At 39.1% G+C, this 72,089-nt stretch overlaps 1 protein-coding gene across 7 annotated transcripts; it reads left to right on the top strand.

Annotated features, from left to right (window-relative positions):
* Positions 1-27,246: 27,246 nt before the first annotated feature.
* Positions 27,247-40,184, top strand: LOC104611214 (uncharacterized). 7 transcript variants are annotated; one of them, XM_088902677.1, is made up of 7 exons: positions 27,247-27,613; positions 30,029-30,124; positions 30,216-30,264; positions 30,886-31,003; positions 33,157-33,209; positions 38,107-38,201; positions 39,999-40,184. In XM_088902677.1, exons 1-4 carry the CDS (start codon positions 27,281-27,283, stop codon positions 30,978-30,980), a joined length of 573 nt encoding a protein of 190 aa, XP_088758803.1. In that variant the 5' UTR covers positions 27,247-27,280; the 3' UTR covers positions 30,981-31,003; positions 33,157-33,209; positions 38,107-38,201; positions 39,999-40,184. The 7 variants fall into 7 exon arrangements, 6 of the variants coding, with proteins under 6 accessions (XP_088758803.1, XP_088758804.1, XP_088758802.1 ...); XM_088902678.1 differs by lacking the exon at positions 39,999-40,184 and adding an exon at positions 38,420-38,615; XM_088902676.1 differs by lacking the exon at positions 39,999-40,184 and adding an exon at positions 33,007-33,056 and having other exon boundaries at positions 38,107-38,615.
* The last annotated feature ends 31,905 nt before the right edge of the window (positions 40,185-72,089 follow it).

Here is a 72,089-nt window from a genome sequence, read left to right as displayed (position 1 = left end):
ACAGAGGACGATGCACGCGGGGTCCAGTATCCTCATGACGATGCTCTAGTGATAAAACTGAGGATCAACGAATTCGAAGTCAAGCGCATCCTGGTGGACTTAGGTAGCTCGGCAGATATACTGTTCAAGGAAACTTTTGACAAGCTACAGCTACGGCAAAGTGATCTAAAACCGGCAGACACTCCCCTAGTAGGCTTCAGCAGTGAGGAGGTCAGACCTCTCGAATGAGTCACGATACCCATAGAGGCCGACACGTGGCCAAATATCGCGAGGTTTGAGCACACATTTCTGGTGGTTGCGACTCCCTCTCCCTATAATGCCATAGTAGGTCGACCTATTATGCACGCCCTACATGCAATAGTATCCAACTACTATCTGGCGATGAAGTTCCCAATGGACTATGGAGTAGGAGTTGTGCGAGGTGACCAACTCGAATCTCGCAAGTGCTACGTAGCTGCTCTCAAGGGGAAAGCAAAGCTAGCGGCTGATATCGAGCTCGAGCGACTAGTAGAATATGCCAACAAGAGAGCTGACCCAATAGAGGAGACGGTCCACATCCCGGTCTCATCTGATGACCCGGCCAAGACTCTCCAGATCGATGCTTCGATCAACGGGCCACTCCGCTCCTAGCTAGTAAGTTTCTTACTAAAAAACTTAGATATTTTTGCTTGGTCCGCGGCAGAAATGCTCGGAATAGACTCCAAAAGTCTAACTCATAAATTGAATATCGACCCCTTAGTCAGGCCAGTTAGACAGAAGAAGTGCAACCTCGCCCCAGAACGCTAGAAGGTAGTCGATGTAGAGGTCGGGAAGCTCCTAGCGGTAGACTTCATTAGGGAAGTCCATTTCCCGAGCTGGGTAGCTAACCCAGTTCTGGTAAAAAAGGCCAATGGCAAGTGGTGCATGTGTGTCGATTACACCGGCCTGAATAGTGCCTGCTCGAAAGACTGCTTCCCGCTGCCCAAGATCGACCGCCTAGTGGACGCGACCTCAGGGCATGAGTTGATGAGCTTCTTGGATGCCTATTCTGGTTACAACCAGATTAGGATGGACCCTGCCGACGAAGAAAAAATTGCCTTTATAACTGAGCTCAGGTTGTATTGCTACAAGGTCATGCCCTTCGGAATAAAAAATGTTGGGGAAACCTTTCAACGCCTTGTAAATAAAAATTTTGAGCCGTTAATCAGCAATAAAATCAAATGTTATGTTGATGACATGGTCGTGAAGACTCAGTTTTCAAATTTTTTGTTGAATGATTTACAAAGTGTTTTTCAAATCTTGCGAAAATACAACATGAGATTAAATCCAAACAAGTGTCTTTGGAGTCACATCGGGTAAATTCCTAGGCTATACAATCAACTGACGTGGCATCGAAGCCAATCCAGAAAAAATAAAGGCCATCCTAGATATGAGACCACCCCGCAAAATAAAAGAGGTTTAGAGGCTGACTGGCCGGATAGCCCCCCTAAGCCGCTTTATGGACCAAGCGAGGTGAAGCTGGAATATGCACTCCAGTTCGGATTTGCGGCATCAAACGACGAAGCAGAGTATGAAGCATTTGGTCATCGGGTTAAACCTAGCAAGGGAAATGAAGGCAAAGCACCTCATCGTATGCAGCGACTCACAACTCGTAGTCAACCAAGTCACCAGTGAATATGAAGCCTGCGACGCCACTATAGCTGCTTACTTGGCCAAAGTTAGAGAGATCCTGTGTGGCTTCATTTCCTACTTCATCAGACAGATTCTGAGGTCCGACAACGCTGAGGCCAACACCTTATCCCGATTAGCCAGCACAAGCAGTAACACCATGCGGACCGTGTATATAGAGGACTTACCTCGGCCTAGCTTTCTCAGGGGGGCCGAAGAGGTCGCTCCCGTAACACAAGCGGAACCGAGCTGGATCAACTCACACATAAGTTACCTGTTTCACGGGACCCTACCTGTAGAACACAATGCAGCCCGAAGGGTAGAGCGCCAGTCAGCTAAGTACGTCCTTATAGACGGACAGTTGCACAGAAGGTCCTTTACGATCCCCTACCTACATTGCTTGCGACCCTCAGAGGCCGAGTACATACTCTGCGACACCCATGAAGGCTTGTGCGGCGGACACTTGGGGGGTAGGGCTTTCGCACAAAAGGCATTGCGGCAAGGCTATTACTGGCCCACGATGAAGGCAGATGCACTCGAGCTCGTCAAGAAGTGCGGCAGGTGTCAGAGGGATGCCAACATCCACCATCGACCTGTTGCCGATCTGAAATACCTCACTAGCCCATGGCCCTTCGCGTAGTGGGGAATCAACATCCTTGGTCCATTCCCACCAGCGACAGGACAGAAGAGGTTTCTGGTCGTAGCAGTAGACTACTTTATGAATTGGGTGGAAGTTGAACACTTGGCAACGATCACAGCCCGCAACATACAAAATTTCTTTTGGAAGAACATAGTATGTCGCTTCGGGCTACCTCGGGTACTTATCTCCGACAACGGGAAGCAATTTGAGGATATCAAGTTTCAAAATTGGTGTGCCGAAATGGGAATTCAACAAAATTTCACCTCGGTGGAACACCTCCAGGCGAACGGGCAAGCGGAAGTCACTAACAGAGCAATACTTCGCGGACTGAAAGCTCGCTTAGTTCAAGCCAAGGGGTTGTGGGTACACGAACTGCCCAGTGTCCTCTGGGCCTATTGGACTACCATTAAGACTACCACAAGTGAGACTCCTTTCAACCTCACTTACGGCACAGAAGGGGTGATCCCAACAGAAATCAAGGTGCCCACGCTACGCTTGAAGACCTATGATGAGGAGACAAATGATGACTAGCTCTGTACCAACCTAGACCTGGTAGAATAGGTATGAGACCTGGCTTACATCCGGACTACAGCTTACTAATAGACAGTAGCTCGGTACTATAACGCCCGGGTCAGAAAATATCACTTCCGCGTCGATGACCTGGTTCTTCGGAAGGTTATGGTACCTGAGCCTGGCGTTGGTAAGCTCAGACCGAATTGGGAAGGTCTGTACCTAGTAAGACGGGTGTTTAGGGAAGGTACGTACAAGCTCGAGACTTTGGAAGGGAAGCAAGTACCTAGAGCATGGAACATCGACAACCTAAGAACGTACTACTCGTGACCACCGAACTGGTCAAGAAGGATCACCGAACTGGAGAGAGGACTGTGAGTCACTCTTAGAAGCCCAAGGGCCATGATGCCGAGCTGACATAAGACCTCGACACTACGATAAGTCATAGTCGCCTCCTCGGCATAGGTAGATAAGCCCTAATCGCCTCCTCGGCATAGGTAGATAAGTCCTAGTTGCCTCTTCGGCATAGGCAGACAAGTCCTAGTCGCCTCTTCGGCAAAGGCAAACTTGTTCTCATGCTTGAGGCATACACAGTTTGGGTACAAACCCTATGATGTCTAGCCCACCTCGGCATATAAAAACACGTTGATCCCATTTGAAGTCAGGCCTAATGGCCCGAAAGTAAGGGATAACCATGTTGGACAGTTTTTGTATGCCCTTAGCTTCAATCAATTTTAATGTACTTTTGATATTTAATGTAAATAAATAAAGTACATGTTTGATTCATGTTGTGTGGTATGCTTCTGTGTAAGACCCTAGAACTGGACACTTAATGAGACTTGTGTTAGTTTTAAATGTTCACAGCCGTTGGATAAGTCTGGGGAGATTTATCCTGCCAAAACTAACACTACTGTGCTGCCAACTGTTGGGGTGGCTTGTCTCAGCCGCCAGGGTGAGACCCAAGGAACACGCAGTGTAGGATTACTTGAACCCTTGAACCGGACCAGATTTCTAGTATTGCCCTGGACCTTGGAGATAGATGGGCAAAACTGGAAAGTTACACCTGACCCCTAGACCCGATTATGGTACTGCACTAGGTGTCGGATCAGGCTGTCTTTGATATGGCAATCAGTGAGATCCCTAGCAGGGGTCAAAACCTGGGTATGTTGGGACAGTCTGAGAATTCATCTGAGTCGGTGATCATAGTGACGGGATCAGCCCCTTTGTCGGACAAAGGTAATGATCGGGGATGCACTCTCTCTGATAGAAACCAAACTGTCGACAGTTGATTTCAATCGTTGGAATTTTGTTTTGCAAAATTTATATATATGATATATTGATATGTATGGTTTCAAAATGTTTGCAAATGGTTTTAATTCCCGGGATCCATGTAAGTAGAGAGTGCAACACTGTTCCTTGCAGCTGAGGGAGAGGTCCTCTCTTGTCGGGCAGTGCTTGATCATTACGGGCTGAGAGGTTAAGTGTAAGGCCATTTAGGATAATACCTGATGGGCTAATCTTGCATCTGCCCACAGTCCTTGGGTTTTTATAAGATGGCTTGGCCCAGGGACCATTTAGTGTAAGTGTTGGGCCCATAGGGTCCATGTGATGGGCTCAAGGGGTTCACTGGGCTTTCCAGTGAATTCGGCTAGGCCTTATAACAGAGGCTGGGCCGAACCCATGTGGCTGGTGTGTAGATCAATGCTTGGGTCCCACGCCATACAAAGAAGCCTAATTGGACAGCAGTTTGGAAGACTATTGAGCACTTATTACTTAATGGGCCTAAAGCCCATTTCGATCTGGGCTGATTTGATCAGTCACTTAAGGGGGCGGATCTGAGATTAGGATGAGCCCTAAAGCTAATCTAATCTGCAGATAAGATTAAGAAGAGTCCTAATCCAAATACAGATTTGGATAAGGGCAACTCCTGATATGATTAGGAGGTTTTCTTAATCATTAAGAAAGAGGAGAAAAAAAACCCTAATTTTGAATTTTACTTGAATTTGAACGCTAGGGGTTTTTCAAGAGAACACTCTGCATTTTTGAGATAGGATCTCAGAAACCCTAGAGAGGAATATAGCAATTTGCCATCTTCTTCTCTAGCATTCTCCTCCAGCAGCAGCCGCCACCTTTTCTGCCAGTTCTAGTTCTCAGTTTGAGAAAATCAAGAAAGGTTCTTGATTGTACGTGTGGTGCTCACAGTCTTCCATTGAGTTCATTAGAAGAACCTGGTTCGTGGGATGAACACTGCTGGTTCGACTCCATCATCACTGTGTCATCTTCAGTGGGAGCTGATCTTGGTGTCTTCTTTGGGTGTGAACACCAACTTTGGGAGATATTACTTCTCTAGATCAGGTATAATCACTCCCTTCTCTTTTGGTTCAAATCTGGTCTGGTTTGGTTCAAGTAGAATCCTTGAATTTGATTCTAAAATCAGGGAATGCGATTCCTAGTTGGAAGGAAGGTAGGAAATTTTTGAAATTCGCCCACCCATTCCGCAATAGTTTTGGCGTCCATATGATGGATCCCACCATTCCTTTCAAACCAACACCTCGGCATACAACAATGCGAAGTTATCCCTACTCGGAGTCCATCTCGTTAGCTCGATAGTTCGGGGTAACCGACACTTAAAAAGAAAATCTACTCCAATTATCCCTACTCGTGGTCCAGCTCTTTAACTCGAAAGTTCGGGGTAACCGACACTTTGAAAATAAAATCTACTCTAGTTATCCCTACTCGTGGTCCAGCTCGTTAGCTCGACAGTTCGGGGTAACCAACACTTAGAAAAGAAATATACTCCATTTATCCCTACTCGTAGTCCAGCTCGTTAGCTCGACAGTTCGGGGTAACCGACACTTAGAAGAAAATCTACTTCTATTTGGTTTAGTTCGCCAGTTCGGGAGTTATTTACACTTAGAAAATTTTTTACACAAAGATTGCCAAAATACTTGTATTTCATTAATATGGAGTTTTGAGTACAAAAAGAAGAAGAAACTATTACTATGAACCGAGCTCAGAGGCTTGGGCTGTACATCACAAGAGGTCCAAGAAAAGAGGCAAGAATTATGCATCCGAATTGTCGGGCAGGTCAGTCTCCATGCAATCCTCCTCCACGTCCTCTCAGCCTGACGGGCCTGCCTCGGGGACTTCATCGTCACTTTCCTCTTCGAAGGAGCTGGGTTCTTCGTTAGCTGCTTTCGCATCTCGGGAGTAAGGTCAGACATGGAAACAGTTCCAAGGTCGAGCTTGGGAAACTTCTACCGCATCAGCCATTTGCAAAGTTTGAAACTGGACCGATAGGAGCTTAATCTGTACTCGACTTGGAGATTGTAGAACTCCGGAGACTCTTTGAAACCTTCGATGGTGCGCTCTCTCTCCTCAGCTCGCGCCTCCTAGATGGCGGTCTCGAATATCTCAGTGCGCTCTTTGATCATCGCATCGAGGTTCTCGTTCTTGCGTTTGAGTATTTCCTTCTCCTCCGTCAGCACTATGATCAGCTCCTGTTGGCTTCGAGCTCCTTTCTTAGCTCGAAGAACCTCATCCCAAGCTAAGTCCAGCTCACGGTAAAGTTTCCGAGTGTTCTCCTTGAGTTCCCGAGCTCGCTTCAGGTGGATCTCGGACTAGTAGACTAGCGAATGAATGGCGGAGTTCACCTGGCAAATAGAAAGCAGATGTAAGTATCTTTAAAAAATTAGCAAGGAAATAGAGTATAAAGGTAAAGTACTCACCACCATACAGTAATTGGCAGCTCGGCCTCCGAGCTGACTTGTGGGCATGTCAGCCCACTTTGTGATTTCGGCAGGAAAAACGACGTCCTTGCTTTTGAGGAGCCCGACCCGAGGGGTCATTATGCTCTCCTTCGAGAGCTGAGGCTGGGACACCAAAGCACTCTCTGGCTCACGAGGCGGAGTTCCTTTGTTTTGTTCTTCATCCAAGTCCATGATAGGAGGTGATAAGCATATATTTGTACATATTTTCATACCTCTAACTTGATGATTTTGATAATAATGTTTTTTGGATTGAGCATATGGTATTGCACTAATTATGATGAAATTGTCTTGGAAGATGATTTGGAGCTTAATTGTGCAATTTTAAGGAGGAGTTCGATTTAATTGATCAAGATAATCATAGAGGAAGGACCATGCAGCAATGATGCTCCATGATGTAACCATGAATGAGAGAATCCATTGAAATCGGATCTGATATGTATGCACAAAAATCGGGAAATTTCCTGTTTTGATATAGTTCTTGTATTTTGGGAATAACTTTATGCCTACAACTCGGATTGAGGTGATTCAAATGGATAATTAAAGATAAGAGATAGGGCTACAACTCTTGTGTTTATCACTTAACCTAATTCCGACGAAAACCAAGTGCAATTTGATCTACAAGTTTCACGTGTGGCAGTTGGCAGTGCAGAAGAGATAGGAATTCAACTGAGATAAAGACTGAGAGACCTAATTTGTGTTGAATTAGGAGTCTGCATTGAGAAGCAATTGAGGGGAGGCTACACTATAAAAAGGACCATAGACTCAAGGCAAAGGGGCACATCCTTAGAGAGAATTCAGTAGAGAAGAGAAGAGGAAGCAGTCTCAGCACATCAGAAGAGAAGAGGAAGCAATTTCAGCACGCTAGAGAAGGAGAGGAAGAATCCGAATTCAAGAAGGAGGAAGGCTTAGTTGCTGCACTTGTTTTTCTTGAATATGTTGAATTTAATGTTGTCTATCTAAATTCTCTTATCTAGGGTTTAGATGGATTTTGATCTTAAGATTATATAGTTATTTGTTTAATTCAATTCAAGACCTTTATTGTTTGCATGAGGAATTTTTATTGCTATGCTTAATGCTTTAAAAGAATTGGCCAATCTTTTAATGATTTGATGATTCATGCATGACTAACCAAAGGATTGTTATGAATTAGATCCCTAGGCAATAAAAATCGCATGATAGACAATGATATCGAAAGATGATTAGCTCATGTGTGGGAATCAAGGAAGCTTAGTGAGTCAAATCCCCTTCTACGATTAGAGGTTTCCAAAGAAATTTGATAGCTATAATTATATAACCCTAGCAAGTGCACTAGTTATCAAGTAGTATAAAAATATCGTTTCCACGAGGATTTAACAAAATAAGTATTAGAACTATAGCTTCCCTCAATTATTTGGACAACCGAATTTTGGATCTAACAATAGGAACTACTGAAAATTAAAGATAGAAAAAGAAAAGAGATAAAAACAAAGACAATCAATGACTGAACTTGCAACGATTTAACTAAAAGTGCCAGGACTATTGGTCCACCTAACCTTTCCAATGAATATCAATTTATTAAATTAACCAAGATGATTTATTATTTTCATAAGCTGAAGTCTTTCCTAATTTATCTGATATTCCCTCCCAGGATATATCAGACATACTTCTATCAAGTAACCCTTCGATCCATCGATTAGAGTTCTCGAGATAGATAGTGCATTAAGTTCTATGAAAAACCTGTGTCATCAGATGAATCATGTCTATATATTCCTTTATACCATTCAATTCACACTATGAATTATTTAGTCTTTTATATGAATTTCCCTTTCACTTCATTCATATAAACCAAATCAACAAGCAGACGGCCAAGCTCCTAATTGCCTTACGCATAATAACTCATAGACAATATTAAAATAAAAACAGCTTGGCTGAATTAAATAAAAGTCAATCCATGGTCGTGGTTAGGCTTTCCACAGCCCTACCTACAAATAGATTAGTTCATGATAAAGGAAATTAAAAAAACAAGGTATAAGAAAGAACTCATGATGTCTCCCCTTGAGGTTGAAATCGATGAACTTCTTCTCCTGGCCGCCACCTTCCTCCTTTTCTCCTCCTGCGTTGCCGACTGTCTTCTTGAAGGCTGATGCTCTCTTGGAGGATTTCTCCTTGATTGCTCCAGAGATTGATTGATGCACTTGAAGGGATGAGAGATCCATCGTATGGATGCCCAAATCTTGCGGAATAAGGTGGGCGAATTTCAAAAAAATTTCTCTCCCCATCAACTGGGAATCGAATTACCTATTTAGAAAATCATATTTTCAAGGATCAATCTTGAACCATAAATTGAACCAGATCTGAACAAAAGCAGTGGGAGAGAATTATACCTGATACGGATAAGTAATATCTCCCAATGGAGGTGTTCACGCCCAAGGAAGGATCCAAAGACTGCTCCCACTGAAGAGGGCGCAGTGCAGGATGGAGCAGAATCAGTAGTGTTCTTCTCCAAGAACCTAGTCCTTCGCAAGAAAAAGCAGGATGGCACGTGAGCAAAGCTTCCTATCAGCCTTTTCAAAAAGAATTGATATCAAGATCAAATCTTGACTTCTCCCACAACTGGAGATCGAACTGGCAAGGTGGCGGCAAGAAGAAGGAGGCAGAAAGAAAGAATTATGCAGGGTTGCTTAATTCTTTCTTCTGTGATTTCAGCTCTAAAGAGGATGTGAATATGTGTCTTCTAAAGGCTGTCGCCCCTTCCTTCTTTTGTAACCCTAAAGGATCAGCTCCTAATCCAATTAGGAGTTGCTGATCCAAATCATATTTGGATCAGACATCCCTTTAGGTGATAAGGACAAACCCTTATCTTATCTACAGATTAGATCAGCCTTCTCCTAATCTCATTAGGAGGTTTCTAGATCTGAATCACATTCAGATCTGGACTCTCTGAGTGGATAGGGTTAAGACCTTATCCTATCTATTAATCCATCTCAGAATTCACCTCATATTTAACTCATTAAATTAGCCCAGTTCGAAATGGGCTTGAGGCCCATTAAGGTTATGTGCTCACTTAGTCTTCCTATCTGCTGCCCAGTTGGGCTTCCTTCTATGGCGTGGGACCCAAGCATTGATCTACATATTAGCCACATGGGTTCGGCCCAACCTTTGTTACAAGGCCTGGCCAAATACACTGTTATGGACAGTGCACCCCCAGACACCCATCACATGGGCTCTATGGGCCCAACACTTACCTTAAGAATTCCTTGGGCCAAGCCACCTTGTAACACCCAGGGACTGCGGGCAGATGCAAGATTAGCCCATCAGGTATTATCCTCAATGGCTTACACTCAACCTCTCAGCCCATAATGATCAAACACTGCCCGACAAGAGAGGACCTCTCTCTCGGCTGTAAGGAGCGGTGTTGCACTCTCTACTTATATGGATCCCGGGAATTAAAACATTTTGCAAACATTTTAGAAACCATAATATATATACTTTTTTATCTCATATAGCACTCTCTACTTATATGGATCCCGGGAATTAAAACATTTTGCAAACATTTTAGAAACCATAATATATATTCTTTTTTATCTCATATAAAATATATTTTGCAAAACAAATCTCAACAATTGAAATCGGTTGCCGGTAGTCTTGGTTTCCATCAGAGAGAGTGCATCCCCGATCATTACCTTTGTCCGACAAAGGGGCTGATCCTGTCACTATGATCACCCACTCAGATGAATTCTCAGACTGTCTCAACATACCCAGGTTTTGACCCCCGCTAAGGATCTCACTGATTGGTACATCAAAGACAACCAAATCCGACACCTAGTGCAGTATCATAATCGAGTCTAGGGGTCGGGTGTAACTTTCCAGTTTTGCCCATTAATCTCCAAGGTCCAGAGCAATATTGGAAATCTGGTCCGTTTCAAAGATTCAATCAAGCCTACACTGCATGTGCCTAGGGTCTCACCCTGGTAGCTGAGACAGGCCACCCCAACTAACTTGGTGGCACATCAATGTCAGCCTTATCAGGATAGGTCTCCCCAGACCGACCCACTGGCTATGGACATTCTAAACCAACACGAGTCTCATTAAGTGTCCAGTGTAAGGGTATTACATAGAAACATACCAAGGGAACATGAATCAAATATGTACTTTTATTCATTTACAATAAACTCGTAATGTACATCATTCTGATTGAAGCTAAAGACATACAAAACTGTTTAACAGTTCTCACTTGCACTTAGGTCCGATCAGGTACAAGCCGGAGCCCCATGCTTTCCACGTGTTTCTCAAACACTTTCTGTGATAGTGGCTTCGTCAATGGGTCTGCTACATTTTCCGCTGATGCTACCCTCAAAATCAGGACATCCCCTCTACCAACAATCTTCCGCAGTACGTGGTACTTCCTCTCGATGTGCTTCGACTTCGAGTGGGCTCGTGGCTCCTTAGCCTGAGCAATGGCTCCATTGTTGTCACAACAATGGGATGGGTGATGTGCTTGACAGAACTACTCCCAACTCGTGAATGAACTTCTTCATCCACACGGCTTCTTTGACAGCCTCGCTTGCGGCAATGTACTCGGCCTCAGTCGTGGAGTCTGTAGTGAACCCCTGTTTGCTGCTTTTCCAGCAAATAACACACGATCCTATCATGAAAACATATCTAGATGTAGACTTTCTATCATTTGGATCCGACTAGAAATCGACATCGGAATACCCTTTGATCTGTAGTGAGCTACCATCGAATACCAGACAAAACTCTTTTGTCCTTCGAAGGTACTTAAGTATATTTTTCACAGCAGTCCAGTGCTCCTGCCCTAGGTTGGCCTGGAATCTGCTTACCACACTCACTGCCTAAGCAATGTCAGGACGAGTGCACAGCATGGCATACATGATGCTCCCTACGGCAGAGGCATAGGGAATGTCCTTCATGCCCTCAATCTCCTCAGAGGTCTTGGGAGACATTTTCTTGGAGAGAGTGTCTCCGTGCCTAAAAGGAACATTTCCTTTCTTGGAGTTCTCCATGCTATATCTTTTGACTATTTTGTCAATGTAAGCAGATTGGGATAATCCTATTATCCGCTTCGATCTATCTCTATAGAGTCGAAGACCCAGTATATAGGAGGCTTCTCCAAGATCTTTCATGGAGAAATGCTGTGAAAGCCATACTTTCACTGTAGTTAACATTCCTACATCATTCCCAATTAGTAGAATGTCATCTACATACAGAACTAAGAAGGTAACCTTATCCCCACTGTACTTTCTGTAAACACAGGGTTCATCCAGAGTCAAAACGGATGTTCCAACTCCTAGAAGCTTGCTTAAGTCTATAAATGGATCTATTTAGTTTATATACCATGTGTTCCTGACCAGCAGTAATGAAGCTTTGCGGCTGCTGCATGTAGATATTTTCAGTAAGATCTCCATTCAGGAATGCAGTTTTGACATCCATCTGCCAAATCTCATAATCATGGTATGCTGCTACAGGTAGCAGGATCCTAAGGGATTTAAGCATGGCCACAGGTGAAAAGGTTTCCTCATAATCGATGCCCTCTTTCTGAGTGTACCCTTTCGTTAGCAGACGAGTTTTGAAGGTCTCAACCCTACCATTGGGGCCTTTCTTCCTCTTGTAAATCCATTTGCAACCGATTGCTTTTACCCTGGAGGGCGGATCTACTAGAGTCCAGACTCCATTGGTCGCCATTGAGTCCATCTCAACTCTCATGGCCCCCACCCACTTCTTGGAATCTATGTCCAACATAGCTTCCGTGTAAGTCACGGGATCCTCCTCACTAGTCAAGGTTTCCACCAGGTAACTATCCTGGTCATAACCATAACGGATTGGTGGCCTGGATACCCGAGTGGATCTTCTTGGTTGGCCACTACCTAGAACTTGTGAGACATCTCCCACTGCTCCTGAGCTCTCCTCATCAAGAACTATTTCCTGATGATGGGTGTCCAGGATGTAATCTGTTTCCAAGAATTGTGCATTTCGGCTGCAGAACACCTTCTGCTCACTTGGGTCATAGAATATGTAACCCACAGAGCCTTTAGGGTAGCCTACAAATAAGCAACGGCTGGTCTTGGATTCCAACTTGTCTGCACTTGTTCTTTTAACATGTGTTGGACAACCCCAAATCTTCAAGTGTGTGACACTTGGTTTCTTTTCAGTCCAAAGTTCATATGAAGTGTTCGGAACCGATTTGGTTGGAACCCGATTCAGCACGTAAATTGCAGTCTCTAATGCGTAACCCCAAAAGGATGTGGGTAACTCTGAGTGTATTAGAAGTGACCTGACCATATCTAATAAGGTCCTATTCCTCCTCTCTAAAACACTGTTAAGTTGTGGTGTAGTAGGAGGAGCCAATTGTGATACTATCCCATTGTCCTTTAAGTAGTCCCTGAATTCGTCAGAGAGATACTCGCCACCTTGATCTGATCGAAGGTCTTTAATTTCTCTCCCTAACTATTTCTCGACCTCTTGTCTAAACTCCTTGAACTTTTCAAAGGATTCAAACTTGTGTCTCATTAGGTACACGTAACCATATCGTGAAAAATCATCTGTGAATGTGATGAAATACACGTGTTGATTTCATGTCCTAATACTCAAGGGACCACATACATCAGTATGTATAGGGTCAAGTGTGCTTGTACATCTTTCAGGCTTATCGTTTAATGGCCGTTTGGTCATCTTACCATGTAGGCAAGGCTCACAGGTGGGAAGATCTTCTACCGTTAGAAAATCCAAAGGACCATCCTTTACAAACCTTGTGATTCGGTCAACACCGATGTGGTCAAGTTGGTATTGCCACAGGCACGTGGGATTAACTGTATCACAGACTCTTTTCTTAGGGATTTCAGCCAACGTAGTTTTGGTTATGTTAGTTTCTAGAGAAGGATGTAGAACATAGAGACCGTTCTCCAGTTCCCCGTATGCGATGAATCTGTTATTTCTTTTAATAGTAATCTTATTACTGAAAAAGACAGAATAACCAGTTGCACACAGTTTTGAGACAAAAATCAAATTTCTCCTTAAATTTTGTACATAAAGACAATCTTTCAGTACAATAACTCCTTCTCTAAAAATTAACTCCACGGTTCCTATGGCCGCGGCTGCAACAGTTGCAGTAGTCCCCAAGTAGAGTGTAACTTCTCCTTCACTCAGCCTTCTGCTTACCTTGAACCCCTACAGTGAGTTACACGCATGAGTTGAAGCCCCGGAGTCAATACACCAGGATGCAGAAGCTACCAATAAGTTGGTTTCTATAACACAAGTTTCGAGATTACCTTTCTTGGATTCCAGGTAGGCAGGACAGTTCCTTTTCTAGTGGCCAGTCTTCTTGCAGAAGTGACAGGCATTCGATGCCTTATCCTTCCTCTACTTGTTGAGTTTGGCAGCCTTCTTTTGGGGCTTTGTCTTTGCCTTCCTTTTCTTGCCCGATTTGCTAGCTTCAACAAGCATGGCAATGGGCTCATCCTTTTTAATCAATTCTTCGGCCCTCTGCAACATATTGCTGAGTTCCTGCAAGTTGACGTTCAGCTTGTAATTCATGACGAATGGATTAAAGGATGGAGGCAAAGAGTTGAGAATAGCATCGATCTGTGTTACCAGATCCAACCCAGATCCAAGAGCCTCCAGTTCGTTGATATAACCCATCATCCGAAGACAATAGTCGTGAACTTATTGGCCCTTGGACATCTGCGTGGTCATGAACTGTTTCAAGACCTTCTGCCGAGTAGAACGATTCTGCTCTTTGTACATTGTCTTGAGACTGTCCAATACGTCCTTGGCAAGTTCGATCTGATCGAACTGCCTCTGAATTGGGTTGTCCAAGGAAGCAATGATATAGCAGCAGGCAAGGGAGTTTTTCTCCTCCCATTCTTGGTATTCTCTTCTCCGGGCCTCATAAGCCCTATCTCCCGGATGATCCGGGGCAAGATTCTTGGCTACCTTATCCAATTTCTCAGAGGTTAAGACCAACATAAGGTTCCTGTACCAGTTAGCATAGTTTGGGCCCTTCAGCTTGTTGTCATCAAGCAGCTTTCTAAATTGTCCGTTTGCCATTTTTTGATAAAAGAGCAAACATCAGTGCACAACCTAATTTGATTCATGTTCATTACATAGATATGGATTTTAATCTACGTTCCATTCCCATTTATTCATCTCTGAGATTTCCCTCCTTTCTCAGTGATGGAGAGTACGAGTTATCACTGGAAATGTGGGAAATCACATAGGGTGCATGGAGCCAACTTTTTCAGTTGCATAACCCCACCACTTTTCTGTGAAGGATCATATCCACTCATCATATGAGTTTTCCCTTTGGCCTTTGTCAGATAAGGTTCAGAGTCGTTTTCAGGTAAACCTTTCTGTCCAGTGAGTGCTTACCCATCATATTCGTGAATGCCAAGGTACCGTGAGATAGTTCCCATTTTCTTGAGAAGCCCCTCCCACATCGGTCTATGACGCCCCTATCATCTTATGAAACACTCAGACAAGCCCAATAGTAAATGGATAGCCCATTTTCTGGTGTGTTTCCTCATTACTGAAGGACCCATCCTCATGCTAATGATGGAAGGCCTTTAAAGAGTTCATCATATGAATCTCCCTATCACATGCACTCATATTAACTAGAGGGAACAATAAATTATGCCCTAGTTTGATCTAGGTCAAACCAAAGTGGCTCCCACTGATTTTCATAAAGTCAGATTTCGGTGGGCCCAAATCGGCTAGGGTCTCGCACGTAACCTCTCCATGAGGTGTGGGGCCCACCACTGAGGGAGGTCATCCAATGACCAAAAGGGACACCATGGCAATGATGTGCATTCAGCCATGATGTGCGCAAGAGCCACTGTCGATTGAGCATGGGCCAAGCACTTATGGCCCATGTACGTAGCACATCACACATCCATACATCACATGCAAGGATAAATTGATCCAATCAATTAATTATCTGTAAAGCCCATTTTAAGCCCATTTTGAATCCACAATATTAACCATTAATATTATCTAGGTATATGGGCTGAATTAGGGTTGATGGGTTCGGCCCATATAGCTTTATCCGTAGAGTGGGCTTTTAGCAGTTTTAACAACTTAAAACTGGGCCTTTATAGGTTGGGCCGAATTAAGTATTTAATTAATTATCAATCCTTAGGCCCATTAGTGGGAAAATTAGGGCTGGCATTCAGCCATGATCGAACCCTTGATTTGGTCCAAACAATTTGAACCAATCTTGGTTCGAATGGGTTTAGGGTTTGGTCTTTAATTAAATCTTTAATTCAAGAAAATAATCTGAAATTAAACACTGATAAAGGAAAAACAATAATCAATCTAACAGGGCTGTTCGCACAATCCTTCATGCAAAACAGAGGTTAGATCACAGGTTGCAGCTTGACAAACTACAAATCGCAGATAGCGATTCTCCCTTCTGCGAAATCTCCTTGCGCCGCCATCTTCGATCCAAAAATAAAATAAATAGAAATCCTAATTTCTATTATTAATTACATCAGATCGAATACCTATACATTCAGTCTAAAAAAATAAAAAATTATTTTACAGACCAAATGTAATAAAATAATCCATAAACTGCAAAATCGTAGGTTCCCTGTGCAAATCAAGATTTCGATCTCCTCTTGTACGAACAGCCCATAAATCAAGAAAATCATAAATAACAATTCTAAACAATAATCAGATTTATAAAAATTAATTTCAGATTATTCGCCCATAATTTTGGGAACAAATTTCCAAAACCCTTATCTGCGCAAATCGGGTAGAACGCCTTCTGCCCACTTGCGCAAGTTCAGATCTGAAAAAAATTGGTTCAAAATTTGAACCATGGCTCTAATACCACTGAAGGGATGAGAGATCCATTGTATGGACGCCCAAATCTTGTGGAATAAGGTGGGCAAATTTCAAAAAAATTTCTCTCCCTATCAATTGGGAATCGAATTCCCTATTTAGAAAATCATATTTTCAATGATCAATCTTGAACCATAAATTGAACCAGATCTGAACAAAAGCAATGGGTGAGAATTATACTTGATACGGATAAGTAATATCTCCCAATGGAGGTGTTCACGCCCAAGGAAGGATCCAAAGACTGCTCCCACTGAAGATGGCGCAGTGCAGGATGGAGCAGAATTAGTAGTGTTCTTCTCCAAGAACCTAGTCCTTCATAAGAAATAGCAGGATGGCATGTGAGCATCGCTTCCTATCAACCCTTTCAGAAAGAACTGATATCAAGATAAAATCTTGACTTCTCCCACAATTGGAGATCGAACTGGCAAGGTAGGCGGCAAGAAGAAGGAGGCGGCAAGAAAGAATTCTGTAGGGTTGCTTAATTCTTTCTTCTGTGATTTCAGCTCTAAAGAGGATGTGAATATGTGTCTTCTAAAGGCTGCCGCCCCTTCCTTCTTTTGTAACCCTAAAGGATCAGCTCCTAATCCAATTAGGAGTTGCTGATCCAAATCATATTTGGATCAGACATCCCTTTAGGTGATAAGGACAAACCCTTATCTTATCTGCAGATTAGATCATCCTTCTCCTAATCTCATTAGGAGGTTTCTAGATCTGAATCACATTCAGATCTGGACTCTCTGAGTGGAAATGGTTAAGACCTTATCTTATCTACTAATCCATCTCAGAATTCACGCCATATTTAACTCATTAAATTAGACTAGTTCGAAATGGGCTTGAGGCCCATTAAGGTTATGTGCTCACTTAGTCTTCCTATCTGCTGCCCAGTTGGGCTTCCTTCTATGGCGTGGGACCCAAGCATTGATCTACACATCAGCCACATTGGTTCGGCCCAGCCTTTGTTACAAGGCCTGGCCGAATACACTGTTATGGACAGTGCACCCCCTGAAACCCATCACATGGGCTCTATGGGCCCAACGCTTACCTTAAGTGGTCCCTGGGCCAAGCCACCTTGTAACACCCAGGGACTGTGGGCAGATGCAAGATTATCCCATCAGGTATTATCCTCAATGGTTTTACACTCAACCTCTCAGCCCATAATGATCAAACACTGCCCGACAAGAGAGTACCTCTCCCTTGGCTGCAAGGAACAGTGTTGCACTATCTACTTATATGAATCCTGGGAATTAAAACCTTTTGCAAATATTTTAGAAACCATAATATATATATACTTTTATATCTCATATAAAATATATTTTGCAAAACAAATCTCAACGATTGAAATCGGTTGTCGGTAGTCTTGGTTTCCATCAGAGATAGTGCATCCCCGATCATTACCTTTGTCCGACAAAGGGGCTGATCCTATCACTATGATCACCCACTCAGATGAATTCTCAGACTATCCCAACATACCCAGGTTTTGACCCCCACTAAGGATCTCACTGATTGGTCAAAGACAACAAAATCCGGCACCTAGTGCAGTATCATAATCGAGTCTAGGGGTCGGGTGTAACTTTCTAGTTTTGCCCATTAATCTTCAAGATCCAGGGCAATACTGGAAATCTGGTCTTGTTCAAAGATTCAATCAACCCTACACTCTATGTGCGTAGGGTCTCACCCTGGCAGCTGAGACAGGCCACCCCAACTGACTTGGTGACACATCAGTGTCAGCCTTATTAGGATAGGTCTCCCTAGACCGACCCACTGGCTGTGAACATTCTAAACTAACACGAGTCTCATTAAGTGTCTAGTTTAAGGGTATTATACAGAAACATACCAAGGGAACATGAATCAAATATGTACTTTTATTCATTTACAATAAACTCATAATGTACATCATTCTGATTGAAGTTAAGGGCATACAAAACTATCTAACATCCCTGGTGCTAGTCCGCCCCCCCCCCCCCTTTATATAACTTTAGGAGGAGGGGTTGTTTCCAACTCCTTCTTGGAGTTCTTCCTTATCTTTCCAATGCATCTTGAATCATCTTAATCGGAGTCCGGATGGGAGAGTTATGCCCAGATTACTAAGCGGTGCCAAAACTATGCAAAATTACCCGATTAGCCTTGTTATTCTTATCAAAATTAGTGTTTATTTTTCCTTTTGACAATCACTTAGAAATTTAATGGTAGAATTGAATTAATAAAGGATTAATATAACTTGAAAAAGCTTATTAATTAATTTAGGGAAATCCACCATCACATGCAAATAACTTTAATATACCTTAGGGTAATTTTGGTCTTGAGTTGGATTAAATAGGTAATTATGTAACCTTGATTTAATGAAATCTAAACCTTATCTGCATTCGTCCATTAATTCAGTTTTTATTAAGTTCTTAGATTTGCATTAATTCTTTTAGTTTTTATTCATTCAATTGATTCATGAGTTCAACTTAGGTTAGCTTAAAATTGATTTGGTACTGTGATCTAGTCTCTGTGGGATTGACACTTTCTCATCATTATATGCACATTCGACTAAGGTACACTTGCCTGAACTAACTGTGCATAAATCACACAATAGGAGGTTAGGGATGGACCTCCTCCTCCAGAAGCTCAGCTGAGATCAGCTCCAGTGCAGCGACCTCAGGTGGGACGGGGGCTGAAGGACCGGCCTCCCAGTGAGACTTCTTTGAGGCCTTCCTCTTTTTCCCTCTCTAGAAGCTCCTTAGAAGGTTTTCTGCATTGACCTCCGACATAGCTACTACAAGAGAAAAAGGAAGGGGTTAGTCGCGAACTGAAGTAAATGCAAAATTAAAAAAAAAAAGAGTAATATGAGTGTCGAGGTGGAGGCCTACCAGGAGGACTCAGCCCAGCTCGCACAAGCTTCTCATTGGCCAAGAAATCTCTCATCTCCAGGTTGAGGTCCCTCTAGGAGTTAACGACCGCCCTAGTCTCCGCATCTAGCCTCACCCCAGGGTCTTTAATGGCCACCAACCAGTGAGTCGGGAAGGGCCACCCTTCAGGGTTCTGGACAAAAAAAGTACCTCCTCTTCTAGGCTAGTACTTTGTTCAGGCTACCGAATAGGATTTTGAACCCAGGGTGGGGAGAGATGTAATAACTGTCGGATATCCCCGCGTAGGCAAGCGAAGTTCTTCTTGATCGAACATATCAAACTAAAAATATCTAAAGAGAAAGGTCGGTTATACTCGTGGAATAGGGAGATTGTACCAACTATAGTTCGGATGGAGTTCGGGTGTAATTGGTCAATGGTGATATCAAAGAACTTAATAATTTCTATGATAAATGGGTGGAGCGGGAAGCGCAGCCCAGCTATGAGCTGCTCTTCGAAAACTGCGAGCTCATGGTGACCATGAACCTAAGGGTACTGACCCAAAGGAATACTGAAAACAAGGTTATCGGGAAGACGATAAAGGGCTACCAAGGACAGTAACCTATCTGAGGTCATAGTGGAAGGGCCAAAGTCATTCGGATCCCGACGTCGGGAAGAAGACGGGACCCCCTCTCTGGAGGTCGGTCCCTTCTTTCGAGCTTCAGGCTCCTCAGGCTGAGATGGCCCGACTTCGGGTAAAGGAGTTTCTCCTAAGAGGCGAGGGGAGGAACTGCCTAGCAAGGAGCTGACCTCGCCAGCGGGAGCCGAGGACTACACCTCGGCACCCTCAGGCTCACTAGAGTCACTAAGAAGCCTATCTATACTAGCACTAGACATACTGGAACAGGAAAGGGAAAGGAGAACAAACTAACGAAGAGAAGACAAACTCACCAAAAAGATCAAAACGACCTCGGAACACAAGGGAAGAAGTGGCGAGCTGAAGGACTCCGACGCGACCTCGGGAGAGCTCAATCACAAGATTTTTTGGTGAAGAAGAGGGGCCCCTCGACCCCCTATTTATAGTTCACCACATGGCGATCAACGGCTGAGACCTGCTCGATCCAACGGCTCTCATGAAAACCGCTTGCACGACACCCAGGAGGAAATCGGTTGAGCGCGCTCTTTGACATCCATGGAGTCTATAAACAACGTGAGTTCGCGCGTACCCGGGACACGATTTGAATCATTTCGTGGTTGAGCCAGATGGTGGAACAGGCCCGACCAATGATTCGCTCTTCAGATTGTCCAAACCCCGTGCCAAATCCACTTAGATCCTCCATGAACACCTCGTACCGAGTTGGGACCCCTAGCACGAGGAGTGGGGAGAAATTAATGAAGGGTGATTTGGCGCGACCTAGCAAGAAGGGGACACGTGGACACGACCTGACTAAGGGATGACAGCTCAGCTTGGCAAGCCTACTTCGCAACGTTTGAGCTCGGGTGCTCGGTCACCCTGGCATAGAGTCACCTCAGCGTCGGGCACCTGGGCATTCAATCCAGTTTGGAGCTAAAGAACCGAAGTATCAACTCAGGGCTAACAACCCAAACTGCCACGTAACGAATCTGAAAGTTTCTCCAGTAGACTCCGAACCTCACGGGATCACGTCGCGTAACGGCAAACCCTATCTTCTCCCCACCCGGATCAGGCGGAAATGATAGACTTTATTGACTGATACGTTACTCCCCGACTAAAGAGGAAATGGATCTCAGCCCCTCAGGCCGAAGATCCCGGAACCGTTCTGTTAAACCCACAGGAGCTCAGCTATATAAGAGCAACAACCCCTCCAGGGCCCAAGTACATGTGATCACTCTACTCTCTAGCTCTCAAGCTCTCAAATTCTCAAAGCACTTAGCATGCAGATACTAACTTAAGCATCAGAGTGACCTAGCCGGGTTAGCCACCCCGGGTTCTCTAATCCATCGTCTTGCAGATTGATCCAGCTCGCTGCTCGATTGGAAGCCAGATCACCCCAGGTTCTCTCAAGCTCTCAAATTTCCAGCTGGAGGGTGATCTGGCTTCCAATCGAGCAGCGAGCTGGATCAATCTGCAAGATGATGGATCAGAGAACCCGGGTGGCTAAACCGGCGAGGTCGCTCCGATGCTTAAGTTAGTATCTGGGAGCTGAATGCTTTGAGAATTTGAGAGCTTGAGAGTTAGAGAATAGAGTGATCACGCGTACCTAGGCCCTGGAGGGGTTGTTTCTCTTATATAGCTGAGCTCCTGCGGGTTTCACGGAACAGTTCCGGGATCTTCGGCCTGAGGGGATGAGATCTGTTTCTGCTTTAGTCGGGGAGTAACTTATCAGTCAATAAAGTCTATTGTTTCCGTCCAATCTGGGTGGGGAGAAGATAAGGCCTGTCATGAGCTCGGCGTAGGTAAGCTCAGACCGAACTAGGAGGATCTGAACAAGGTGAGATGGGTTTTTGGCGAAGGCACGTATGAGCTCGAGACGTTGGAAGGGAAGCAGGTACGCCGTGCTTGGAATGTTGATAATTTGATGAGATACTACCTATGAGATCAAGAGTAAGGCATCTACAAAACTTCACTAAGTCCAGGAGACTAGCGAGCTGGTCAGGGCATGCAATGGAGAGTGGACTATGAGTCGCTCCCAAAGCCTAAGGGCCGCAGCGCCGAGCTGATAAAATACCTCGGCACTAAATAAACCTAGCCACCTCTTCGACATGGAAAACTTAAGACCTAGTCGCTTCTTCGGCATGGGCAACATACCCTACAGTGTCAACTCACCTCAACATACATCAACTTCGGATTACTCCTAATTGTGCCTAGCTCGTCAGCTCGGTACCTCGATGTATTCTATACTTAGAAATGTTTTTGCAAATATATGGTATACGAAGTGACAAAAGAAAGTATTTTATTACTTTGTAGCCAAAAAGTTGTTCTAGTACAAGCAAAAAAAAAGGGCTACTACAATATACTAAGTCGAGCTCGGAGGCTCGGTATACATTGTATGTATAGGGAGGTCCAAGAAAAGAGGCAAAAGTATCAGTATTCATAGGGCTCCTTGCCCCCTCCATCGACGTGCTCAGAGTCTTTGGTCGGTTCAACTTCCATAAATGCATCTGCAACATCAACCCCATCGATCTCCAAGACCTCGTCGACTACCACATCCAAACAGCCCAACTTCTCCCTAGCTTCCTCACCGACGCCATCATCGCCTTCCTCTTCAGAGTTTGGGTCCTCCTTCTCTGACTGGATAACCGCCTCTGTGGAAACCCCAATGGTGGTAAGTGGTTTTGTTCATACGCCTAGCCAACCAGCGACAAAATTTGAACCCATTGCGGAACTCCGAAGTAGCAGTTTTGTTCACAAATTCGCCGAACTCCGGAGATGCTTTGTAAACCTAAACATCAAGAGCACCAGCCTCCTTTATCTCTTGCATAAAGATGGCCTCACGATCGGCAAGGAGAGCCTTATGTTCCTCGACTTCCTTCACTAGCTCGCGGATGCACTCGTCTCTTTGCTTCGCCCCGCCCTCCCACTTCCTTGCACAATCCACAACCTTTAGCATTTTGGTCTAGCACTCCGTCACTTTAGACTCGGCGGATTGTGTCTTGGCCTCAGCAGCATGTACCTTGTCTTCCAAGGTCTTCACCTTTGCCTCAGAGACTTGTAGCAACGCCATTTGACGATCAGATTGCTTCACCAGTGAATGGATCATTGAGTTCGTCTACAACAAGAACACATTGTTAAGAAAGGCAGAAAACGCAAACAACAAGGAGATAAGTTTGGGAACATACCCCCATAAGATGACCCCAAGCTGTAGCGGCGAGCTTAGAATATGACATCTTGGCATAGTTGGAGACTTCGACAGGGAAGACAGCCTCCTTGCTCTTGAGAGTGGCTACATGGGCGTCGAAGATGCTCTGGCCCTCCTCGGGGATTGCATTGGAAGCAACGACCTCGAGTTGAATGGGTCGGGGCTCAGGTTCCTAGGCCACCTCAGGCTCGCAGAGTGGAGACCTGGTTCCCTAGTCATCTTCGACCAGGTCAATAACCGGGGCTTCTTCCCTCTTTGTTGAAGTAGCAAGTGTAGGGGAAGCGGTGACAGGCTAGGCAGCTGGGGTATCAGTGCGGGACACCTTCCTTTTCTTCTTCTTCTTCATATCAGTAAAGAGCTTCGAGATCGGAAAATCAGCCATGATGCCTGTAAGAAAAAAGCACCCAGTTAGTAGAAGAAATGAAGTAAAAAGGCTAAGTGTGTGCGTACCGAAGTGGAGACCTACCTGGACTTAGCCCCGCGTTGACTAGTTTCTCCTTAACCAGAAAATCTTTCAACCTCAAAATGAGCTTCACCCAGGAATGAATTTCTTTCTTTGTTTCTTTATCTAGCTTGATGTCGGGGTCACTAATGGCCATTCTCCAGTGAGTCAGAAAAGGCCACCCCCCAGCCGTAGTGACAACGAAGTAGCGTTTCTTCCAGGCTGGGACCTTGTTGGGGTATTTGTACAAGACCTTGTACCCAAGTCGGGGGGGCTAAGTAGTAACTACGTTTTTCGGATGAAGAGAGATTGCCAGGATTTTTCTTAATAGAACAAATCGAGCTAAAGATGTCTAAAGTCAAAGATCTGCCTTAGTCGTGGAAGAGGGAAATGATACCTACAATGTTGTGAACTAAATTTGGGTGGAGCTGGTCTATGGTGATGTTGAAGAATTTGATGACTTCGATAATAAAAGGATGGAGCGGGAAGTGCAACCCGGGAACTAACTACTCTTCGAATACCACGACCTTGTCGTGATCATGGTCTGAAGGATACCCCTCCAAGGGGATACTCTAGCTGTGGTCCTCGGGGAACTTATAGTATGTAGCTAACGCTTGGAGCCTCTCTATAGTCATGACAGAAGGACCAAAGCAATTTGGCCTCGACTTCTGAGAGCGGCGAGAGGTTGACGCTTCCTTCCTGGAGACCTCGCTCTCCTGTGTTGAAGTGTCCATCTCGGATGACTTGAACCCAAAGCTATGTCTCGAAGTGCTCACTTTGGCAGGACTAGACTCTATCATTTTGGTCGAGGTGCCCACCTTGGCTTCAGTTGACTCACTACTTGTGTCTGACAAGCTACCAGTACTAATACTAGACATCTTGAACTGAAGAAAAGAAGCAGACGAGGAACGAAGGCAGCTTACCTAAAATCGAAGAGGGAAGGAGACAATTTCGAATACAAGGGCAGTCAACACCGACTTGGGAGCAGACACGCAACCTCAGGACCGCGAACGCACAATATAAGGCGAGAAGAAAGGGGCCCCAAGGCCCCTATTTGTAGCCACTGTAGCCAATCCTGAACGGTTTGGATCAACGCAATCTGATTGCTCTCATGAAAACCGGTTAAACGCCTCGGCAGAGTTAAGTAACCTGTGTGACGTTCGCGTGTCCCCGACACGCGATCTGGTTTCTTGATTGAGGGGTTATCGTGGTCAAGCTGCTAGACATGGAATCAACCCGGAAGGAAACCAGGCCAAATCCACCTGAGCTTGTCATGAACTCCCCGCACTAGGTCGGGACCCTTGGCACGAGGAGTGGGGGGCAATTGATGAGGGGTGATTTGGCTTACCTAGTAAATGGAGGACGTGTGGACGCAACCTGCCAGCTAGATTATGACCCAGCATGTATTGCCATCTCAGCACCACCTGTCACCTCGGTGGGCCAAGCCACTTCGGGTGTCTCGGGCACCTTGGCAATAACCGAGGTCCGAGTAGCTCGGGATTGCCTAACTTATCGAGGTGACACATATCTGACTTCTAGAAGCATGCTAGCTGTCTTCGAGTTTTTCGGGATCATGCCGCACGACTGTAGGATTTATCCTCGCCCCGCTCGGATCGGGCAAACACAATAGGCCTTATGGCTAGCACGTTATCCACCTCCCGGGGCAGAACGGACTCCTAACGGCACGGGTCAAGGATCTCGGAGGTGTTTTGCGAGACCCACAGCAGTCTGTCTATATAAGGGCATCAGCCCTTGAGACCCAGGTACGCGCGATTTGTGCTTACTAGCTCTCTTGCATTCAAGTATTAGCTCGCTTACACAACTAGCCACTAACTTAAGCATCGGAGTGACCATGCTGAATTAATCACCCCAGGTTCTCCGTGCTTTCTCTTCTTGTAGCTCGACTTGCCAGTCAAGCAACCAACATCCGAGCTGTCATCCAGCTAAGAGCTTCAGATCGTGCACCATCAGTTGTACTTAGGGATTGTAATGGTTCTTTTTTGTTTGGCAAGCAGGGCATTGCTTTGTTTATTCAGCTCAATATGCCATTTTTTTTATAATCAGGGAATGTTGTTTTTTGGTTAAGGAATTAGGCTATTCAAACATACTTATGAAATGTGATGCTAAGAATTCTATTAATACTGTCTTGGCAAAATCTTTTGAAGTCTTGTATCCTGGCCCTTGTTAAATGATATTTACTCTTCTATAAACGAAAGTTTTAGGTTTAGTTTTACTGGCAAGAATGGTAACCATGTTTCTCATGAATGGGCTAGAAAGGGTGTTTTGTGCTCTGAAGCCCGTTGGTCGTAGTCTCCTGGTTGGCTTTTTAGTTTGCTTAATCAGTATCTCTCGTATGAAGAGGTGTTTTAGGATCGTTTGTCTTAATAATTGTGGTTTCTTTTTTCTGCTCTTTTAGTTTTTAGTTGAGTATGTGGTTGGTGTTAGTGTTAAGTATTGTCTTTGTTGTTTCTGTTTGCATTTTTTAGCGGTTGGGCCTATGTTCATTGTTGTGTAATTTTTTTTTACCAAAAAAGTTTCTACTAAGTATCGGTTGTTCTACTTTTGGGTTAAACTTTGGTTTGGACTAAAAAATTTGGGCTTAACCATAGATTGGGCCACGCTTGAGCCTGAGGTCTACGGGTTCTCACGGTTCAATTAACCAAACCATGGGCAATTTTTTGAAACTGAATTAATCCTATTGGTTTTTGCATTTCTCCAGACTGCAACCAAATCAGTACCACCAAATAACTGGTTGACCGGTTCAGTTCTTTGGTTTTTTTTTTATATTTATAACATATATTATTAATAAATATATAATATATTATAAATATGTATATTATACTATACATATTATAATTAAATAATATATGTATATTATATATATATATATAATTGTCAGTTTTTTTGGACCAATCTTTTGTTTTTTCAAAAATACTAAACCAAAACCGAATCGATCGATTTGGTTAACCACATTTTTTGATTCAGTTCGGTTTTTTGTTTTTTTAAGAGCACTTGAGGTCACCTTAGGCTTGGGTAGGGTTTGTCACGAGCCGAGCTTCTCACAAGTTATTCGAGCTCGTCTCAACTCGGTTTATACTGAGCTTTGAGTCGAGTTTGGGCCTGATATATAGGCTCGTTTGTTAATCGAGTCAAGTTTGATCCTAGTATAATAAATAAATAATTTTTTATTATATACATACATACATACAAATACAAATACAAATACATATACATATACATATACATATATAATAAATCATTTTTATATGTAATAATATTTTTATTTTTATGTATAATTGTAAATAATTTTTATAATTCTTATTTTTATATGTAAAATAAAAACATTTTTATATGTATATTTTTTATTTTTTTATATGTATAATAAAAAATAACTTTTATAATTTCTAATTTTTTGTATATAAATAAAAAATATTTTTATATGTATAATTTTATTTTTTAGAAAAAAATTTAGCTTGCTATGAGCATGAACTGAGCCGAATTCAAACTTGCGAGCTTTGAACGGAGCCGAGATCGAGCTCGAATCGAACTTGAGCTCAAGCTCGAGTCAAGCACAATTTCGGCGAGTCGAGTTGTATTCGACTCGGCTCGAATCCACGCCTAGGCCGGTAGGCCCTCGGTTGATCTTCAACCCAACCCGCCCGAGTTGCATCCCTACTCGGCTAGCTACTCGCAACTATAAATAGAGGAGCTTCAAATTTTATCTCATTTTCCCTCGCAGAAGGGAGCGAATCCATATCACGGCAAAGAAGATGAAGAAGAGAGCAATAGCAGCAGCAGCAAAATCCCCCGAAGAAAAAGACCTGACGACATCTCCTCTCCCGTTCGCAACTCCTCTTTTCACTCCCAACCTCTTTGACTTCAAAAGCAAAGGATTTGCCACCTCCTCCAGTAAGAAATGTCTAGCTTTAGCCTCCACCCGTCCAACCAAATCTTCGCCTCAGAAAACCCTAACTAAGATATCTGATCTGAGAGATCTTGTATCTTCACGCACTGATTCCATCAAGCGCCATCTCGATCTATCCCATGCCGAGATTCTTAAGGATATCGAAGCTTCTCACTCGAGACTCTCCAAAAGATTCAAGGTAATTTCTTACAGGTTTTCTCGAAATTTAATCTGTTTTCTTTCGTTTCTGTGTTGAACTCACAGTAAAGGTTATGTTAGGTAGATGCGTAAGAGTAAGCTTCACGTGTTCTCTAGGGGCACTTGTATTGAAATTTGACGTGCTGTTTTCCGCTCTTCGTAGAATTTGAAGCATAGATACATATAGACGATATTTTCTCTCTCCGTAGAATGGATACACATAGGCACCTTTTGTTTCCTTTGCTCTACTTATCTACGGCGGTGGTAGTTGGAAGTAGGCACTAATATTCCCTTCAATTCAATTTTCTTCTCTGTAATATTTGTTATATTCTTCAAGTTTTATGAAGAAGGCTAAATTTTCAAATACAGTTTTTTACATAGTTATTTCACATTACACTATTGCCAAGAACATGTTTGACATGAGAAATAACATAGAAATAATCAAGAGAGCTCTTCAATCCAATTTTCTTCTCTCTAATTTTTCTTATATTCTTAAAGTTTTATGATGAAGGTTAAATTTTCAAATACAGTTTTTGACATAGTGATTTCAACTGATTCTATTGGTAAGAACATGATTGGCATGAGAAATAACACAAAAATAAGCAACAGAGCTCTTCAATGAGTTGGAACTTTGTCCATTGAAGTGTTAGTAAGATGAGGGCTTTTGGCTTTACTAATTTTTAGCATATCAACTTGTGGATCAGTCTGTTGCTGAGGGATTAACCAATATCTCCAACAGATCCCTGAATTTTGTGGCTATGTTCTTCTTACCTTGTCTGTTCATGTATTATACCATGGACTTCTAATACAGTAGGTACTAGGGAGTACATGACAGCAGGGTCTATTTCTTGACATCATGTCAGATCCATCAGTGTTGTAGCTTGGGAGCTACTGGATGCATTACATACCTCTAATGATTCTGTATACAGGCAATAAACTAAAGGTATTGATAGACACCAGTTCTCAAGGTCTCCACTGTGGGATATGTCTTAGTCTGAGATATTGAATTTATTGGATAATCTTCTCCAGCAGCTATACCTTTTCTTCAGCACGACCTCAGTTTCCTTGTTTATTCAAAGGAACCTAATTGTGTTGATGAGTGGAGTCATTAATTTGCTATAACCTGGCCTAGATGTTTTATGTGTGTCTCCAAAATGACGAATCCCATTTTCAGGCTGATTAGCAGTGCACGTATTCTGTGACAAATATTCTCTTTAACCTATGTTGTAAGCAATTCTATATTCAGCAAATCCACAATCTGTTATCTTAGAGAGACTGGATAATATTGCAATTTGCAAAAAAATATAGGACCTATTAGATAAATGTCTACATTGTTCTATGAGGGAGGCTCTGGCATGGAATCCAGTTTATGGTACTTTATAAGGTTGTGATGGAAATTGCACTAATAGTTTCCATTATACTAATATATTCTGTTTTGGTGCAGTGATAATTTATATTGCAAGGACTATGTCTTTCCCTTGCCCCCTATTCTCTTATTTGGTGGTTTCGTCCATTTTTTTTCTTTGTGTCCAGTTGTATTATCCAGTGTTTTAAAAGCGCAAGGTGAGGCACACACCTTTTTGAAGCAAGGCACAAAAAGAAAGCTAAAAAATAAAAAAAATGTCAGCAAATTAAAAAAAAAAGCCAAAAAATATTAAACATAATATTAATAAAAAATATAAACTTAAAATTTAAAAGAAATGTTTTAAAAAAACTATTATCTAAAATTAGAATACATAAACATAACATGTAAAGCGTAATCAAATGAAAATTTAAAAATGAAATCAAACATATAAAGCATTTTCAAGTAGCTAAAGTGGTGTAAAACATATTGCATTCCTGATTCTACGAGCCGCTTTCGCTCGCTTCGCTTGCTCATTGAAGCTCCGAGAACCCCCTATTTGCTAATGTTGTTCATTCATTCATTCTAATAAAATATTTTCTTAAAAAGGCAATTAAAGTTATGAAATCATTTTTTATGTGAGAATTAAGAATTTAAGACCCTAACATGGACTTGTTTGGGCTTGCCTTGAGGGGTGTGGTCGGGGGTCTAGGGGCAGAGTGCCCACCCAGCTGTTAGGTTCAAAAAAAGCAAAAAGTTTTAGTATCTAGGTGAGGTGCATACCCTAAAATGCACCTAGCCTATGCGCCTAGTGCACCTCAGTTACACCTTTTAAACCACTGGTATTATCTTGGAAATAGGAGGAAAAAGTTTCAAGTTTCAAATAGACAGCTACTGAGAAACAAAATTCAAATAGGCAGCAGTTAACTGGTTTAAAAATCAATGATCAATGTAGAATACTTGCTGCTACTTATCAAAAAAAAAAAAAAAAGACAAAAATGTAGAGTACTTGTTGCTTTAAAGAAAATGATGTGCTTTATGTCCTGATCACTTTTTCATTCTATACCACAACAGATTCAAACACAAGCATGTCAACAAGTGATGGATGAGGCTGAGAAGGAATATAAGAAAATCTATGATCGGATAGGTGAAAGTGCACAAGCAATGGAGGTGTTTTGCAGCCCTTTCATGACACTGTAATCAACTTATCTTTGAAAACTACATAAATGCTAAAAGTCTTATCTGGTGGTCCATTTGTCAGGCTTCATATGGAGAGTTCATAAAGGAGGTACAGGCCACAACATCACGTGGTATATAAACACATGGCTGGACCATCTAGCACATTTATTTATTGGGTGATGCATTTGTGATTTTTTTTATTAAGGACCAAGTCTTCTATACCTACTTGTGGTTTATAAATGTCATAGCTTTATCCATAATAAACACGCATGGCATTGTACCCCCAGTCACTGCCTACTGCATTCCACTAAAGTCATGTCAAAATGTCTTTTCTACACTCTTTTGAAAGTTGAAAATTGAAATATTAAACTTGAAAAGTCATGTCAAAAGAACTCAAAGAAAGTGGCCCATATCTGTGTTTGTGGTGGCTGACTTTTGGTTCGAATACATCCTTTACAGGGACCTAGGGCCTAAAATCCTCTATTTGCACATCCTTTGGATCATTCTTGCAGTTAATTTCAATTCATAACATCTGGGATTAACAAAAGTAAAAAAGGAAAAGAAAAAAATGCACCCCATGATACATGTTGATGAAGATTCATTAACCTTTATGCATTTTAAAATGTTGTTGCCTTTTGAAATAGTGCAAGCATAGGTTTCTGCAAGCAACAGGTAGTAGTTAATTAGTAATTTGAAAGTTTGTTAACCATTGTGCTTTAGTTTCAGCAGTTTTCTCCTGTTAATTTGTTCAGCTTGCAAAATATCAATCCCTGAGCTTATGCAATCTGCGGAGAAAAGCATTGAATCTCTAAGAAGCCGCTATGGGATTCCCTTAACTTCTGGATAACCCATACTAACATCGATCTTTCAGTGAGTATTGACTTTTGCTTTATCCTATACCCATTCTTCTTCTATTGGTATAATAGCTATTTGTTTTGGATACCTTTATATAGTGAATACCAATCAAAGTAATATAGTATCCTCGTTATGTTTTTAACATTACGACTTAGAATTGATAATATCAGTATAATGATTGTTAAGGTGCCAAGGTGAATCTAGGCAATAGGGAAGCACCTTGCTGCCTTGGTGGTGATGGATTTTTTTTCCTATGGCCCAGTCTGGAAGGAATGCAAATACAAATATGTAGAGTGCAAAACCTTGCATTTTGTATGTATTTGTACTCTTTCCAAACTGAGCCTAAATTAGAACCCAAATGCTAGGGCAATTCCCTACTTCTCATAGCATCTAGCAATCACCTTTCACTAATAATTACTAATTATCTTCATAAAAAAGGATAAACTTCATATCAATACATAGAAAATCAACATATGGATGAAAAGAAAATAAAGAAAGAATAGAAAATTGACTTGTGTCCATTGACTTGTGTTGATTGAACCCTAACAAACAAGGAAATAATCAAAAGAAACTGGTATATGAATTATAAAAATATTATAAACCTATAAATGAATAATTTAGTGTAATAATGTTTATTTTAATAAAGAATATAAATATTTTATATGATGCCTTGTTTAAGTTGGTTTCAATGTTTTGCTCCAGTGTTGACTGTTGAGTAGGAGACATTACTAATCAAACATAACTACAAACTAATATAGGGCAAGACCAAGAAGACAACATTCAGGAAGTAGAACACAACTGATGTGCTAGAAGAAAAATGCAAGATCAGATCTGAAATGGATCTGTGAAGTGGGTAGGGAGGAGGGAATAGAAGGAAAGAGATGGAACAACTCAGGAGTTAGCATCTAGGTTGTCTACTCTAGGGGTTGACACCTAGAGGATCTATTAGAAGCCAACATGGAACAGTCCAATGTTGGTCCTTGCCATCTGGGGTCTTTGGAGGATTGAATCTAACTTTGGTATTCTTTAACAAAGTAGCCACACTCAAGACTTGATCTTGTGTTCATTGACTGCTTATAGAAGATTATTTAAAAGGAATTCAAGAGATCTCATTACACTTATAAATAGTTACTTCACTAAACATTAAAATTGAATAGAATACTTGTAACCAAAGAAAAACTTATAATTTGTAATTCCTATTTAAATCTTCAATGCCCTCTAAATGTTTGATTCAGAGAACTTTGATAATATGATCAAATCTTGAAAAGATCTTATTTATTGTGGGATCCATACTATCGCTTTTAGAGTATTGGTAGCTGGATAAATGGCCAAAGCCCATTATATCGGTCCATTCACATTGGCCCATCTTAAACCCCATTTTGAGGCTCATTATTGTATGGACATAGATAAAAACATGGTTTTTTGCAATCTAGCAAATAAATCATTAGGTTTTATACACATCATCTTAAAGATCTCAACTCAACCTTAGCAGTTGTTCAGTCCTTTCACAGTATGTACCATTGTACAAGCATAATAAATTTTTATTTTGAATTTCTATGCTATTAGGTGCATAATTTTTTTTTCTTCCAAAAAAACTGTCATTTTTAAAAGAGAAAGCTTTCCTTGTTGGACAAGTCAGTCATGAGCATTAAAAATTTGATATCATTTGGTGATCAGGCAAGCAATTAATTGCAATTTAGCGAGTTAATCAATAGGTTCTACAGTTCATGGTAAACTTTTGTACTAGTAGTTGCCATTATCCAATGTCAATACCAAATATACCAACTATCTGGGGTCATTGGAAGGTTGGACTTAGGACTGGTTACAGAACTAAGCTTATTGATATTTTTGCAGTATAAACATGTGACCTGTTCAAATTTCTCAAGTTGAGACACCAAAAGGGGATTATATTTTATTTTAGTGTGTCCCTTTAGGAAGCATTATACTTGTTTCTGGAATGACATTAGAAGTCGGTGCTTTCACTGACTTTTTTATATTTAACCATATCTGTCACCCAGGTTGCACTTGAAAGAAAGAAAGATTTTATAACCAGCTTTATATCCAAAACGTATTGTTACCAGAGACCTTTTTCCAAGTTCCATTTTATTTGGCATGTTATTTTTTATTAGATTCTGATTCATGTTTTATTTGATAAATTACATTGCTAGGATGATATCTGGAGAAGCAGTCGGCCTTACCTTTTACTGGGAAGTCCAATCTGGTAATTGGAAACAATGGATTGATCAAATATTGTCATTACTGATTTTTGGTTGTTAAATTCTGAGGGAAGACATTGTCTTGTGAGTTTATACCCTGCCATGCCATTTTTTGATACAGTAGAAGAAAAGCTTCTATTTCATCTATGAACCATCTTTTATGATACTGTTCATTTTCTGTCAGTTTCCAGTAGTTTCTAAAATGGGTGGTTGTAACATTACAGAGTTAGAAGGTATACTGTTCACCTAGGTTAGGTACAGCCTCTACAGGTACAGGATACCCCCGTGGTTTCACTCCATGATGCTCCGACTGCATGAATCAATGATCATTCCCTCCCAGGAAAAAAACGCAGAAGACTAGTAATCAAGTTAAGAAAGATGGTATATATAACGTGACTAACAACACGTGAAGTTTCTGCTACATTTCTTCCCACCTCCGAAACAGATGAAAAAGTAGGTTATGATGAACAAAAAGTGAATAGCAACCAATGGTAGATCTGAGATGGGCATGAGCCTGCTAAGTCAGGTAGGATCCCAGCTAGGTTTGAAGGTTTAAGGTCTTAGGCTTGGGTAGCCTGAACCTGCTTGATTATTTGTAGCGAGGTTTTTAAAACCGGACTGAACAGGGAACCATTCTGGGTCCAGTTCCTGGGTCAAATGGTCTGACCATCTGGTCTGAATGGACGGCCTACTCTGACAGAAAAATTAAAAAAACAAAAATGGCCAAAAACGGTTTGACCACCTGGGTCAGTGGTTTGCTGACCAAATCAACGGTTTTTGGCCAGAAGGCGGTTTTGGGGTAAAATGGAACTGGTTAGGTGACCAGTTCCTGGGTTTTCCGATCTGACTGTCTGGTCCCGTCTGGTTTTGAAAACCATGATTTGTAGGTACTTATTTAATAAATGCAAGCTTGTCTTTCCATTTTAACCATCATCCATCCTAAAGGTGCAATTTGGTTGGGCCTGGGTTGACCATTTGTAAAATTCTGAAAGCAACCCAAGCCAAGGGTCTGAACCCAATGCCATGGAAATTCTTCAAATTAGGAAAACCCAAATATATACTTTGCATAAATACCCACTTTTTCGTTCAAGAATGCAAAGTGGGTTCACAGTGTAACCCGTTTTTGTACTTTTGTTTGTTTGAAATTGGTGCAAAGTGTGGGAGCAAACATTAATGTCCCATTTAGTTCATAGGAATAAGGGTCAGGAATCAGAATCGCAATAGGCTATTATGGTTCCAACCGTTTGGTTGGACAGAATCAAAACCCCATTCCCATTCCTTCTGGAATGACATTCCCCCATTTGAGGGAATGGCCATTCCCTACTCCATTCCCTGTTGATTCTAATTTCCATTCCCACATACTATAAGAATAGACCATTCTGATTTTGATTCCAATTCCAATTGCAAACCAAATAGACCCCAAGTGCTCCAACTACCGATACTCCACTATCTTGAACTGTTGGTCAAATGCGCCAATCTATAAGCCTGTTTACATCAATTATTAGAATAGCACAAATCTGTATCCAAAAAATGGGTACATTAATGTGTTCTCCGCGTGACACAAAGATGTCAGAAAAAAACATTTTTATCTTCTTAATAATTGCATTTTTGTATGACAAACAAACATTCACAAATCCGAATTGGGATACATAAATACTCCGGTTTGACATTTGTATCACAAACAAACGCAGCCTTATGGCAAAATATTGACCTCGGTAACCATTCATGTTTCCTCTATTTTTTTGTAATACAAATCTGAACTGAATTCAAAATTTGCACCTGATTCATATTTGCACTCATTTGTTTGTAATCATGATTTGCTTTCTTATCCGATGCAATATTTTCACTTTTTGTCCCATTTGCACTTACTAGCAGAAAATTGATAAAAAACTTGTTCCACCTACATTCTTTATAAAGTGGGGACAACAACATTTTATTACTTCCCATTTTGCTCGTAAACAAACAAAATGAGGCAGATCTGAAGAAAAAGTGTAAATCAGAATTTACACGGCCTATATGCACTCCCATAAATTTATACCGGTCTAAATTTCTTTTACAATGGAAAAAGTTGGGTGAATAAAATGACATTGTAGTATGAACATTGATAATACCATACCTTGGAACTCCAATACTCCACTTGTCTTGAAGGTGTCAGAAAAGCTCAGTTGATAAGGTCAAGGTCTCTTTGATTGTAGCGGAGATTTAGGATCCTACCTTCACCAGGGTTTGGAGGATTATAATTAGGATAAATTTTTTAAAATATCCTTATAATTTAGTTAATTGATTAAGTGTACGTTATTGTTTAAAAAATTGACCAAGGTAAGGCTATTCTTACTGTTTCTGAAAATTACCGTAACCAAGGGCTGAAATGTCTATTTTGCCCTTAAATCAAATTTAAAGTTCCTCCGTTCTTCAACATTTCCAACGCTTTACCAAAGTTCGAGGCTCTTCCGTTCTTCTTCTAGGTTTCCTAAGCTTTACCGTAATTAGTCTCAACCACTTGTATTCGAGAAAGAAGAACCATCGGCAAAATCGCACCTGACTGAACTTGTAATCGTTTGGCGTCTTCAACAATGGGAAGGAAGCAGAGGAAATAGAGAGAGACGTCATCACTCTGCGGTCAGGGTCTTGGATTCGAGATGACGCCGCTGCTAGGAGTTTCAGTGGCGGTGACCAAGAAAATAAAGACGAAGAAGAGGGTTTGATAGCAAAGAAGACGATGATTAACCGGGTTCGCTTCAGGACAGGGGTTTGATTGCAAAGAAGACGAAGAAGAGGGTTCTCTTTAGGACAGGGGACAACGGGTTTAGTTTGTTCGATTCTAGAGAAGACGAATAAGAGGAGAGAGAAAGATAGAGCCTAGCAGAGTTGGTTTGGTTTTGTTTGATTGCAGAGAAGGCGAAGAAGAGAGTGAAATCCCTGTTCGGTTTGTTCGATTGTAGAGAAGGCGAAGAAGAGAGAAATCCCTGTTCGGTTTGTTCGATTGCAAGCTCCCTACCTCGCCTCGCCACTGCATCTCTGGTTCAGTCGATGAGGTGCTTACAGTTGTCGCCGGTGATGAGGTACTACATCTCTTCCCTGTTCCCAGATTTGTTGCCCTTATCACTGTTTGAATCTACAATCCAGCTTTTGCTGTCAATAGGTTCATCTCTTGCATCCGTATTTCTCTCTCCACCCTTGAGTTCAGAAGTCTTCCCATTCCTTGATTTAGATTTATCTACATAGTTTCTTTCTTCTGCTTTTCTAATTGACTCAGAATCATCCCATCTTCTCCTTGGGTTTCTCTCCTGCTCGCGAGATCCACGGCCTTTCTCCCTACTGCTCTCATTTCTTTCAGAATACCTGGAATCTCTATCCTGCATCTTTTCAAGCTCGCCATCATGAGAATTTTCCAGCTTGCTTCTGCTTTTGCTCTGAGAACTTTCATGAGCTGAAGGTTTTGAACTTGTTTTCCTTGACGAGATCCTCTTCCCTTCCTCAATTGGGCCATGCCCTTTGCTCCCTGAAGCATCTCTCCCCTTTCGACTGCTTTCTGATTCTCTATCTTGATACCCATTGCTTGAATTCTTTTTACTTGATTTTTCTTCATCTGCTTTTTTCTTGTATCATATTCATCTTCATCCTCACTACCCGCCCTGTTTGAGCCCCCTGACCTCTTTCGACTTTCATTTCTGTCCCCTAAACTCTTCCGTTTGCCACTGCTATCCCATTTTTCAGTTTCTTCTGCATTGCTATGCTTTCTCGACTTGCTAGAACGGTGCTTCCTCTTGTCACTGCCTTCCCAGCCTTCCTCGTCTACAATCCTTTCACCCTTCATATCATGTAACTCCGACTGGGTTCAGGTGCATCCGTTGCACGTGAAGGCCCTAACTATGCGGTTAGGTGCTTGCACTTTGAACACAACTGTCGGTGATGAGGTCCGAAACTGGGCTTGGTCGGAAAAACCCCTGCAGTACTACGGTCATCAAGAGGAGCGGTTGTACGGATTCGAAGGGTTTAGGGATTTTCGACCATTAGGGATTTTCGAAAAATATAATTATCATGTGATGTCACATGACCGTTTAGATGAAATGTTAACGGTAGGGGAAGTTTTAGGTAGCTGTTAGAAACAGTAGGGTAACATATAATTTTCAAACAGTAAGATATACTTAATCAATTAGCTAAATCATAAGGGTAGTTTAAGAAATTTATCCTTATAATTATGAAAAAATTTGATAGATAAATAAAAAAAGTATAATTAATCATGGAGATTATTATTTGTAAGTGTTGTTGAGATTTATATTAGCCTTGCATATTTTAATTCTTTCACCATTTCTCAACACTCAAGTGTGTCCTATTAATTAATACTTAATTCATGTAAATTATTTCTAAAAAAAATTAATGTGAGTTATTAAAATGTGTTTTTTTTCATTTGTTTAATGTATTATTAATGTATTAATGATTTTGTGGGATATCTTGATGCATACGTATCCTAACCACTCATATCCATAAATTTTCTAAGCATCTAAATATCTATATCTATAATAGGAATGAAGAGAGAGAGAAGAGGTCTCTCATCAGGTTGCTTGCACGAGTACCTCTGCTCTGTCCCTTCTCACATGTATAGCTATATTTATGATAAAAGACAATTTTTATCTTTTAAACTTTTTAATGTTTATCAAAGTTACCTATTTAGCCTTATTAAGGAATCACTCATGATTCCACTTTAATGTTAAGGGCATTGTTGACTTTTCAGAATATGATTAGTACCCAAGAGGTTTTACTCATCTGTTTGTAATCCTATTCTTAAATCTCTCTATACAACGGCTTAATGTCATGAACCTCATATATTCGTTTCTTTCTCTCCCACTCCCATAGCATTTCATTCCCTACATTGACTTTTCAAAGGGCTTTCAATTTCAGGAAAAGTAGGGAGTAAAGTTTCATTGAAACACCGCTGGAGTTCGAGTAACCATTGGAAAACATGGGCATGAACGATCGAGACTCACCTTTGATCGGTCAGTCAATGCCATATTTGAAGCCCAAAAAGACAATTGACCTCTCTTCCTTTGTTCTTTATTTTCATATCTGTTGTCTGTCATATTATATTTTTATTTTATTTTATCTCTTATTATTATTATTATTATTATTATTATTATTATTATTATCCTATCGAGGCCTTTATTCATTTTGTGGTACATAGATTGATTATAGTATTCTAATTCATTTTGGCTAGATCTGTTCCCACCAAAAATTTTTGAACCATTACCAGTTACAACCTTGGAAAATGAATCTCTACTAACCACCTACACTCATGCGCATGGCTGGTGGAGACTCACCTATGTAATGAAGTTATGGGCAAGATATCTTCTTCTTCTTCTTGTATGGAAGCTTAATATGTGATTGGTCAGTCAGTGCCATATTTGATGTTCAGATAGACAAATGGCTTCTCTTATTTCTTTATCTGTTATGTTATCTTTTATTTTCTCCCTCTCTCTTTCTCTATTTGGGTGTAAGAGTCCAAAGTTGAGCCAAGGATTAAGGTATTGATACGATACTCCCGATATGGGGCGTATCGTATCCGTATCCATGATCATGGATATAGGATACGCTACGATTGGATACATATCCCCATGAGTCGTGCGTATTGGTATGATATGCCTCTGTATCAGGCCGTATCGCACCATATTGGTGGATTCGGTCCGATACACACCGATATAGAGGTGTATTCGTGTCTAATTTGACAAAATTGTACGTTGAGTACTTTTGGATTGTTTTTCATCTTTAATACAAGTTAAACATAGTATTTGAAAAATGAAATAAATAATTTAAGATTTAAAATTTTCAAAAAAAAATAATAAAATCTAAAAATTATAAATATAATATATTTCATCTACCATAGATGATTTATATATTTTATTTTACACATAATTATATGTTAAAAATGAAAACATAGTTATTATATAAAAATACTAAATAAATAAATTTTCCCAACAAAATTAATGGAAAACAGAAAATTATAATTATAAAAACTGAAATGAATAATTTAAGATTTAATTTTTCCAAAAGATTTAATAAAAACTGAAAATTAAATATAATTTATTTTATCTACCTTAAAGGATTTACCTGTTTTATTTTAAAATTATGTGTAAAATAAAAAATATTAAATGTTAAAAATGAAAACATATTTACTATTTAAAAAAATAGTTGTTATTTAAATAAAATACTAAATTAATAAACATTCTCAAAAATTAATAAAAATTGAAAATTATAAAAATAAAATTGGAAGAATGATAATTATTGTACAATGTTTGAATTTTCTAAAGTCCTGATATTGTTTATTCTAATATTTCTCTTCATATAACCTATTGAAGTATGTATTTCTCATGTCATTATATCTTAGTCCTAGATAATATGGCATTTGGTTTAGTATTATTAGTGTATTTATGTGATTTGTATGCATTTCACTAGCGTATCCAAGTGTTTTTATATCTTTCGTATCTATACGTTTCCAAAGTGTATCCATATCCGTATTCGACTTATCCGATACTATACCCAATACCGATACTTTGATCCTTGAATTGAGCTTTATCTAATGCAGTTAGGTTTATTAACTTAATGGATGTTTTTGAAATCAATAATCAGTTCTTCCCAATTTGCTTTAATTCCCCTCATTTTTTATATAAAAAAAGAAATATAAACAAATTGTTTCCAAAGATGAATGAGTTCTTTCATCTTTGATAAACAAGATATGTATAGGGACCCTAGATTAAAGGTATAAATGGTCTGATGTTTGGTTTTCAATGTTGTTGCAGAGAGTTGTTTAGTAGGGCTAGCATTTGATTTCATCTTCGGAGAGGGTCAAGCCCCTGTATCTACATTTCATTTCTCTTGATTAAGATGGTGTTTGGTATTGATGTAACTTTCCAGAGAAATGGTGCCAACTCAGCATTATAAACACGTTTAACAAAAAGACAAAAAAAAGCTATTTGGTTGATCCATTTATCAGTTCTCGAAAATCATGAGAGCCATTTATAAAAAATGTTAAATCTGACGTTTCTCAGTTTTAAGACTTTTTTTACTGCTTGGCTTATATGGTGCCTAATGGTGTTGAGGTGTAAAAAAATCATACAAAATGTTTAAAGCAGGTTTTGTTTCATTTTTCAAGACAAAATTGTACAAAACATTTATTTTATAAATGCCATCGATACCAAACAACCACTAAATAAAATATTTGATTTAAGTATAAGTACAATCCAATTCAACTTTAGGTCCATTCAAAGTTGGAACCTACCTCTCAAAAATTTCAGCAAATAGATCTATAATTTATCAACCACTAATTCAAGAATCCATATCAATTTTTGTTAGAGCTAATAACAAGTACAGAAAAAAAGCTTCAGATATTTTTTTGAAACAACAGAGCCATGATGTTAGACAAAATAAAAAAACATAGGCTATATCATTTATAAAAGTGAAAACATTTAAAATAAGTGAATAAACTATTTATCTTCTCTTTTATGGACACATCCATTTAAGGAATAATAGATTTCTCCAATAAAATTGACATTTTGTTCTTAAAATTTGGTTTTGGCACAAATGCAAGTCTTGTAGCAATAACATTCTCATCTTTGTTTTTGAAATTTTTAAACACCCATAGGATATAAAATGAGAAAAAAGGCAGTTCCTATCATTTCAAGTTGGGCATTGAAATAGGGGGAACATGACCACTACAACAAATTGTCCCGACACTAAACACCCCATGCACAATGCTGCATCTCAATTATTAGGGGTGCATTTCAGATTGACCCGAATGAGCATTTTACATTACTTTGGACTTAGGCCTTCTGACAAGGCCCATTCAAATTGTTATAAAAACCTAATCCAAACCAATCCCAACTTGCACTTATATCAATTATAACTCTTTTACATGATATCCCATACATCGCATCGGTCCATCGCTAGTATAACAGAAAGAGGAAAGCAAGGAGGTGAAGGTCCTCTGACCATAGAGCTCACATGTACCTCCTCCTCCTCTCCTTTCTTACATGTGCACATACTTACTTTTATATTAAATCATTAAAAATTTCATGGGTCTTTATTGTCTATCATAAAATCTATATTTACTCTCTAATAAATTTCTCTCTCTCTCTCTCTCTCACACACACACACCCCTTAATAGTTAATATTTGTAACATTTCCCCTCTCCATTAAATCCTTATTTTCCTCTTAAACACCACTTAATCCCTTTTGGCTCTTTCTAATAAAGTAGGGTGTAAATTAGATGGGTTGGGTTAGGTTAAGGGTCAACAATATGAACCTTAGCTTGGATCCAAATTAATGTCTAAAAACCCAAATTCTCCCGCCATTACATGGGGTGAACTAATCTAAACAAATCATTACTCCTTTCCTTGGGTTATCAAGTTTTCCCTCTATTTTGTTCCTTTCCTTGGGTTCAGGTTTTTCCCTTTGTTTTTTATTAATTTACTTTAATATATATTTGTTTAATGGATTGTTATGATTCAATAACAAAATGTAGTAAGAAAGAACTTAATACGAGTTTTTGGTTATCTTTACCAGTTCAGTTTTAAAATAGTTTTTTTTTTTTTTAACTTGGTTATTAGTCTCATGCTAAGCACTTGTTTTATGCTTTATAGGGATTGCCCCAACCTAGGTCTTTGCTACAACTAACTACATAAGGTAACAACTGAGCCACCATCAGTTGGTTTATGTGGTTCTCATAATATATAAGCTATATGAAAAGGAAAGTTTGAAGCTCAATAACTAAAAAAGAATAGATTTTTTTCTACTATTCTACACATAAAAAAAAGTAGAAATAGAGCAACCCATGCATCGTATGGGTCACCACTAGTATCCCCTTATGCATAAAAAAATATCTTCCATCAACCATTATTTGAAATGTTAAAAGAATGCTATGTAATTTCTTTATTGTTATCTACACAATTAGAAGCATACAATTAGTGTGTGACATCTGTCTCACAATTGTCTCCTTAGCCACCTGTATGATGATTTGTCTCAACAAACCTATCAATCTAAAAGCTTAAGCTGTTAAGTGAGGTCTCTGAAATAGATTTTATTCTTTAACACCCGTATAGATATGTGGTAGCTTAATTCCTGAACCTTGTTATTACTTTTTTATTAAAGTGCATTGCCCATTAGAAATGCACTTAAGGCTACAACTTGGGTTGAGTTATTCCGAACCTAACCCTAACCCTAACCCATCCTAAAAAAGTCGGGTTGATGCTCGGGTTAGGGTTAGGGTTGACCCCTTGGGCAACCTAATCCGAACCCGAACCTGACTCTATAGTACACACACACATACACACACACACACACTTATATATATATATATATATATATATATATATATATATATATATATATATGTATGTATGTATGTATATATCATTTATAATCCTAATTGGAAATACTAAAACCTTGATAACATATTTTATGTTTTCTGAATATTTTATTCTTTATCTCCGCTCTACTATTTGCCACCCATAACTTGTTGCCCATAAAAGATCTATTATAAGTAATCATAATAAACTATAGTCATTTCAAACACATTTTTTTTGAATTTTGTACTTAAACAACCAATAAAAACATCAACAAACAAATACTAATAAAGCATAGGATTAATATATGTAATGAAAGCTGAATTAAGATCTAAGATTAAGAAGTTATACGAGATTTTAAGGGATGGAAAGAAGATTGGGTTGGGCCCAGCCCAACCCGAAGTTGACTTTGGGTTGGGTTGGGTTAATGTTGAAGGAATTTAGTTAGGGCTAGGGTTAGGATTGGTTTAGATTGAATTGGGTTAGGATTAGGATTGGGGTTCAGAACTTAGAGTTGGATTAGGGTTGGCCTCAACCCGACCTAACCCGACCCAACTTGCAGCCCCAACACAATGCACAATTTTTGCATTTGGTGCTTACTGATAGTTCAAACCAGTCTCCTGGGCATCATTTGTTTTGAATTACTCCCTAAATGTATGTCATCTAATCATCATCGCATCATCCAACCATCGTCATTATCTTTAGCATCTACTTAATCTCCATCATATTAAGAGGAAATAACTTCATGTCGTACATATTTATCAAATTTGAAATAGAAGTAGGGAGAACTTGGGTCAAGTGGGAAAACTCTCTAGGAGTTCCAATCTCCTGAGAAATCCTTTTCCACTCCGACTTGTATGTCTCCCTCTGGGTAAAATTAAATTTGTTTGGTTTGCAGCCAGAATTGGAATCGAAATGGTCTATTCTCATAATATGTTTGGTTTAGATAGGAATGGGAATGAAAATTAGAATCAATAGGAATGAGATTTCATTCACAAGGGAGGGGCAAAGAATAACCATTCCCTCAAATGGGAGAATGCCATTCCAGGAGGGATGGGAATGGGATTCCGATTTGGCCCAACCAAACAATAGGAATTGGAATAACCCATTCCAATTCCGATTTCAAACCCCCTGTTCCTGTGAACCAAACAGAGCCTTAGAATCTTATATTCACACCATCATGATGTTATGAGGAAAAAATGTATTTCGTAATTCCATACAAAATGATGGCAACTTAACATATAAAATGTCCAATAGACCCTCAAAATAAAATATGACATGATTTTGTAAATTTTATGGTAACATGGCATTTGTGGCACTAAATACTTCTAGCACATGGGCATTAAATATTAGTGGTTGTCAATTTTGCATTAAAGTATGATTTGGAATAACAAAATAGCTAAAACAAGCACTCGTAATGTTGTATGGTTCGGTTTGGTAATTTTATTTGAATGATTATAGAGTAAATTATCCTGATTTTAAATTATCAAATATATATAATTCTGATCATAACTATGGAAGTATCTTTTCCTAAATATCATGATCATAATCATCCAAACCTTGTACCAATTATATGGGGTTGGACACATAATTCCCGTTTGCCATTCCATTATATTAATGTCATATTCATTGTCAAAGTATTATTACCTAAGGACCTGTTCGTTTCCTCATAACTCTTATTTCTTAAGAAGAATCTTTTAATTTTAAGCGAAAAATGGTTGTTTGTTTCTTCTTATCTCTTATCTCTTAAAGTATAATCATACAACTTTTTGGTCTTCAATGATATCCCAAAAAGGACAAACAAAAACTCTCATATATATATGGGGTTAAAATGAATATTTGATAATTTTCAGAATTCATAATTTAGAACAACATTCTCTGCGTTCAAAGTTTAGAGAAAAGAAAAGTTCACCAATACCAATATACCTCTTATTGTAATTATTGCACTTTCAGATGTCAAACTTCATAGCAAATGAACAAACCCTTAAGTCATTTCTTATTACTTGTCTATCGCTTCCTTTCTAGCCCTTTCAACTCATGGTTGATACATTTTACTTGTGGGTGTTGTCAAAGGTTTTCTATGCATTAATTAAACCATCTTATTCTAACTTCTCTCAATTTATCACTATCAAAGATTTTCCAGCTTTTTCACCTGTTAATCATTTTTACCACACACATTTTTTCATATGTTTTTTTTGACTATCCAACAGTCTACTTCATACTAGGGGTGATCATGGCCCAGGCCAAGCTTTGCCTTCATAACAGGCTTAGGTTAGGCCCATGCCTAGCCCTACATGGGCCTAGGCCGGGCCATGTCAAGATTTTGGGCCTAATTATTGTATTTTAGTTCAAAAAGTAAACAATTGTACTTCTTTTTTTCACTTATTGTCATGGAGACTATAATAACTTGTAAGAAACTTTAAACTTAATATCAAGATAAAAGCTTCTAACATAAAAGAAATTAAATAGTTATACCTTGTAATTTATAAGTTTCAACTGGCCATTAGTATACTAAATGATAATTTTAACAAAACAATTCTTCTATCAACAAAAAATCAACCTAGAGCCTATAATATCTATCAAAAACCATCCATTGTCATGTAATATCCACAAAACAACTCTAAACATCTTTATAAGGGGCTCCATCTTCCATTCAACTTCTACAAATAAAAAGTAAAATAAAAAAGATATTAGCAGACTAAGAAAAAATAGTTCAAATTAATGTAAATAAATAAGTGATAAAATATTAAAAATGGTTTCAAATTTACCCAAAACTTGCAACCATTATAAACTTCAGATCTATCTTCATCAATGGAGTCTTCATCACTAGAAGATTCGTCTTTTGGTGAAAGAGAGAGATTGGGCGTGGTGATGGTTTTGTGAAATTGGTGAGAGAGAGAGAGAGCCGAGAATATTAGGGTTTAGTAATTTCTATATTTCATTAAATACTAGATTAGAATTTGGTAGGATCTAAGACCGTAGGATTAAAATGTTTAATCTCCTACAAATCTCTATTTAATATATAAAACATCAATAATCAAATAATTTTAAATAACACACACACACATACATACATACATACATACATACATATATATATATATATATATATTATTTATAAATATCTAGGCCGGGCCTAAAAAAGTTAGGCCCAAACTCAGCCCTAAATTTTGCTGGCCCGGGGCCGAGCCTGGCCTTAACAAAAAATTTAGACCCAAGTCCGGATTTTCCAAGCCGGGCTGAAATAATCACCCCTACTTCATACAGTATGGTTAGCCTCACATTCACAACTATTTTATGGATATTTTTTAATGTAAATAGTATTCGCCTATTCATTGATGCTTAATGAAACACAGAAATATACTGCTATTGCTTTCTACTTTCTACTTTCCTGTTGCTACGGGAATAGTATATTTTACGATTGATGAACTAATACTATTACTATTGTCGTCTCACTAAACAATGGAACAGGCTAACAGGGACCTAAGATGGATGGATCCCGCTCAGCCCCGGGTACCACAAAAATCAATTTGGATGCAGCTTTTACTGATCTGTCTTCAGGAGCATGAGCAGGTTTTGGCATATTTTAAGTTGATTCATGGTTCAGTTGAGTTGATCTTCATGGTCAGACCCAATGACTGATAGATAGATAAGACCATCCGGGCAGGGCCCCGTGGCAAGGCAAGTTACGAGCCCACCACTTCCATCTTCTTTTTGAAATGTGATAATCGGCTAGTTGTTTTCACCAACTTTTATTTTATGTGTTTGTCTTATATCCATACGACTGTTTCACTCTAACATTCGTCCATTCCTGTTCACATCGGAGGAGGTTGCATTATATAAGTAGGTGTTTGGCATTGGTGTTGGAAACATCGTACTGTTTTTAAAAAATGGTGCTTACTTTTTGTTTAGAATGGGTGTTGTCACATAGGTATATTTTGAGAAAATAATATTAGTTTTATTTGGCACCAGTGCTGGTAACAATGTTTTCAATATTTATCTATATTATTCAATAGTTAAGATTCATGTCATTGCATCATTAGCAATAATACACCATTTTCTCAAAAATCATTAAATTTGGTATTGCTCCAGGCCACACTTTCCTGATTTCTAAAACGTGGTTTGGAGCAACATTTTAGAAAACAATACCAAATAAAAAAGTATTGTTTAAAGCACCGTTTTCTCTAATGTAGCACCTACGTGGTACCATTTTCTCAGAAAATGGCATTGATGCCAAATATCATCTAAACATTTGGATATTGTCACTTCACCAAACTGAATTTTAACATGCATCCATGATTGTCTTACTTTAATGTTGTGTGGCAAACTACTGGTGTCTAATAATAAGTACTAGCTCATAAATCTTTTAATTAAGCATTTAATTTAATTATGGATTTAATAAAACTTGTTTTAACAATTTTAGATGGGAAGGATCTCAAGGTTGAACATCATTAATGAGCTTTTTCTGTTTTATGTCCAGTCCGATTTTAAACTGTATTAACAACATTGGTTAACAGTGGGTGTCACCTCTATCAACAAACATAATCACTGTCCCTATATGTATACTATTGTAAAGCGTACCAACTTTCGTAGTATATGAAATTCATGAATTGGTTTTTCTTCCTTTTTTTGCTACCAACAAGCTATTGAATCATTGGTTAGACTTTATTTCACTATCATACACAATTGGTGGTTTGTAGTTTAGATAAAAATGATCGATATATTGTTACTGTTACGCTATGTTAGTGTATTAGCACTCTGCATTTTGGGCTTAGTTCCACTTTAGTCCCCAAATATTAAAATATGACAATTCAATAGTCGATCTTTTAAAATGTGTCAATTCAGTATCTGTCGTTAACCAACTGTTAAGTGGCATTTGAAAAGATATAAATGCCTTTACAATGTCATCTAATTCTCTTCAAAAAAATGAACAATCCCATATTATTGTCTTTCCTGTTCAAGAAAGTTGGGGTCATGTCTCAATGGACATTCTGGTGACTCCAATTTAAATAGAAGAAAGATAAGGATTTGGGATTGTTCATGTTTTATCAACGTTTGGATAGTTGATAAAGAAAATAGATGACACTTCAAAGGCATTTGTGTCTTTTTAAATGCCACTTAAGGACTGATTAACGATAGGTACTATATTCACACGTTTTGAAAGTTTGGATGCTGAATTGTTATGTTTTAAAGTTTGAGAACCAAAGTGGCATTAGGTCCAAAGTAAAGGGTACTAATAAAAAAATTTCCTAAAAAAAAATCATAGAACAGACGAATTTCCATACAAACTTTTTCTCAACTCTCTCTCTTAAATTAACCAAATACAACCTTTTTCTCACTCTCTATTAAACCAAATACAGCCTTTCTCTCTCTCTCTTTATTAAACCAAATGCAGCCTTAGAGGATAAAAGTTTTTGAGAATAGGCCAATAATCTTTTAGATTTCCAAGTTGATTTAGAGTTTTAAAATATGGCATGCATTACTGAGAAAAGATCTACTAGCAAATACGTACTTCTCGTATGTTTAATATAAGTTGGTATTAGGTATCTTGTCGGATGTAGTTTTTACTTTAATTTCTATCGACTTTTAAAAACAGACCCAGATGTCAATCCGCAAAAGCTGCCCGGCCGGCCGGGATGGTTCACTGGATGAGAGTAACAATCAAAACCTTCCAAAACCCAGGACTTGGTCAACAATTCCACGTTACCTGGTCACTGAATCAACCATCTGGGTTAGATAATATAACTCGCATGGCTGTATTCTTTTCGGATTTAGATCAAACCGAGGAGGAAAAATGAAATTACAGAGGTGAAACCCCCCCCCCCCACCACCCCCCACCCCCACCCAAAAAAAAAAAAAAAGGAATAATGCAACACTGACACTGTTGATGATAATTTGCATAGGGAATTGAACAAACTACATCTGAATATCTGAATATCTGATACCAATATTCATTCCCGTGATCCCTTATTATTAACTTCCAAAACCAAAGCCAGGTGCAGGTGGTGAAGAAATATTTTTATGATTCCCCTATTTTAATTTCGAGAAATGAGAAGAGTGCTATTTATAAACAGTCTGCATGCATGCTGATGCAGTTCTTATCTTTTTTCAAAAAGATGATTATCGCCTTACAGAGATTAACAAGAAAAAGGTTTTTCAGCTTTAGATCTTTTGTAAATCCAAGGGAGATATAAGAATTTGTTGTTTAGTCACGTCTTATTCCAACAAGGAGAATTTATTTCCCCACTTTTTTGGTATGTCAGATTGATAATATTAACTGTTTAATTGGTTAGCAATATTGCATGGATAGTCCAAACTGATAAGACAAAACTTGTATATATACAATAAAATGTTTAGATCATAACTAGTGATGTACGTACGTAATTAATACTACTTGTGATTGTGCCTCTCTCTAGCTAGCTAATGCCCCACTTTGCAAAACTGGTGTATCGATCAGTCAGTCATTATAGACACCTTGAATCGACTTAAAAAATTGGTATTTTCTAGTTTAACATAACTGTTGAGTTTGGCGAAAATGTGCACCTGGGTTTCTGACGAGCCTAGCTAACAGCAAAATGGTATGTACATATTTATTTTTAAATGAAATTATTAAAACCATTCTTCTCTCACCTTAATGGTCGATATTTGTAAGGTCTCCCCTCCCAATTTTATAACGGAAACTGGGCTTGTGCAGTTGTGCTGTATTTAATTTTCAGGGCTATAGTTACATAGATGGGCCAAGTTAGACTGGGCAACCCCTTCAAAGATAAAACGATTAACACAAGGTCCAGCCCTGCCCAGAAGTAAAAACGCAACATCAAGCCAAGTTAAGCAGGCTTGGTACCAATGCACATTAGCAGAATTTGATAGCCGTTGTATTATTGGCTGTGGTATCAATGATTTTGCTCCAAACCAAACCAGCCGTATATGAAAGCGAGAAATTGTAAAACAACTGTCAAAATTAATTATGGCTATGTTTGGGAGCAAGGTTCAAAATATCGTTATGTATTGGCCCGTATAGGTCGATACATATCGTATCGATGCCTTCCCGATACACCCTTATAGGTCAGGCCATTGTTCAAAGGGTAGTCGAGACTTAAACCGATCCTTCTGAACCGGTTTTGAAAAAACAATAAAGCACCAATACAGGTCAACCTGTATCGATATTTAGAATGTTGTTTGGGAGCGCTTAAGTTAAAAATAAGTGCTTATTCGAATAATAAGTATTTATTTGCATTTGGCACCCAATTTTTTCAAGTGCTTATTTTTTAGGGGTTTTTATAGTTTAGTCTACCCCAGAAATCTGAGTCCCACTATACAGGTGGGATGAATCCTGACCGTGGATCGATGCCAAATCCACGACCAGGATGCGGTTTATAGGGGGGCTACTAGTAGACTAGGAGTGGGTTGTAATTTCATATTTCTGAGGTGGACCGCAGTCTACTTATCCTTATTTTTTAAGATAAGCACTTATTTTACATTGGGTTTTGGTAGTCATTTTCTCTAATAAGCACTTAAATAAGCATTTGCGACATCTTAAGTTAAAAATCAGTAAATAAAGAATAAGCACTTATTTGTATTTGGCACTCAACTTTTTCAAGTGCTTATTTTTTACAATAAGCACTTATTTTATATTGGGCGTTTGGTAGTATTTTTTTCTAATAAGCACTTTAAATAAGCATTTATGACAAATTTGTCCTTCATTTTCTTCAAATTTCCAAAATATACCCTTTGAAAATACTTTTATTAAATTACTTTTATAAAACCACTTTTATGAAAGCATTTTTACAAAAATACTTTTACAAAATCACTTTTGAGAAAGTACCCTTACAAAAGCACTTTTATGAAAGTACTTTTATAATTTATAAAAGTACAACTAGGGATACATTTACAAAAGTGCTTTTATAAATTATAAAGTACTTTCACAAAAAGTGCTTCTGTAAGGGTACTTTCTCAAAAGTGCTTTCACAAAAGTGTTTTTTATAAAAGTACTTTCATAAAAGTGTTTTTATAAAAGTAATTTAATAAAAGTGCTTTCAAAGGATATATTTTGAAAATTTGAAAGAAAATAAAGGACAAAATAGTCACAAATGCTTATTTAAAGTGCTTATTAGAAAAAAAGACTACCAAAATCCCAATATAAAATAAGTGCTTATTGTAAAAAATAAGCACTTGAAAAAGTTTGGGTGCCAAATACAAATAAGTATTTATTCGAATAAACACTTGTTTTTATGCACTTATTCAATAAGCACTTATTTTTAACTTAAACACTCCCAAATATGATCCAAGTCGAACATCTTGCTTGATTCTTTAATTGTTTTGGAAGTTAGAACTTGGAAGAGGGTAATAAGGTTTGTATTATATATGCTCACTATGGATCTGGTACCCACAGATTGTTCTTACATTTCTACCCACAGGGCACAGCCATGCATGTATTTAAAACTTCTCCCCATATATTCAAAGCGTACCACTGTAGTACCTAATAGTTAACCGGCATTAACATTAAGTAGCATGTAAAAGAACAAAAATGCCCTTCGGGGGTCATTTAATTTTCTTTACCAACCAATCATCTTGAGGTTGGCTTATGCTAACTTTTCTCTTTCTCCCCCATACAAAAGTCCATCTTGCTGTTGTTGATGCCACTTGAAAATAACACATCGGGAGTTGTATCCACATTGCCCACCGGAATCCTCACATATTGCCAGCGCAGGTCACTATTCATAATGTATCTAACATGGAACCCTTTTCCCAAAACCGTCGAAAGATTCAGACAAATTTCAGAAGAGCCGGAACCGTTGTTGGTACAAATACAATTATATATGAAGGAGGGCGGTGATGAATTTGAATTTGAGGACATTGAAATGGAGAGAGTAGCGTTATGGAGTTGGTTGGTTCAGGTTTTATCCAAGAAGAAGTACTATACTATTGCTATATGGGTGGAGTCATTGATCTCTAGAACGTGAAATGTTGGTGAATCAGAATCATCACAACAGTGGAGCTGGAGCTGAAGGTCAGATGGCTACCACAATAATCAGGTCGATCACTCACTCTCTCTACAAAGGATAGCCAATGTTTGTGAAAGGTCCACAATTAAATGTCATACGATCGACTACAGTTTGAGTACCTCCAATCATCGCCATGCACACAAAGATTTCACAAGGTGGATTAATTATAATTATACTTACAGATGAAGGGGAGAGATCTAAGGACTAGGATACGGAAACTGCATTCCGATTTTGAACCTCCGGTTCCACACATGAAACTTGCCACTTGGCATGCATTTTGTCAACGTCAGCTTAGCTGGAACAAAATTCAGGTTGCGTAGAATTTTATAGACCTGTGTGGCACTGCTAAATGGACGGGCAAGCAATAATCCCCATCAAAGTTAGCCATAAATGCCAAGTCATCATTGGTTCCATAGCCACAGCCACTGATGTGTTCAATTAATTCTATCTCCATGTAATAACTTCTTAAAATTAGAGAAAAATTTGAAAGATCGAAGTTAGGATTTGATGCCAACAACACATAGTCCCAACAGTTTTTCCAGCTGTACTCCCTTGTCCATATATATATATAGCAAGATGTTCTTGATTTACGGCTGAAATGGCTGTTGGGACCAAATTGGATTCGGAAGATCAGGGGTCTAGGTTTTTGTATTCTGATCTGAAAATACCCCTAACAGTTATCATATGATCGCAGTAGACACCTACTCCAAACCATGTTCTTTTAATCCATCCAAAGCAAGTTCTGACGTGGATAGATGGTTTTGTATCCTATAAGGTTTGTAAGAAAACTTCTAGGGCTATTTTTGGAACGAAAAACTTCTAACCATCCCCTCTTACATTCATTTCCACTGGTTTTTAAGTAATATGTTCCTATATGACTCAGTTTGGAATGAGTACAAATGCAAATTTGTAGAGTATAAAACCTTATATTTTATATTATTCTATATATATTTGTACTGTACATATTTTCTTTGTACTTCTTCCAAACTGAGCCTTAATTGCAAATTATAGGGGCATCCTAAAACATCCGTATCCTAAAACTTTCCACCCAAGAGAACCACTTGAGCTGAAAACCAAAAGGCGAACTCTTTCAACAGAGTTTGACTAAACCGATCTACTTCAATTCCTCTACCTCTTCCCCTGGAAGATTTCAGCCCCCTCAAATCAGCTTTAACAGACGCATCCACATAAAAGTCCACCAACATTGGAAGCTTTCTGCTGCCTGGAAGATCTCTTTCTCACTTCCTTCCTTCTCTATTTCTTTTAGGAAGGACAACGGGGCAGGTTTGAGTCGGGATTATATTTCCCGTCCCTGCCTCCGATTCTGAAATTAATTCCATCCCATTCCCAATTTCTGCTGGGATAAAATATGTCTATCGATCCCCGATGGGGATGGATTCCCTGTGGGGACCCGAACCCCAAAAATTTTTTTGAATAATAGTATTTTTTAAAAAAACAAATTTAATTAAAGTAAATAAAATTGTTAAATTATAAATAATGTTTTAAATATGTTTTGATATATATATATATATAATATACATTTAATATAAATAACATTTAAATATATATATAAATAGATAACGGGGTCGGGGTCGGGGTCGGGGTGGGGTAGGGACCTCAATTCCCATCCCCGACCCCATCGGATCGGGGAAGTCAGGTCCCTGTCGGGGATGGGGAAAATTGCCATCCCTAATTTCTTTCTCCCTCTATGCTTCCGTTTCCAAATTTCTAAGAGCTTCCCTAACCCAGCTTTCCCCCTGACCACACGACTTTGCCACTTGAACATCTCACTCCACAAGATCCGACACTAACCTTGAACTTTTCTCTCCCCTCTCCTCTCTGCAAATGACACCTCTACACTCCTTGGCAAAACATGAGTTCAGATTCGGTGGACCCTTCGGTTCACGGGGTGCGTGAACCCTCAATAAGAGGGTTACACTTTCGCCGTTTACCTTGTCAGCACGGTTCAACCGGGTGGTAAAAAATGAAATCAATCGAAAGGAAGAAACCCAAGCTTTCCCCCTAAATTGCATTATTCTTGACAACATTTTAGGCATCACTCAAGCGGTGGGATTTGGCTTGGTTGGAATGCACAAGAATTTGAATCTCCCTTCTTTGACACCTTGGTCCAGTTTACTAAACAAAGCAAGCTCCATGGCAATTGGTGATGATGGGTTTATGATCAGCAGGTTGACGCAGATATCAGTTCGAAAGTGCAACAGTTTAATTGACAAGGGTCCAAAAGAGTTGAGCAAGTTGACTTCGCTGCTTGAGAGTCTGGTACTGGAGGAATGTCGTTCTATTACCTGGAATGGTTTAGTTCAAGTGTTTATAAATTGCAGTGCGATGTTGAAGACATTATCATTGGTAAGATGCAGGGGAATAGAAGATGTCATTTCAAACTCGCAAACAACTTGGCTTCCAAAATATCCTCGTTTGCATTCTTTAGCGCTGAAGAAATGCCACAGGATTGGAGACTTATTCTTGGCATGGATAGGGTGTGCATGAATTCAGGTTAAGAATCTCACCCTTGTGGGACTGAAGTTGATCATAGACCAAGGGGTCATTAACCTCATCTAGACGCTCAACACAAGCATAGTACAGAGCCTGGTGAGTGTGGATATGAGTGGGTCTTCTGGTATTATGGATTTGAGTGTCTACGCCATAACTAGCATAGTTGGAGAGAAGCTTCGATGTTTGAAATTAGACGGGTGTGAAAGATTGAGTGACTTAAGCTTGAAGATGATATCAAAGCGCTGCCCATGTTTGGTAGACCTGGTGCTGTCTAGGTGTTGCATCAATGATGATGGCATATTGTGCTTGGCTTCTGCGCAAATACAGTGTTTAGAAGTGCTATCTCTAGGTGGTTGCATAGGTATTATGGATCGAAGCTTGAGTTACCTTGCGATTATCCGAGGGAGTTCCATGCCGCCGCTGTCGATGGTCTGTAGAGAGGAAGAAGATAATATTTGAGATGAAAAACAGGTTTCCAAGAGGGAAGAATCTTACTAGAGGTTATTTCCTTGTCACTGGCTGAGAGCAAGCCGTCGGAGCTCGGTGAAACAATGCTGATGCCGCCGGTGGTCTTGTGTTCTTGAGCTAGGGCTCAAGTGAAAATGGGGGAGATAAGGAGTTCAAACAAAGGGGGAAAGTTTGGCTTTCTTCCCTTCGATTGATTTCATTTTTTACCGCCCAGTTGAACCACACTGACAAGGAAAACGACAAATTAAGCATTACTTAGAGTAACGGAATAGAGGAGAGCCGAAGAGGCGATGTGCAACCCTCCTATTGGAGGATTCACGCACCCCATGAACCGAAGGGTCCATCGAATCTGGACTCAAACACAACTGACCAACTCATCTGCTCCTGACTTTCTTCTCCTCTACAACCTCAAGTCCAATTCCCCACTTTCTAAAGGTGGTGGAACTAGGGCTAGAATACCCCACTTTAGCCAGTTCCACAACTCAACTTTAAACCCGCTTTCTTAGCATGCATTTTGGCTTTTCCTGGGGGTCCCTGGTCGCCTTTAACCTGGCTCAGATTGACTCATTTGGAACTAGAGCATCTTTACGCCCACTGTGGAGTGGACAAGGCCTTCTCTTATCTCCATCAATACTTCCTTACTCAGGGTAGGTCGAGGGCTCCTATGTTATCTAAGGTCCATACTTGCCACCTTAGCACAAGAGCCCACCACATTTTCTCATAAAATAAATGGGCAAATTTATTAAATTACCCCTATTGTTTAGCTAATTGACAAACTATACCCTTACTATTTAACTATTGTCTTAGAGTATCCCTAAGTTTTCTAACAATTGACTGGTTATACCCCTGCCGTTAGCATCCATTAATGTTTCATCAAAATTCGTACACACATGACACCCTATGATGTTTAATTTTTTTAAAACCCAATATTACCCTCATCCCCTTCCTCTCGACCGACAACCCCTACTTCCTCCAACCCTCTCTCTCTCTCTTCCCTTCATCTTTCTCTTTCTTCCTGATCTCCTTCTTCAAAATTGTCGTTGTTATTTCAGGTTTTTTTAGGGTAAATTACAAAGACTCCCCTTACTATGGGGTCTATGACAAAGACCCCCTGTACTTTGTTTTGCAACAAAGACCCCCCTGTACTTTGTTTTGCAACAAAGACCCCCTTCCACTACGGGAGTAATTTAGGCTCAAATTCCAGTAGAAAGACGCACTAACAAGATTGTCCAAAGCTCCTGAAATCTAGCGAAAATGTTCCCAACTTTGCCCAAAATTGATTTAAGGTGATATTATCGGGTCTTAGGTACTAATTTCCCTAAGACCCTCACCTTTCTACCTCTTTTTCTCAATTCGGAGGAAGATGGGAATGTAAATTTCTCAAGATTTCAGAGCTTTAAGCAACTTGAAACTAAACTAAAAGCAAAGAGATGATGGAATGAGAGGCTTACCTCTCGTGTATGACCTTGAAAAAAGCTTTCCAGCAGCCGAAAGGACTTCAAATGAAACTTGAACAAGGCAGGTGCTAAGCTGGGCGTTTCTGGTGTTGAGACTAGAAAATAGAGGATGAGGCTTAAGCTTGGTTGCAAGGATTTTGGGATTTCAAGCAAGCTGGGTGTATTAAAGGAGTTGGAAAACTCTCCCCTCTTCCTTTAAGCTCGAGCTGAGTCTCTATTTATAGAGAAAATGGAGGGAGATGGGTCTGAAACTCGTCCAACTATAGTGTCTGTAGCTCAATAGAGTTTTTTCACCGAAATGGGCAAGGATTTTGAGAGAAAGGGCTTGTAGTTGACCCTTCCTTCTTTGTACAACAAGTCTTCTTGATTTTGGGTGGTTTCTCATGGGTTTCGTGCGTTCAATGAGTGATTCGGGCTTGCCAGACGTTGCAGCCCCGTATTTGGGGCTGACAGTGGCAAAAAACATAAATTTGAAGAACTTTTGAATGTTATTGTTTTTTCTTGATTTTAAATAGGGGCATGTTTGGCATTTTGGGTTTTTTAAGCCTATTAGGCTCAAAATCATTGGTCCAGGTGTTTTGATGGAGTTAAGTAAGGATCTGACGTCTGTCCCCACCCACTTAAGATCCTAGGTTGGACAACTGATGTGGCGGTTCAATCGGGTGCATAAAAAAGGTATTTCTTAGTTTAATGGTCAAACAAATGAATCTGGTAATGAAATTTGGTGTGTTGAGTTTTTCTGAGTCTTTTAACATAGTGATGAGGTCTGATCAGACAAACGGGGTTGGAAAGATTGAGATCTGTGGCTGACAAGTTCGGATTAATAAGATTTACTGAAATAGAATCTTTGTTTGATGAAGGATCAAACGGGGGAATTTTGGAATGAAATTTGGTGGGTAGGCATTTTTAAACATCCCAAATCTGATGGAAGTGATGGATCTTTGATCAGAGGTGTGGATTGACTGATTTAGTTCAGATCATGGTCTTAGTTTATGGTTTTTTAATCAATGAGAGGGCCCGAAATGGAATCTTGCTTTTTCAACTGTCAAATGGAGGTGTTCAGTCATGAAATTTGACGTGCTGGGATTCTTTGGGTCACTGAACATGGTGGTGGGTTCTGATTGGTCAGATAAGGGCTGGATGATGGAGGTTTGTGACAGGTGAGCTTTTGATCAATAAGATTCGCCAAAATAGAATCCAAGCTTGATGTTGGGTCAAATGAGGGAATTTTGGGATAAAATTTGGTGGGTACTTATGGATTGAGATTATGAGGATTTTGGAAGGGTTTGATCATGCTAGGTGTGTACAGATCCTGAGCTTTAGGTTCGAGGAGCGTCGTAGTGTTATACGCATCGGAATGAGATCTCTGATGGATGATTGGCTGAATCCGGGAATTTGGGGTTGAAATTATGTGTGATTGGTTGTTTAAGGATTTTGTTTCACGTGATGGATTTTCATCGGGGATCAGGTATGGTGATGTGGCATAATCAAGACCATTAAAATGGAATCAAGTAGATTTAACGGTGGATTTATGGGCATTTGGGCTAAAATTTGGTTTGTTAAGGTTTAGGCATGTTTTAAAGTGATTGGTGTGGTCCGATCGGGCATCCGGAATGTAGGAGATGGGTCAAAGAAGGGACTGAGCAAAAATTGGGTGCTAGTAGCTACCCCTCTTTGTTGGAGGTAGCGAGTTGCTAAACAACAAAGAAAAAAGAAGCACCTAGAGGTTTCTGTGAGGAACAAGAAGTTAGGGGAGGAGATTTTTCTGTTGGAATTTTGATCAAGGTCAAAGTTGATATAATGCAATACCCTCGCTTGGAAGGCATAGTACCATCCCAGGCCTTAGCGGGTAGATGCAACCATCACACAAACATTAAAGTGGTGTCATCCTAGAAGAAGTCATTGATAATTTTTATCTTTTTTAACTGGATTTAAATTTGACGATTTGAATATTTGTGACTTTGGGAAACCTGGTTTTGAAATTTATCATCTAACTAATTTTTGTATTTGATGTGTCTTATTCTCAATTTTTTGATATTTGATAACTTCTATTGATCATTTTAATTTAATTTGATCATTTTAATTTGATTTGATATTTTCAATCTTAATAGCTTGGATATTTGATGAATTTGTTATGAATTTGATTATTTGATTTTGACTTTTGATATTTTGTATTTTGGTGTTTGATGATTTAATGAATTGGATAGTTTTGATATTCTTGTTTTTGATTTTGTTGTTTGATATTTGATATTTGATGATTTGATGACTTTGATATTTGATGATTTCATATTTTATAATTTTGATGAATTTGATATTTTATAATTTTGATGAATTTGATATTTGATTTTGATTTGATGTTTGTTGAATGTGTTATTGGATATTTGATGATTTGATAATTTGATACTTGATATTTGATGATTTGATTTTTATTTGATAATTTGATGATTTTATTTTTGATTTGATATTTGATATTTGACGACCTGATGATTTGATAATTTTGATATTTGAAATTTTGATTTGATATTTGATGAATTTGATATTTGATTATTTGATGATTTGATAATTTTTATATTTGATGAATTTGATATTTGATATTCAATATTTGAAGATTTGATTTTTATTTGATATTTGATGAGTTTGATATTTGATTATTCAATGATTTGATATTTGATGAATTTGATGATTTGATTTTGATATTGGACATTCGATATTTGATGTTTGATATATGATATTTGATAATTTGATTTTGATATTTGATATTTGATTTTGATTTTGATTTGATGTTTGATGAATTGATTTTGATATTTGATATTTGATTATTTGATTATTTGATAATTTTGATATTCGATGAATTTGATAATTTGATTTTGATATTTGATATTTGATGAATTTGATTATTTTGATATTTGATGAATTGATTTTGATATTTGATGAATTTGATTTTGATGATTTGATAATTTTGTTATTTGATGATTTGATTTTGATATTTGATATTTGGCATTTGATGATTTGACGATTTGATTTTGATTTGATAGATTTGATGAATTTGATATTTGATATTTGATAAATTTGATTATTTGATATTTGATGAATTTGATTATTTGATGATTTGATAATTTTGATATTTGATGAATTTGATAACTTGATTTTGATGAATTTGATAATTCGATTTTAATATTTGATACTTGATTATTTGATGGTTTAATGAATTGGATAATTTGATTTTGATGAATTTGATGACTTTGATATTTGAGGAATTTGATAACTTTTTGATGAATTTGATATTTTTGATCTTTGATTATGGTATTTGACTTTTTTTTATTTTTGGATTTTATTATTGTCGCTATCTTTTCTTTTTTTATTTATTTTTATTTTTATTTATTTTTTTTTTTGGGAAGAAAGTTGCGGGTGCATAACCTTAGAAGAGGGGCAAAGGTCAAGGTTAACTCTGTCTAGTTATGAGCCCTTACATAATCTTGGTCTATCTTTAGTCCCACTATAATTCTTGGAATTAGGAGTTGTATCAAACACTAAAGTAAGGTTTTTAGAGAACTAAAGAAGGAGAAGACTTTGCACTCATATGAATAGAGGAGAGAACCTACTAGCGATAGGATTCCCCGACCTACTAATAAGTTGGACTCCTCTCTTTGCTCGTTTTTTTTTTCTCTTTTTTTTTTATTTTTTTAACCTTTTTTTTCCCTCAATGCCTTGATCTGGGTTTTCACCGAGCCTAGGTGTTGCCTAATTGTTGCGCATCGGAGCCATTACTGGTTTTCATCCGAGCCAGCGAAATTGGATTTTGCCACGACTTAATACTTTTACTCAGAGCGCCCTTTCGGGTTTTCAATATGACCTTTCAAGCCATGCGACTATTTGTTATTTCTCTCCACTCACTCCTCCCATCATTGCCACAAGGGGATGGGGATATGCCTTCTTTGTCATCTGGTTCCATGTTCCTATTTTTATCTTTGATTAGGAAGGTCTTAGTACTAGGACGAAATGTCGCTAAGGCTCAACGGTAAGCGAGGCACTAGCACAACTTGGCTCATGGGTTATCAAGAAGCTAAAATTCTTAAAACCTTCTTGATTTTTCCCTTTTCTTCCTTTTCTCTCTTTTTTTCTCTTCTTTTTCCTTCAACATTTTTTTCTTTTCTTCTTCCTCTTTTTATTTTTTTTGCCTTTACTTCTTCCTTCCCTTTTCACTTATTTTGCATTATTTTCAAGGAGTGCTAGTATCTGCATATTAGGACATTTAAGGAAAAGGTCACAAAGCTCAACTGTCTAACTAGTGAATTATTACAATTGTTCTAGTCAAAAGGAAGGTAATAAACAAAAAACGGCCAAAGATGGCCTCCCTTCATTTCATTGATAAAAATTGATACATAGAATGTATTACAATTTAAGCATAGTACTTTTTCACTTGATCTAAGTTGACTGGCTCTGGGAGGTCTTCATCATCCATTCTACTGAGTATTAGTGCTCCTCCAGATAACCCTCTTTTTAACAATGTAAGGGCCTTCATAGGTGGGAGTGAACTTGCTCATTGTCTCCGGCTGATTCGGAATGGTTCTTCTGAGCACTAATTCACCCAGTTGCACATCTCAGGGTCGTACCCTCTTGTTGAATACACGTGCCGTTTGCCTTTGATAGGCTTGAGTATGGGCCATAGCTCTCAGTCGTGCTTCATCTAAGAATGCCAACTGCTCATAACGTACTTGGACCCAATCAGTCTCTGGGATCTCTAACTCTAGTATCACACGTAAAGATGGCACTTCCACTTCTGCTAGTAGGACTGCCTTCATGCCATACACTAAGGAATATGGTGTTGCCCCAGTTGATGTCCTAATTGGCGTGCGGTAAGCCAAGAGAGCATATGGTAACATGTCCTACCAAGACTTGTAGGTAAGAGACATCTTCTTCAGAATTTTTTCAATGTTCTTGTTTGCACCCTCTACTGATCCATTCATTTGAGGTCGATAAGGGGATGAACGCAACTGCTTAATCTTGAAATGATTGCAAAGGGTAGTGACTTCCTTTCCAACGAAATTCTTTCCATTATCTAAGATGATCTCCCAAGGTGCTCCGTATCTGGAAATGATGTTGCCCTTGATGAATTGAACTGCCTTGGTCCTTGTTGAGTGAGCTATGGACATTGCTTCTACCTACTTAGTGAAATAGTCAATGGCAACTAAGATGAACTTATGCCCATTCATTGCAGGTTGCAGTAGACCGACCATGTCAATTCCCCATATTGAGAAAGGTCAAGGTGTAGTGAAACATTATAGCTCTGAGGGATGTGCATTTATCTTTCGATCAAAGATTTGGCAAGCATGACATCTCTACACATGTTGACAACAATCCTCATCCATTGTCATCCAATAAAATCCCATTTGGAGCAACTTTTTGGCCAACATATGCCCATTCATGTGAGGGCCACATATGCCACCATGTACCTCTTCCAACTTTGTTTGTGCTTCTTCATCTAAACATCTCAACCAAGGTAATCCTAGGCACTTTTGACACAATATCCCTCCTGCTATGATGAAATGCCCTGCTAGCCTAGTTATAGTTTTTCTCACCTTGGAATTTGCCCCTTCTAGAAATGCTTGGTGCTCCAAGAAGTTTTTGATGTCATAGAACCACGGTTTACCATCTGACTCCTCATCTTCTATTGTGATTGCTAGTATGCTACTCACATAGGCAGGCTCACTATCCCAACTTAAATCAATTAGTTCTATTGCCATGTTGGGAGCTAAACACATGGCTGATCAAAGAGAGGCTAAGGCATCCACAAAGCGGTTGTCTTCTCTAGGCAGGTAATTGAAGGAAATGCACTTAAACATTTTGATCAACTCCTTAAGACAGTTATGATACAATGTCAGTCGCTCATTCTGTACTTTCCACTCACCCTTGGCTTGAATAATGACCAAGAAAGAGTCCCCATAAATTTCTAATTCACCGATGCCCCAGTTTAGTGCTATTTGGACTGCTCTTAGGCATGCTTCCCATTCACATGTATTATTGGTGTTGGGAAAGTCCAAACAGATAGTTAAAGGAAAGTGAGTGCCTTAGGGGTCCACAAGGACCATTCCTATTCCCCATCCACTTTGGTTTGATGCTCCATCAAAGTATGCCTTTCACCTTTTCCCCACTTGTATTTCCAAAATGGTTTCATTTGGGAAAGTTGTCGGGATTGCCTCATACTCCGAAGTGGGGTAATAAGCTAAATGATCTGCAATGGCCTGTCCTTTGATTGCCTTTTGGGTCACATACTTGATGTCATATTCAGAAATGAGCATGATCTAACGGGAGACTCGACTAGTAATTGCTGGTCTCTCGAACAAATACTTGATGGGGTCCATTCTAGAAATAAGCAACACCAGATGAGCTAACAAGTAATGGCGTAGCTTCTGACAAGCCCAAACGAGAGCTAGACATGTTTTTTCTAGCATAGTTTACCTTGTGTCATAGTCACAAAATTTCCGACTTAGGTAGTAAATGGTTCTTTCCTTTTTATTTGTCTCATCATGTTGCCCCAGTATGCATCCAACGGAATCTTCCTGTATTGATACATACATAAGCAAGGGTTCCCTAGGCCTAGGGGGAGCTAATACTAGTGGATTGGTCAAGTACTCCTTAATTTTGCCAAATGCTTCTTGACAGTCTTCATTCCATTTCACTAGGGTATTCTTCCTTAGTAACTTGAAAATTGGCTCGCATATTGGTGTAAGTTGTGAATCTATGGATATATTGCAATCTTCCCAAAAAACTTATAACTTCCTTTTCTATTTGGGGAAGAGGCATATCAACAATGGCTTTGACCTTAGCAGGGTCAATCTCGGCTCGGTCCATGTGTGTGAAATGCACCCCCAACCCCCGCACATGCATGGAATATCTATAGTGCTATCCTCCTATGGGTCCCTACCCATAGAGAGAGAAAAGCTACAAATATACTCAACTTCACTCCTTTCCGAAGCAATGTGGGACAAGGAGTCTTCCCATGCAATCAAAGGTGGGAAGAGGAAAAGACAAAAAACAAGAGGGAGGAGAGAGATTCTTGAAAATTTGAATCTCCCGCCTACAATCCCCCACAAGATTCAAAATTACAAGAAAATCAAACAATCTGAGCATCGTAGTGAGAAAAGTAGTCATTGTGATGTCTTTTGGACTTCAATCAACACTTAGGTATGACAGGCTATGTTATAGAGTACAAGTAGAGTCAGACTCCTTCAACCTTTCCTCTTTGTCATAACTAGCTAACCGGCTAGCACTCTACTTATAGAGTGCTCTCAGACGTAAATGAACATAGATGTGTCCTTTCAAACAGGAGCCTCTTCAGAACAGTGCACTTGTTCGAAGAGGAGGAAGAAGCGACACAAAAAAGAAATTTTAATTTAAAATTAAATTCAAAAATTGAAGAGACATTTTAAATGAAAAAGTTGTAATCCAGTGCATCACTCGCACCCGCACCCATGCCCCGACCTGACCCGACTTGGCTCGGTTCGGTGCGCGCGTGTGAAAAGCATCCCAACCCCCCCCCCCCCCCCCCCCCCCCCCACATGCATGGAATATCTATAGTGCTATCCTCCTATGGGTCCCTACCCATAGAGAGAGAAAAGCTACAAATATACTCAACTTCACTCCTTTCCTAAGCAATGTGGGATAAGGAGTCTTCCCATGCAATCAATGGTGGGAAGAGGAAAAGACAAAAAATAAGAGGGAGGAGAGAGATTCTTGAAAATTTGAATCTCCCGCCAACAATCCCCCACAAGATTCAAAATTACAAGAAGATCAAACAATTTGAGCATCATAGTGAGAAAAGTATTCATGGTGATGTCTTTTGGACTTCAATCAACACTTAGGTATGATAGGCTATGTTATAGAATACGGGTAGAGTCAAACTCCTTCAACTTTTCCTCTTTGTCGTAACTAGCTAACTAGCCAACCAACTCAACTCACCAGTTCTTTAGTGGTTCTTTTGTTTTGGAACATTTCGGCCTTGTTCCCCTCTTGGAATCATGAGTGTTTTTGAGAGTCAGCCCTAGATCTCTCTTAAAAGCGGCCACACATCACACTCACATAGGTCAGTTATTAGTGTGCACTGCTCACACTATTCTTAATTGATTAAGATCCTCATTCCCAATTGATGAGACTGAAAAGAACCCTATTTTTGTCCCCTAATTTTCTACTTTTTACATTACTTTAGCACTTAAATGAACTCATTACTCTTGTATTTTGATTTAGGGCAATAAAGAAGGCAATTAGAAGAAAACAGGGCAAAACAGGTGATTTTGCACAGTTTCAAAGACAGTCAGTAATCTAGGCCTAACTCTCAATTCTGGACTCAGAATTGGACAATTCAAGAAGCATTAGAAAGATGAAAAGAAGGCCCACAATTTTTATGTTTTGGGTTTTAACATATTCAGCCACAAGTACGGAAACGAGCCCGAAGTTGGAGCAAGTTCACAGCCAGGCCCATTTCACAACTAAAGCCAAACTCACAGAAGTATCTTGAAGCAGCCCAACTCGAATTCAAGAGTCAAAAGTCCCAACTTCGAATGTAACCTCCAAGGAGAGAGTCTTATCAGATCTAAAGTCTTGAATGTAATCCTAGAGAGATAAGAAGATTGAGATTGGATAAGAGATAGAATAGGATTAGTTCAAAGAATATCAAGACTCCCTGGAGATAGGATGATCTCCTAAAAGGAGTTGGAAAACAGCCCTCCCCTTTGGCTATATAAAGAGGAGGGCGAACCAGCTCTAGCATCACTCACTCCAAGATCCAAGAGATCATGAAGAAAATCAAGAAACTCAAGAAAGCAGTTCGGCCATGGAGAAGCAGAGCATGGAGATTGCGTAGATCATGAGTAGCTAAGCTTCTTTTTTCTGGTTCAAGGGGGGAGGTTTGATTGTGTCATTGTGAGGTTCTGTAGTTAATTTATTTTCTTGCTTTTTAATTCAAGTATTCATTGATTCTTGAGCATATTTTTATTGAATGTTAATGTTAATTAGTCTAACAAACTGAATTAGTGTTAATGTTCCTACTGCTATCCATGGTTCGGTGATCTGTAATTGTCACGAATAGTGGTACAAGTAACAATTAGGTTAATATCTTTCTAGGTCAATTGTTCGTGACAGCCTTTGACCAATGTATTGACATGTTTTAACCTAAGGGGAATCGATGGAACAAGATTCAATAATTGTAGCTCTCTCAATTATTGTTATTTTGGTTTAACTGTTTTCACAAAGCTTAATGCTATCATTAATTAATATGGAGCGCTACTGTACTCAGTTGATTAAAGATAAGTGTTGATCGAATGTTGAGTTTGGTAAACTGATTTAGGAAAACACAAGGTTTATTATGGCTATCCTAATAAATCTAAGGTTAAATGCTTGAATTGCAAGACTGCTGAATTTTACCTAGGATCGATTTTCTCTTGTTTGTTTAATTTGTTATTGCTTTCTTATTCTTTTAATTTTAGTTATTAAATTTTCCCACTCAATTATATTATCCATTCGGCTAAGAGATTATTGTTTAGCTCCCTGTGGGATTCGACCTAGTACCACTTTTACTACAAATATTTTATTGTGGGACTAATATTAATTTTGAGGGCTTCGACAAACCTGTCACCAACCTCCTCAAACTATAGTGAGCACTATCTTACCTCAGCATCTGAAATGGGACACAAATTGATAGTGCTTTCCCAAGTCATCTAAGGACTCATTTTTACCCATTCAACCTAATTCCAGGGATCTCCTTTCACATATGTGGGTGTCCATCATTAATGACTTTGTAACAGGCTTCAGCCCCATTCCTACCGATGTCTCATAAACCACCTTAGAAGTTTGTGGTTTGGTTAATGAATCTGTAAGGTTCTTTTCAGACCTTACAAAATCCAGAGCGATTGTACCTTCGCTAAGGTATTGTCTCACCAGGTTGTGCCTTAAGCAGATGTGCCTTCTTTTACCATTGTACATCTGGTTCTTAGCTCTGGCTATTGCAACTTGGCTATCACAATGGAGAGGTATAGATGGAACTAGCCGCAGCCAAGGTGGTATATCTGCCAACAAGTTCCTTAACCACTTTGCCTCGGAATCCGCCAATTCTAGTGCAATGAACTCAACCTCAATTGTTGAACTTGTATTGCATGATTGTTTTACCAATTTCCATGATACTACTACTCCACCAAAAGTAAACATATTTTCACTAGTGAAAGTACTATCATTTGAATCTGAAATCCAGTTCGCATCAATAAAGCCCTCTAAAATAGGAGGAAAACCTGTAGTGTAAACCAAAATTTATGGTTCCTTTTAAATATTTTAATGATCTTATTAGAGCTTCCCAATGTTCATTTCCAGGATTATGAGTATACTGACTTAATTTTCTCATAACTATAGCTATGTCCGGTCTTGCACAGTTCATTAAGTAAGATATAGATCCAATTATACTTACATACTCCTTTTATAAAACAGGTTCCCCTACATGTTTCCTTAAGTGAATATTATAGTCAAGAGGTGTTTTAACCGATTTACAATCATAGTATCCAAAGTCCTTAAGTGAATACTATAATCAAGGATACTCTTTGCATAATGTGATTGGGAGAGAATAAAGTTTCTTTGTTGTTTATGGATTTTAATCCCCAAGATTACATTAGCATCACCCAAGTCCTTGGTATCAAATTTGGACATTAGAAATTGTTTTGTTTCGTTTACTACTTCTAGACTAGTTCCCATTATTAGCATATCATCAACATATAGACAGGTCATGACTCATTTATTATTTTCAAATTTGCTATAGACACATCTATCAGAATCATTTCTGCTATACCCATTAGTTACTAACACATTATCAAATTTTTCATGCCATTGTTTGGGAGCTTGTTTTAAAACATATAGAGACTTAATTAATTTACATACTTTATTTTCTTGTCCTGGCATTATGAAGCCTTCAAGTTGCCTAATGTAAATTTCTTCCTCTAATTCCCTATTTAAGAAAGTTGTTTTCACATCCATTTGATGAACTACTGGTTTGTAAATGGATGCTATAGCAAACAAAACCCTAATTGTTGTTAATATTGCAGGTAGGGAGTAGGTGTTAAAGAAGTCTACATTTTTCTTTTTTTCTGAACCCTTAGCAACTAACCTGGCCTTGGATTTATCTATTGTGCCATCTGGTTTTAGTTTTTTCTTAAAAATCCACTTACAATCTAATAACTTAGTTCCAGGTGGGAGATCTACAAAGTTCCCAAGTATGATTAGTGGTTAAGGAGTCTATAGGTGAAGTTACAGCTTCTTGATAGGTTACTCGGCCTTTGTCCACTAGAAATGTGAACATTTTGTTACCCAAGTTTGTTTCTCTTCTTTATCTTTTACTTCTCCTTAAGTTTGGTTCTTGCCTAGGTGAAGACCCGACTCCTTGAGCACTCACTTGTTCTTGGTTTCTAATTGGGTGTTGGCAAGGTTCCCTATTTATTGTTTCTTTTCTCAAAGGAAAGATGTGTTCAAAGAACTCAACATCTCGAGACTCTGTTGTTGTGTTATTTTCAACAACATTATCAATTGTTTTAATTACAAAGAACCGATAAGTTGCACTATTTTGTGCATATCCAATGAACACACAGTCACAAGTTTTCGGTCCTAACTTCTTTCTTTTAGGTTTAGGTATTCCAACCTTTGGTAGGCAACCCCATACTTTTAGATAGTTCAAACTAAGTTTTCTGTTATGCCAAAGTTCAAAGGGTATTTGTCCTTTCTTCTTGGGTGGTACTCTATTATATAGGTGGCAAGCCATTAGGATTGCTTCACCCCACAAATTCAGAGGTGCACTTGAACTAATTAGCACTGCATTCATCATTTCTTTTAATGTTTTGTTAAGTCTTTCTACAACTCCATTAGATTCAGGTTGATAAGGAGGTATGGTTTCATGTAATTTTTATAGTTTATGAAAGCTTTTAATGTCCATCATACTCAGTTCCTCTATTTGTTCTAAGTCTTTTTATTGTCTTTCCTAATTGGTTTTCTACTTTAGTTTTTGTAGTTTATGAAAGCTTGATCAGCCTCATCTTTTGGTCTAACTAGGATTACTTTTTCATATCAAGAGAAGTCATATGTAAAAGTTATAAAGTATCTTTTTCCTCCTCTAGCTTCAAGGCATTTAAGGTCTCCTAGATCACTGTGAATAAGTTATAGTAATTCAATTTCTCTCTGTACACTTTTATGAGGTTTCTTAGTAAATTTTGCTTCTATACATACTTGGCATTTTTCATTTGTAAAATTAACAGGAACATTCAAAACTCCTAATTTACATAATCGTTTTAAATAAGGAGTACTACAATGTCCTAGTCTAGCATGCCAAATATCAAAAGATTCAACAATATAAGCAGAAGAAGAAGCAGTTTTATTCATAACAATACCAAAACTATTCAGTACAAACAATCCTCCATCATTGTATCCTTTTTCCAATAAATACATTATTCTTAGTTAACACAGCCTTGTCTACTTCAAATGTGAGCTTCAGTCCCACTTTGTTGAGGAGTGCTCCCGGTACCAAGTCCCATCGGATCTCCGGCACATATAGCACATCATTCAGCATTAGGATTTTTATTGAAGTCAATTTCAGGAGCACCTTTCCTTTGCTGATGACTTTTGAAGTTTGTGAGTTTCCCATGAAGACTTGCACTCTTTCAGACTAAGTTGTATACTCATAGAAGGAATTGCAGTCCCCACATATGTGCTTGGTTGCACCAGTGTCTAGTACCCATTCCTTCGACTTGTCAACTAAGTTTACTTCAATTACCACTACTGCGATAACATCCTCAGTCAAATTGACTTTTGGTTTCCCAGAGTCCTTTCGGTACCGACAGTCCTTATAATGTCCGGGTTTGCCACATACATAGTAGTTTCCTTTCTTTTGTTGCTTCTTAAATTTCTGATCATTTATCACATTCAAGTTCTTTTTGAATTTTGTACTCTTTTCCTCCACCAGATTGGTTTTGGAAAACTGGTCCTCATCTTCTTTCTGTTCTTTTCTTCTATCTTAATTCATACCAATACTTGGTCCAGAGTAGTGTCCTTTCTCTTATGCTTCATACTGGTCTTGAAATCATTCCATGTATGTGGCAGTTTCTTTATAAGAGAACCAGCAATGAAATCATCTAGTAGTACCATGCCTTCCTTTTCTAGTTCCCCCATAAGAACCTGAAACTCATCTATTTGGGTAGACACGTCAATGTCTTCTTTCATGGTGAAGTGCAAGAAATTGGCAATGACATATTTCTTGTTTCCGGCATTTTCTAGAGCATACTTATTGTCCAAAGCATTCTTGATTTCATAGGCATAATTGTAGGAAGAATAAACATTGTATAGTTCATTGGACAAACAGTTTAGGATATGGTTGGTGCGGTGGTGGTCGATTGTAGTCCAGTGTTCTACAACAACAGAACGGGCTAGTTCCTCCATGTTTAGTGGGTTCGGTTCGGTCAAGGCAAAAGCTACCCCTAATTGCTCTAAGGCAAATAATAGGCATTGTCTCCAACGCCTGTAGTTGGTTCCATAGGGTTCAATCTTAGAGAAATCGGGAACGATTGACAGTATCCGATTCCTCAAGAAGGGGTTAGTAGAGATAGGTTTCATAAATGTGGTTTTAAGATTGTTGCAAAAATAGTAAAGAAGGCAAAATGGAACTTATTGGTATTCACTTTCCAAACCAAACTTGTAGAGATGTGATGATGTAGAATCTTGAAACTGGGAATTGTAGGAAGAAGGAGGGCTGAGTCGTGCCACTTGGTCACTCTCCTTAAAACCGCATTTGCCCCTTTTGTTGCAGCTGGGTGATTGCAAATCGGTCACCAAGATAAAATAGCCCATAGGATTCTGATAGACGTGCACTCACTTACCAGACCTCCACGAACCACAGAAAGGATGATGCTCAGATTACAAAGAAGGCAGAGAAGAAGTCTGTCAAAAGAGAATGTTGTGTGTAGACTGGGTCGGCCAACACTCTTCTTATAGAGTGCTCTCAAACCCAAATGGACACAGATGTGTCCTTTCAGACAAGAGCCTCTTCAGAACAATGCTTCTGTTCGAAGAGGCATAAGGAGGAAGAAGAGACACCAAAAAGAAAACGTTTTAATTTAAAATTAAATTCAAAATTTGAAGAGACACATTTTAAATTAAATAGTTATAATTCCGTTAAACCAAAAAGATCCAATGCATTGCGCGCACATGCACCCGTGCCCTCACCCATGCCCCGGCCCAACTCGGCTCAGCTCAGCGCGCACATGTGAAAAGCACCCCCAACCCCGACCCCCCCCCCCCCCCTTACATGCATGAAATATCTATAGTGCTCTCCTCCTATGGGTCCCTACCCATAGAGAGAGCAAAGCTACAAATATACTCAACTTCACTCCTTTCCCAAGCAATGTAGGACAAGGAGTCTTCCCATGCACTCAAGGGTGGGAAGAGGAAAAGACAGAAAACAAGAGGGAGGAGAGAGATTCTTGAAAATTTGAATCTCCCTCCAACAGAGAGAGAGAGAGATGGGACAGAAAAACAGGGCCGATGACACCTTTCCTGTCCAATGAGGAGAGAGAGAGATGGGAAAGCATAACAGGGCTGGCCGAAGTTAGTGAGAGAGAGAGAGAGAGAGAGGAATGGGAGAGCATAATAGGGTCGATGACACCTTTCCTCTCCGATAACCCTATCATCCATTAGACTTGCTACGCTCCATAGTTCCTGTTGATCTGACACTCTTGTTATTGGTGAGCTGTCACTTCTAACAAGAACCTATCTTTCGAAGTGCGTCGTTGGCCTTGAATTCTCAAACTCACCTAAAAAATTCACATCCACGAAGTATCTCTCTCGGTCGCAGGTCCCAAATTTGCTACCGCCAACCAGAACACAAGACCTGCTCCTTCTACTATGGCAATCCTGTTCTTCCTGCAAAACCAATCCAAATAGTAGAATCAATTTGAACTACGAAACCAATCCAAACAACAAGGAAGTACCTCCTCCAGTTGTTGAATGGAGAAGCAGCAACAAAGCAAGAGGGCAAGAGAGAAAGAGAGAGAGAAAGAGGGGAAGGGGTGGGTTGGGCGGGAGTAGGGGTGGATTTGAGTCGAGCCGAGCAGAATTTTATGAAGCCTGAGCTCGGCTAGAGACTGTTCTACAAGGCTCAAGCTCGAGCTCGAGCTTGGTTCGGGCCAGAACCTTGAGCTCGAGCTTGGCTCAAGTCAAAAATTCATAAGCTCGAGCTCGGCTCAGCTCAAGCTCCGTTTTGAGAAAAAATATTTTATAAAAATAAAAAATTATATATAAAAATATTTTTATTTGATATTTAAAAAATAGGATTTATAATAATTAATAATTATAATATAATTATTTTATATATATATATATATTATTTTCTATACTTTTAATATATATATATATTATATATATATATTAAATATCACATATATATATATATTCGAGCCGGCTCACGAGCCGAGCTTTAGTAGGCTTGAGCTCAGCTCGTTTCATAATCGAGTCAGTGAATTTGGCTCGAACTCGGTTAAATTGAGCCGAGCAAAGCTTTTTACGAGCCGAGCTCGAGTAGCTTGTGAAAAGCTCGACTCGTTGCCAGCCCTAGGCGGGAGTCGAATTCCAAAATCTAGGAAGGAGATGCCGGTGAAAGATAGATGAGATTTAATGGAAGGGTAAAATTGACATTTTAGCCCTTCCATCAATATTTAACAACAATGGTAATTTTCCGAAATAGTAGGGGTAGTGTTAGACAATAGTCAAACAATAGGGGCATACTTAGTCAATTAGCTAAACAAAAGGGTAGTTTAATAAATTTGCCCAAATTAAATTTGAATTTGAATAGGGCTTCGAAATTGCCTCTGCCAGTGCAGAACCCACCTGTGAAACTCCACCCCTGACCACAAGCAATGTTGGAGCCAACACTAATGGTCCGTTTGGTTGCCGAGAAGGGATGGGATGAGAAAGGAAAATTTTATTTTCTCAGTTAGGGTGCCTATGTTTGTTTGTCGAGACCTACTATCCCATAGAATTTGCTTTCCGGTGTTTGGTTGATGTGAAAACTTTGCAAGATGTTTGATTTTAGC

This window comes from Nelumbo nucifera, chromosome 4 (genome assembly GCF_055504915.1).
Source record: "Nelumbo nucifera cultivar China Antique chromosome 4, China Antique-T2T, whole genome shotgun sequence".
Lineage (NCBI taxonomy): Eukaryota > Viridiplantae > Streptophyta > Magnoliopsida > Proteales > Nelumbonaceae > Nelumbo > Nelumbo nucifera.
Note: the sequence above shows the minus strand (reverse complement) of the source record. Positions and strands in the feature narration are given on the sequence as shown.

Coding starts and splice junctions, on each gene's coding strand:
- LOC104611214 (XM_088902677.1), top strand. CDS start 27,281: ATGAAGAAGAGAGCAATAGCAGCAGCAGCAAAATCCCCCGAAGAAAAA. Junction 27,614..30,028: donor GACTCTCCAAAAGATTCAAG/GTAATTTCTTAC, acceptor ATACCACAACAG/ATTCAAACACAAGCATGTCA. Junction 30,265..30,885: donor ACAGGCCACAACATCACGTG/GTATATAAACAC, acceptor TAATTTGTTCAG/CTTGCAAAATATCAATCCCT.